The sequence below is a fragment of the Arachis duranensis genome, chromosome 9 (assembly GCF_000817695.3).
Source record: "Arachis duranensis cultivar V14167 chromosome 9, aradu.V14167.gnm2.J7QH, whole genome shotgun sequence".
Classification (NCBI taxonomy): domain Eukaryota; kingdom Viridiplantae; phylum Streptophyta; class Magnoliopsida; order Fabales; family Fabaceae; genus Arachis; species Arachis duranensis.
This window is the reverse complement of record NC_029780.3, coordinates 14,831,426-14,884,281: the sequence shown is the minus strand read 5'-3', so window position 1 is coordinate 14,884,281 and position 52,856 is coordinate 14,831,426. Positions and strand designations below refer to the sequence as shown.

At 33.7% G+C, this 52,856-nt stretch overlaps 2 protein-coding genes across 2 annotated transcripts; both read left to right on the top strand.

The window, feature by feature from the left end:
• Nucleotides 1-23,473: 23,473 nt before the first annotated feature.
• LOC107464825 (dormancy-associated protein homolog 4-like) lies at nt 23,474-25,003 on the top strand. The gene is made up of 3 exons (XM_016083789.3): nt 23,474-23,717; nt 24,756-24,841; nt 24,959-25,003. The coding sequence occupies exons 1-3, from the start codon at nt 23,474-23,476 to the stop codon at nt 25,001-25,003; spliced, it is 375 nt and encodes a 124-aa protein (XP_015939275.1).
• A 16,304-nt stretch (nt 25,004-41,307) lies between these two features.
• On the top strand, nt 41,308-43,342 carry LOC107464875 (trihelix transcription factor ENAP2). Its single transcript, XM_016083829.3, has one exon. The coding sequence runs from the start codon at nt 41,773-41,775 to the stop codon at nt 42,934-42,936; it is 1,164 nt and encodes a 387-aa protein (XP_015939315.1). The 5' UTR covers nt 41,308-41,772; the 3' UTR covers nt 42,937-43,342.
• Nucleotides 43,343-52,856: the final 9,514 nt, after the last annotated feature.

Below are 52,856 nucleotides of genomic sequence, written 5' to 3'. Positions count from 1 at the left end.
AATGATAAAATAAAATATGACACATTTTAATTATAAAATTAATAATATATAATAAATAATAAATAAATAAATATTTATTTTTTTCATATATTTTTTGCTGAAATTGAAAATATATTAAAAGTTTCTTGCAATACTTGAAATATATAATTAACATACTCAATCAATTATATTTCAATCAAATATTTGCCGTTATCAAAATTCTCAGATATTCTCTGAATTCAACACTTAATAATTCGCAAAGTCAACTAACTGATAAATTAGTCTAAAAAGTAACATTTAAAAAAATTCCTTGAAAGTCGTTAACAGTTAACACTGACCTAATTTACAATAAGTTATTACTCATTTCGATACTTTATACTAATAAATTAATTTTGAAGAACGAAATCAACTAATTAATCATTCTTTTGGCTACGGAATTAATTAATCTACACCGTACATAAAAGAACCATCTCGGGTTGAACAATTCTATAAATAATAGGTGATTGGACAGGCCAAGTTGGCGTATAAAACTACCAAATTCTAATTACCACCAGAATTAGGCAACTAGCCAACCCATAGTTTGATTCCCCGGTATGGTGACTGTGGAAACCAGCAAGCTAAGCATGTAGATTCTATATTTCTATATGGATATTGTGTTGAAAAACTTGCACATTGGAATTTAATTCCCCCAAGAGAATTGTTGAAATAAACAAGTTTACACAGCAGGATAATTGACAACAGGCATAAAATCTCTTTTCACAAGTTTAGTATCACATTATATAGTACAAATTTCCCGGAGAAAAATAATATTTCGTAAACAGGGACGGATAGAGAGTTGGTAAATGAGAAAGAAGTTGTGATCGAGTACTGTCCAACTAAAGAATAAGTTGCTGATATATTTACAAAGCCATTGAAGACCAAGTTATTTTACAAATTGAAGATGCTTGGAATGATTAATTCTGCAAGTTTGATTTAAGGGAGGCAATGTTGATTAAAAATTTTAAATCAACTTGCATAGATTAGAATTTTCATGAAGTATGGTTAAAGAATTGAAGAAGCAAAGTTTGAGTTAAATACAATAATCATCAATTGGCTAGATATTGCTAGAAGCTAATGTTGGAAGCTTGAAGATTTTTTGAAGAACATTCAAGAGAGTAATATAACTACAACATTCTACAACAATGAAGAAGTTCAAAATCAAATTGAATTGGAATTGAATGGAAGTTGCACTCATCACCTCCATACTAGAAGAATCATGAAGTGCATTGGAAGCTTAAAGATTGATGACTAAGCTTAATAAAAAAATTTTAAGATGTGCTAGAAATTACAAGAAGTTACTTATTTGAATAGTCAAAGTAAGAAGCAAAGTTGAATAAGTATGTGTATTAAGAAGCTAGTAGAATCATGAACTTTTAGTATAAAACTTTGCCTATATAAAGGCATATATGCCTTATGTATTTTGTGTGTTCCATGAAATGAAAAAAGATATGATTATGTGAAGTCCTTCTTTGTTCTATTATTTCATATGAGTGTTGGTGAAGTTGAGAGATGAAAAATATGATAGCGTCATTTATATGAGTGAGTGATCCTAGGGCCAATTGAAGTGTGGGTATTATATTTACATTTGGTATCAGAGCTGGTTAATCCAGCGCCTGGTGTCTGAGAGTTTGTGAGGTGTGGGAGAGTTCTCACATAGTTGTTGATTCCTAGAGTCGGTATGACAAACACTTTCAATATTGTGTGGTCCGGTCCCAAGTTAGATGGGAAACTCGATTATAGTTATTGGGAGACTTTGATGTCTACCCATTTGAAGGCCCAAAACCTATGGAACTTCATTGAACCGGTTTTGCAAGAAGGAGCAGATACTGCCCAACAAAGGAGAGATCAATTGGCACTATCTCAAATTTATCAAGGAGTAGATTATACGGTGTTTGGCAAAATAGCAAATGCCAAAAGTGCAAAAGAAGCATGGAACACGTTGAAGCTGTCATACAAAGGCGTAGATAAAGCTCAGAAAGCAAAGCTACAGTCTTTGAGAAGAGAATATGAAAGGTACGAGATGTCTAGTTCAGAAACTGTTGAACAATATTTTACTCGTGTTACAGACCTTGTCAATAAGATGAGAGTCTATGGAGAAGATATGCTCGATAGCAAAGTGGTGAAGAAAATTCTTCGCACCACGGCGATGAAGTATGACCATGTGGTGACTACGATACTAGAGTCTCATGATATGGATACTATGACGATTGCAGAGTTGCAAGGAACCATGGTAAGCCACATCAGTAGAATATTGGAGAAGTCAGAAAAATCAACCGAGGAAGCCCTGAAAAGTCGAGTGAATTTCAACAACGTTGCAGAATCAAGCTGTACACAAGAAAGACGAGGTCGTGGTTTTAATTTTCAAAGTAGAGGCAGAGAAAGTTTCAGAGGTAGAGGTTGTGGCAATTACAACCAAAGAAGTTACAATAATTTTACACCACCTAATCAAGGAAGAGGTGGAACGAATTTCAGACTTGTCAACCGAGGAAGAGGTCGAGGCAATTTTTATCAAGAAAGAACCAATTTCAGTTGCTTTCATTGTGGAAAGTATGGACATAAAGCAGCAGATTGCAGATTCAAAGTGATGAATAATAATCAAGCACACGTTGCAGAAAATCAGCATCAAAATACTTATGACAATCCGGGTACTCAGACTTTATTTTTTACAAGTAATTCATGTGATGAAGATGAAAATATATGGTACTTGGATAATGCTTGCAGTAATCATATGTCTGGTAGAAAGGAGTTATTTTCTTCATTAGATGATTCAGTTAAACTATTATTGAAGTTTGGTAATAGTACAAAGATCTCTATTGAAGGAAAAAGGCACACTCTGAGTTATATTTCTAATGTTTTCTATACTCCTGAACTTGATTATAATTTACTGAGTATGGGACAATTATCTGAGAAGGGATATAAGATGATAACTTATCATGGATATTGCACTGTATTTGACAACAATGGAAGGTTCATTGATAAAGCAAAGATGACTTCAAACAGAATGTTTCCGTTAAAAATTCAACATGTTAATCCCTCTTGCATGAGTTCTGTGATACTTGATGATAACTGGTTGTGGCATATGCGGTTTGGGCACTTTCATTTTTCTGGCTTAAACTACCTGTCAAGAAAAGGACTTGTTTCTGGCCTACCACGGATTCATATTCCCAATTGTGTTTGTGAGATTTGTCAAATGGGAAAGAAGCACAGATATCCATTTCCTACAAGAAAGTCTTGGAAAGCTAGAAGATTACTTAAAATTGTGCATTCAGATCTCTGTTCTGTAGAAGTTCCAAGTAATGGTGGTAGCAGGTACTTTATCATTTTTATTGATATTTTAGTAGATATACATGGGTATACTTTCTGAAGCAAAAATCAGAAGCATGTGATGTCTTTAAGACATTCAAGGCGTTTGTCGAAAAACAAAGTGGTTATAAAATCAAAATTCTCAGAACAGACAGAGGAACAGAATATCTTGCGTGTTCAGGATACTTTAAGCAACACGGAATTCAACACCAACTAACAACTAGATACACTCCTCAACAAAATGGAGTTACTGAAAGAAAGAATAGAACCATCATGGATATGGTCAGATGTATGCTTAAGTCAAAACAAATGCCTAAAGAGTTTTGGGCAGAAGCAGTTGCAACAGCAGTTCATATTTTAAATAGGTGTCCAACAAAAAGTGTTCGTGATAAAACTCCAGAGGAAGCTTGGAGTGGAAAGCGGCCTTCCATCCATCATTTCAGAGTCTTTGGGTGTATTGCTTATGCCCATGTACCAGATCAATTAAAGAAGAAGTTAGATGACAAAGGCGAGAAGTGTATCTTTATTGGCTATAGCACAGACTCAAAAGCATACAAGTTGTACAATCCAAAAACAAAGAAAGTAATCATCAGCAGAGACGTGACGTTTGATGAGAAAGACATGTGGAACTGGAACACAAAGACAGAAAAGCAGCTGACTATAATTCCAAATACATGTGACGAAGTAGAAGAAAGACAACCTGACACAACTAAACAACCAGAATCATCTAGAAGATCGCAAAGAGAACGGAGACTACCTGCTAGATTAGCAGATTATGAAGTTGGCAATGACAACGACCTGTCCGATGAAAAAATCATAAATTTTGTTTTATTTTCAAATTGTGAGCCGTTGAACTTTGAAGAAGCCTCTAAAGACAATAATTGGAAGAAAGGAATGGATGAGGAGATTCATGCCATTGAAAAGAATGACACATGGGAGCTGACAGATTTACCAATAGATAAGAAGCCGATTGGAGTAAAGTGGGTTTACAAGACTAAGTACAAACCCAGTGATGAAGTTGATCGTTTCAAAGCAAGATTAGTTGCAAAAGGATATAAACAAAAACCAGGTATCGACTACTTTGAAGTATTTGCTCTTGTTTCTAGATTAGACACTATTCGTATGATTATTTCACTCTCGGCTCAAAATAAGTGGAAGATACATCAAATGGATGTTAAGTCTGCATTTCTAAATGGCACTTTAGAAGAAGAAGTGTATGTTGAGCAACCTGCAGGATATGAAGTTTTTGGAAAAGAAGATAAATTTTACAAATTGAAAAAGATGCTTGGAATGATTAATTCTGCAAGTTTGATTTAAGGGAGGCAATGTTGATTAAAAATTTTAAATCAACTTGCATAGATTAGAATTTTCATGAAGTATGGTTAAAGAATTGAAGAAGCAAAGTTTGAGTTAAATACGATAATCATCAATTGGCTAGATATTGCTAGAAGCTAATGTTGGAAGCTTGAAGATTTTTGAAGAACATTCAAGAGAGTAGTATAACTACAACATTCTACAACAATGAAGAAGTTCAAAATCAAATTGAATTGGAATTGAATGGAAGTTGCACTCATCACCTCCATACTAGAAGAATCATGAAGTGCATTGGAAGCTTAAAGATTGATGACTAAGCTTAATAAAGAATTTTCAAGATGTGCTAGAAATTACAAGAAGTTACTTATTTAAATAGTCAAAGTAAGAAACAAAGTTGAATAAGTATGTGTATTAAGAAGCTAGTAGAATCATGAACTTTTAGTATAAAACTTTGTCTATATAAAGGCATATATGCCTTATGTATTTTGTGTGTTTCATGAAATGAAAAAAGATATGATTATGTGAAGTCCTTCTTTGTTCTATTATTTCATATGAGTGTTGGTGAAGTTGAGAGATGAAAAATATGATAGCGTCATTTATATGAGTGAGTGATCCTAGGGCCAATTGAAGTGTGGGTATTATATTTACACATATTAATAAAATCTTATATATTAAATCAATTTAGAAAAAAAGAATATTGTGGTACTATTTCAATTTTTATTAATATTCTTTGTTCTTAATTACATATTTTTTTTTATTTCGTCATGTTATATGTACATAAAAAAATTTCCCATCAAATCATCCACCGATATAAGAGTAGATTACTTAAATAAATTAATTGAATTTTAAAATTATTATATTGTCATAAATGAGAAAAGACAATATTTTTATCCTTCTACATTTTATATAAATCGTTGGCCTTCTATTGGTTTAAAAAAAATTGTAAAGCCACAAAAATTACAATGATTCACGCTTATGCAAATTTGTGTATGAATCATAGTGATGGGTCATGATTCAAGGTGTGTCAGATATTTGCTATAGTTTACGTGACAATGCAAACAATTTATGGGGCATAGAGAAACCATCTTTGAGAGTGAAAACCATGATCAAGAATTGAGCATAAAACGTGGGAATTTGCCTGGTTTTAAGGGTTTAAAGGTAAAACCTTTGAAGATCCCATGATTTACGTTTAAGAAGGCTAAAACATGAGAGACCCCAACAATTTATGCATAACTTTGTCTAAGCTATAAAACCTAGTTGATGGCTTGATGTAATGTTTCTAGTGAGCCATTTTAAAGAAAAAAAATTCTCAAACCATAGCAACGATTTATATTTTGAGCTAGTTAGAGAGTTTGGTGGGGCGCACTGCACAATGGAATGCTGCGATGAATTACCCGGATCAACTAGACCGACTAAATGGGATTGCTCACGTGGCAGAAAATATAAACGAAGAGGTTAGAAATGTTAAACTTTATTCTACTGCTGCTTTGACTATGATAAATAATGTGATGATAGTATGAACTTTTGATGCTAAAAAAAATCTGTATAGTTGTGTTTGATTTTAACACATTGTATAGTCAGTAAATGTCAAATAAATAAAAAGATTAAACAACTCACACTATTAGTACAAATCTAAAAACATGTACATGGTTGGATATTTATTTTAAATATGAGTCGATGAGTTGTTACTATGAGAAAGCAGCAAAAGATGCCATTACACGAGTGCATCATCTCTTATCAATTCAACCTGCTAGATTATATTATGTTGCTAAACTTCACGATTACTGGTTTAAACTTAATGAGGCTCTTGTTAGTGCATTTATAGAAAGATAGCGTCTAGAGATCCATACTTTTCATATGCCTTTTGGAGAATGCACAATCATATTGTAAGATGTTGCCTACCAATTTAGACTTCCAATAGATGGTAAGGCTGTGAGTGGTTGTCTGTTAGAGTTTGAGTTGTACATGCTCGAAGGAAGACCAACATAGGTATGGTTTCAGGAGCTATTTGGTGAGCTTCCACCTAATAAATATATTCACAAGCACACCGTCTATCAGACTTAGTTCCAGTAGAGATTTATTGCTCTCCCGTCGGATGCCAGTGAAGATACTATTAGGATTTATGCTCGAGCATACATTATGGTGCTCTTGTCTACTCAGTTGTTCGGAGATAAGTTTGGTGCTCGAGTACACATCTGCTGGTTGCCCTATGTTGCAAAGCTGAATGAGTTGGGAAGGTATAGTTGGAGCTCTGTCACGTTGGCATGGTTGTACCGCTGCATGTATCGTGTTGCCAATCAAAATATGGTGCAGTTAGCAGGTCTGTTGACCCTTATGTAATCATCAATATTTTGGCATTTTTCTAGATTTAGCTCACGTGGTTATCATTCATTTGTCTGGCCATTAGCCTCGAGGTAATTTTCTTTGTTCAATTTTCTATTTAATATGATTGTTCATTTTTTTATATTTCATTCACAATGGTAAGATAATTGTATTACAGGTGGAAGGAATTTAGTCCTTCACTCATAAGAGAGAACCTAGGTTGGTTCACACTAGGTTGAGACTAGATATATTACGATCTACTGAGATAAGTATCTAGTTTGTCATTCATATAATGACAGCATAGAGTTAAATATTATATAGTTGTAACATAAACCATATGTGCATTAATAGTTTCTGTAGAGGCCGTATGATGTCCCAAAAGAACAAATCGTTATGGATCCCACTATCTTTGAGCACGGACATCATATATTATGCTGTTCTGTTACTATCACGATCTATTTTGTTGTTATTAAGTGGTATCAGGTTGACCGTGTTATACCTTAGTTTAGTGGGGTTCAGCACCAACTACTGAGAGCTCTTGAAATTGATTTTCTTATATCAAAGGATGGGAAGGGTGGAGATCATTAGTTTCTTTTATATCATTCGAAGTGGCACGAGTTTTGGGAGCACAGAGAACAGGCAGTCCTACACTTTGATCTTGTCGTTGATCCCGGTCCATTAGTGAATTTCATGGATTGGTGGCACCGAGAGGCACGAAGGTTTCTATCATCAGAGGATGTTCTCAGTGAGTTAGGACTCGTTCTAATGACAGAGACCATAGATTGCAAGTCATCATCGCTCTATAATTCAAACGAATCGTGTAAGATTTGAGAAACTTAACTAGTAAATTGATTAATTAAAACTACGTTAATTGGGATCAAGGCGTCCGAAATATGTAAAAATATTAGAATCTATAATTTAGAAATTTAACGATAAAATTTGAATAAGAAAATTAAATTAAGCGTGAAAATATAATTATTTTGGAAAAACGTGTACTGGCATTAAAATTAGTTGTATCGGCTTAAATTTGTCCAGCACTGCGAGTGAGAAAAATTAAAAAAGTGAAAAAATAATAAGGAAAAATATTTAGAATAGAACCCTAACACTTATCTTAAAGGTCTTGACCTAAAGTTAGGCCAAAAGGTTAAGAAAACAAATTGAGCCACACTTGGGCCCAAGACCCATGTAGAGGGAGAAGAGAAGAGAGAAGTGAGAGTAATAACCTTAGCTTCATCACATTCAATCCACCATAACTTTTGCTATAGAGTTTCGATTGCCGCACCGTTTGCAGCCATGCGAAGCCTATCTTCTCTTTTTCAATTCTATCCGATTGGTTTAGAAAATAACTCGAAATCCTAGCTCCAGTTTCTCATTCAAGTCTGAATTCATGTTTTGAGCTTTGATATTGAAGATTTTTTATAATTTTGATGTTATAGGAGTTCTCTACCTTGTGTTCTTGGTGGTTTCCATCACTAATTTCAGTGAGTAAAGATAAGGACTCCTTTTCTCATCTTGGTTCATCAATTTGTATGAACCATAGTTTTGACATTGTGCCAAATTGTATATGGTGTTAGATTGAGTGATTGGAAGATTGACTTGGTGAAATTTGGAAGGGAAAGCTTGGAAGCTTGAAATTTGCGACATTAAGGTATGGGTTTAAGTTTCGGGAAATTACCATGTAATATGACATGAAATCCTAGGCTAGTGGACTTAAGATTATTGTTGAATTATTGTGGTTGATTGTTTGGTTTAGAGAAAATTGTAATATATGTTGGTAAGATTGAAATTGTGTTGAAATAAAATGTGGTTTGATTGTTATGATGGTATTTGATGTGGAATTGGGCCGGAGGCCATGATGGGTGAGAAATCTCCTATGTGATAAATTGAGATAAGTGGTGTGAATTATTGCATGAGATTGAGTATGTATGTTAAAGCTTTGATTGAGAATTTGGATATATGAATGTTATATGTTGTTGCTGAGAATGGATATAGTCGATGGAATGTGTTAAATAAGTTGGAAATGGGTTGATTAGGCTTGGAATAGTTGAGGATTGATAAATGAGTATTTGGAATGTGTAGAAATGATTTTGGAATAGTTCAGGATTGAATTGAGTTGAGAATTGAGAAAATGGAAGAATTGTGGTAAAAACATATTTTTAGCCAATTTCGACGGGCTATAACTTGGCGCTCGGAGGTCGGATTTGAACAAAATTTGTCTTAAATTAAATCTAATGGAAAGATATTTAAAACCATCTAAGAATGAAGATAACAAAATTTTGTAGTGAAAATTATGAAAGATTGAAAATTGAAGTTTTAAAACTGAAATATGAATGTTGCAGAAAAACCAAAAATTCTGGTATGTGTGAGCACACATATAGTTGCATGCACGCACAGGTCAGAACAAGTGTCAAGGCTTGTGCATCCACACAAGGGATTGCACACACGCGAGAAGGAATTTTACAAGTGTGTATGCACAATTGGTCATGCGTACGACAAGTTGGGAAACGTTTCTGATTTGTGTGGACGCACAAGGGTGATGCGTACGCACAAGTCCTATTTTCTCACATAATCTTTTTTTTACTGTTTAGCTTTCTCGGTAAGCTTGTAAACTTCTGTAACCCCTATAATAAGTATAGAGACAATGGATTAGAGGGTAGAAAGCATTGGGAAGAAAATTATTGAATCAAAGTGAGTTGTAAGTGAATGAAAAGATGAGTTGATATGATTGCATGATGAAAATGAGTTTGATTGATATAATACCTACCTAGATAGATGCAAGGATTGTGACTTTATCTCACTTATTCCAGGTTGATATTTGAGTTGTCTGGGTAGATGTAAGGGTTGTGGTTTGTCCCACTTGTTCCGTGTTGAGATTTAAGACACTTTTTTTACCCTCTGTCGCAAGATGTGGCCGTGCACTTAGACTTTTCTGGATGATACTCCCAAGAGAAGGTGAGCAAGGCACGCTCCCTAGCATTAATTTGAGAATCATGCATGATATTGATGAATAAATGAATAAATATGAATACCCCTTGGAGATACGCGCATCTAAGGACAGTACAGGGTTCGCTACCAAACATGTCGGGTTTTGGCTTATAATCGACAGAAGAGCTCATTGGCCATAAGGCAGGCATGCATCATTTTTATTTGTGTGTATTGATTGGGTGTTCATCTTGTATTTAGCTTGCCTTGTTGGTTAATTGTATCTATATGTTATTTGAGCTAATTATTTTATCTGTTCTCTCTATTTGTGTATTCTTTGTATTATTTTGTATGTGTTTGAACTACTGAAAAATCTCTTATGCTGATGACGGTGGCGCTGAGGGTTGTTCTTGATGCGATGTAGTGATTGGAATTTTGTGAAAAATTGAAAATAAATAGATAGATTAGAATCCCTTAACTAAGTTGCCATTTTCTAGTTTAGTAAGAACCCTAGGCTTGGATCAATGAAACTTTGAAGATTAAGATTTCTTAGAGAGTTCTTGTTACCTTATATTGTATCAATTCGGCTCTTTTACCTTACTGGGAATCCGGTAGTTTGGGTTCTCACCCATATATTATTTTTATTTTTCAGATGCAGGTCCCAACATTTTTCAGTGAGCCGAAGTTTTATCTGGAAGATGGCGAAGAAGACTTTTTGCTTCTATTTTGATTTTAGATTCTCTTCTTCTTTTGAAAAAACTCATTCATTTTGAAAACTTGTCTTTAGAGGCTTTTGATGTGTATAAAACTATTTTACTGTTATAACTCTAGCCGGTTTAATCTTCGCAGGCCGAGACTAGCAGATATTTATATATACTTATATATGTCTCTTTATCTTTATTCTTTCTTCAAGCTTTTAATTATCTAGTTTTCTGACACGTTTATATATGTTATCGAGTGTGAACGATTGTCAAATTGTCTTTTTATTCGAGGTTTAAATCCTTTTTACAGGCTTCTAGTTTAATATCTCTTTTTATACATAAATATTTATATCTCAGTCTTGTGTCATAACTCCAAACCCTCATTAAATTATGACTTAAGTATAAGATTTTGAAAGGTAGGGTGTTACAAATCAAACTTTACAAATCCTTGACTAACTGCAATTGGAATCCTATATAACTGACTCACTCTCTTTTTCCCAACTGACCTAGTTTTTGTAGAATATTATTCGATAACTTTGCAAATGTCATTGATGTCCTTATAAATAGAGCAGATGGCTTCTTCTTATTGGTAAAAGTAACACCCTTCCTAGTCTCTTCTTGCAATGTATAAATGCTAGAAAACTATCTTTACTATCACTCGTTTCTTTACTCTATAACACTACCATCGTGTCTCGAGCTATTTATGCCTTTGAGTTGTTTTTTGGGCAACTATAAGTCATTGCCTTTTTTATTGTTTTAACTATATACAGAATAAATCATTGGTGTTTAATGTATTTTCTTCTAATTATACCTAAATCATATGAATTTTTTGGTTATGTTACTTCATAAATCATGGGAGTATCTCATGTTTTACGCTTTTTGCTTTAAAACTCAATTACTTCCCACGCTTTATGCTCAACAGTACGTTTTTTGCACTCTAGAAATTTATAAACATGAATCATTGTAATTCTCATGGTTTTACATTTTTTTGAATAAGTAGAAGGCCAATGATTTATATAAAATTTGGAAGGACAAAAATGTTGTCCGTTCTCATTTAGGACAATCTGATTAGTTTTGATACTTAGTTTATTTAAGTAATTTGTCCCCAATATAAATGTTGAAATACAAAACAGACATAAAAATAAAGTAAATAATACATGTATTTATATACAAATATATATTGACAAATTTAATTTAATAGTTGATTTTTTTCACATAATATTTCTATTTTTATTTATATATTTAAAAAATATACCAAGAATTATTCACTTATTTTCATAATAAATAATATTTTAAATTTGAATAATTTATTAACTAGTATATTTATAACTATGTTATACTTATTATATCATACATTCAAGTATTTATTGAAAAAACTATTAATATAATGAATATCACAACAATAAAAAACTAATTTAAAAAAAATATTGTATGAAAATTTTTTTAAGACATAAATTCTTAACTAATTTGACATCAAAACTAAGTTATTTAGTCTGAGTAAATACGAATAAATAGGTCCCTGACTAATTTAAGTATGACACTTAATATGTGAATTCATCACCTTAACATGTTAGCTAGTCAATTTTCATCATGAGTTAACAGAAAAGATTATAAAGAAGTTTCTTTGTTTCACAAAAGAAAAGATCAAAAGTCAAAATAAACTTTTTTTTCGAAAAATAACTATTTGTACCTGTGAACTTTACAAACGCTGACAAAAGTATCCATCAAAGAAGGAAACTAACGTTGTACTCATCAAAGATGGGTTCCGTATCGACAAAAATTTTCAAATTTTAAATTTTTGTTGACTTTTTAATAAAATTTCCAAATTATCCCCACCCTTTATCTTCAGGCTCAACTTCACCACCATCTCTTCTTTCCTAAATCGCATACTTTCACATCCATCCATTACTACCCTAACCACATTTTCTATTCTCAACTCCTCTATAGTTTTAGGAGAAAAAGAGAAAAAACAGAAAATAGATGACAATTGCAGCTTAAAAACTGGGTTCTGATGGGGTGGTGGCAGGAATTTGGTACTTTCGGAGCTGAAAGGGGAACAAGAACGAGAATGAGATGGGGTTCCCAAAGTTAAGCTTCTGCATTTGAGTTTTTCCAAAGAAAAAATCTTCGATGAACGAGAACTTGAATCTTTGGTTCCAAGAATTGCTATAGAGAAGGAAGACTCTCTTGTCTGTTACTGGAAGAGCTTCTCGAAAAAAAGAACTATTCCTCTTCTTCATCTTAATTCTCCTTATACTTTTCATTCTTGTCTTCTTCACTCTGCCATGGCCATAAATTTTGGTGATACAGGAGAGGCAGTAATCTCAGTTTCAGTAAGTCATTCAATTTCTGGTAAGGCGACACCATCAAGATTCTAGTGGTGTTGTTGGAGCTTGAATCCGATGGATCTGAACTTGCCACCGTGTCGAGGTAGAGATAATCTGTGTGCGGGCTTGAGGCAATGCTGGGACTGCCATGGGTGCCGTTGGAAGTGACAGTGTTGTGTGGGAACAAGTATATTGCTTAGAGGCCTTGTTGTTGTTTTCATCTCACACGACATGAAAAGATTGTGGCGATAGTGGTGGCGGTAATAGAATAGCAGAGAATAGAAAAGGTGATTAAGGTGGTGGTAATGGAGGAATGTGAAAATTAGAGATTTAGGGAAGAAAAAGTGTTGGTAGAGGTTGAAGATAAAAAGGATGAGGGTAATTTAGAAATTTTATTGAAAAGTCAACAAAAATTTAGAATTTAGATACTTTTGTCGTATAAAACCCATTTTTGATAAGTACAACATTAGTTTTCTTCTTTAGAGAGTACTTTTGTCAGCGTTCGTAAAATTTATGAGTACAAATAATTATTTTTTTTAAATAAAAAATTATATTATCTTTCGTAAAAATGGATAGCCATTGAGTTAACATTTCATTATTTTCTTCAATAAAACCAAATGACTTAATGCTTCATTAAAACATCAATTTTCACTCTTCGAATGTTGTTTAAAATCATAAATGGAGGATGCGTACTATATTGAAGAGCTGTGATGCATGGATATTAATATATGTACGAAATACAATATGATACAGAATATGTGAATCATGCTATTTTGATATTTTATTGATATTAAAATATAAATTATTATTTTTTAACTATTTTTAGTATTTTTTAATTATATAAAATATTTAAAATATTTTTTATTTTAATAAATAATAATATATACTATTGTTAAATTTATTTCAAGAATATATATTAAGAATAAGATTGGATATGTTGACACGTGATGATATTTAGGTGTGTCTGAGTATGTCTGGCGAAAATTTTTTTATTATTAAGACACAAGTAGATAGAGAAAATATCATAGTTATTAAAATTGGACCGTATCGGCCGGTTCAACCAGAAAATCGATAAACCGGACTCAATTATATTTTATTTTAAAGTCACTCATTTTTAAATCAATTATATTTCATTTAACTATAAATTTTATTAAATATATACAAATTAAAAAGATAAACAAAAAAATTTATTAATCACAATTTATTTTTTCCTTTCATAATTATATGATATCTATTGATATTATTTTTTTAATAAATACTTGTAGTATATAATAATAGGTAAAGATCACATGTAGTTGTCTTCATATAAAGTTGATAGTTGAAAATCGTTAGATAATATTTAGTCAAACTTGTCAAATCATCTAACAATTCTTAAATATCAACTTCATATGAAAATAACTGTATGTGAGTTTTCATCTATAATAACATAATAATAAAATAAATATAAACTAATTAATAAAAGATTAAAATTCGAAAATGATAATTATTTTTATAAAAACAAAATAAAATACTTATAATAAAAAATAATTAAATTTTATATAATTATTTAATTATACCGGATTAATCGGTTCGACCAGTGACCTATCGATTAAACCAATAATCCAGTCATCTAGTAAGTTAACCGGTTTGACCATCGGTTTGATTCTGACAATTATGGAAAATATGCATATCAGACAAGTGTCGATGAGTGTTTGACTGTCTGGCTAAATGTGTCTGTAATTCACAATTGAAGAAAAAAATAATAAAAAAATAATTTTTTGTTATGAATGATTAAATAATTATCTCACAAAATATATCATTTTATTTTTGAAATAAAATTAAATATTCTTCTTCATTCTATATATACAAAAACTTTTTCCATGTAGGCTTGCCCTAAAATGGAGATCTTAAACATGCTTGACAATTGAATGTTTTTCTCATTGTATCCATTTATGGGATTTGACATCCAATTGTTTAATCGGTAATATTGAAAAGATAAAAAAAAACTGAACTTATTTTATTTAATATTTATTAATTATTATAATAATTAATAAATATTATATAAAATAAATTCTGACTGATTTAGCTAATATTTTTTGGTTAATAAATATTTTTATTTTGGCCATTGGCTCGGTCCGTAAAGCCAACCAGACCAAACCCGCCACGATACAACAGATAAGCCCAGACGCCCAACGAGCCTACACTAGCCATGCCTGAACCTAACTCATGAATATGTATCCCCAGCACCCCTCTTCAGAGAATTGCCAACAATACCCATCCCTCTAATGCATATAAATTTAAAATTTGTAATAACTAATAAGTATATCATCAATGTAGCCCACTTTTCATGCGAACCCTTTATCCCCCTTTGTTTAACCCAGTTCCAATAGCCCATGTTAAATATAGGGATATTTTCAGCCTCTTACTCTCCCTTTTTGTGTGTTCGGGCTACTCTTCCCGTGGATTATTCCCAAAAATGTATCAAACACGGTGTGTCTTCTCTTGCAAAGCTGCAAGTCATCATGTTCACAAAAACAAAAAAGTTGCAAGTCGTTTATACATTAGTTTATATTCAAGCAACCTAACTAAGCATAGCAGCTACAATGACAAAAAAAAAAAAACAAAAGCATAGTGGCTACTGTATGGACTGACTTCGATTTCGTCTAAACAACTAGTGTAAAAAAGAGGCCTTGGTTTTAGATATCTGAATATTGCAAATGAAGCTTTCATTCTCAAGCGGGGGTGTAACTTGATTAATGAGTCGAACTCTTTATGGGCAAAGGTAAGGATTGGAAAATCTGGTCGTGGAGATAATTTACTACGGGGCTGTACATCAAAGAATGGGCACTCACCCTTACGGAAAAGCATGAGCAAATTATGGGCAACTTTGCCCCATAATGTTGGGCACTGTGGTTAATCGATTAAAAAATATAATCATATTTATAAAATTGGTTAATTAAAATCAAATTTAAAAAATTAGTTTTTAATTGATTAATTAAAATTAAAATCAAATTTTAAAAAATTGTAAGTTTTTAAATTAAAAATTCAATTTAAAAAATGGTTTTTTTTAAAATCGGTTTTTTAATCTAAAAACTAGATTTTATTCAAAAATTGGTTTAATTTTTTCAAAAATTCGTTATTTTTTAAATTGGTTATTATTTTTATAATCAGTTAAAAATTGGTTTTTAAATTTTATAATCAATTAATAATTAATTTTATCGTATAAAACAATTTGATTAATTAACCAAAATTAAATTTTTGGTTAACAAAAAGATAGGTTTGATTTTTGGATTAACCAAATCACGTACAGTCCTAGGACACATAATTGGCAATGGAGAAAGAACTCGTTTTTTGAGTGATGAATGGCTAAAAAAGGGGTCTAAACTGCAGGATTAGAGTTCATCTATGAGAACAAAAGAGAAGAGCAAATGGGTTGTTAATTTCTAACAGCGAGTGATGTGAGCAGGCCTGACATCCTCCTCCCAAATGAAATTTAAAGGGAGAATTAACTATCAAACAGATATATAGTAATCTAGCTCAACAGCAACAGGAAAAAGACTATATTTGAAAGAAAATATGGAATGAAAGAGAATACAGAAGACTAAGATTTTTGTCTGGCAGTTAGCCCATAACAGTTTACTAACTTTCTCGAGAACTTCTACCTGGATGTAGGAGAATAATCCCAATTGTATGTGTTGTAATGTTGAATTTGAGACCCACTTGAGGGATTGTTCGAAGGCTTCAACCATTTGGATGGCATGCATTAAACCGCAGTTCATCCAAAGCTTCTTCTTGAATTTGAGAGACTGGATTTTGTTTAACATGTCAATAGAGGTTGGGATGGACTAGAATTTGAATTGGAAGGATGTTTTCATGACGATAATTTGGATGATATGGAGGTTCACGAATGAATATGTATGATAAGAGTTATAGCACGTGTGTAATTTCCCGTTCACGCTTTTTGTCACTTTCTGTTATTGTTGTTAGATAGTTAGTTAGTTGAGAAACTGTTAGAAGGTGCTGGAAGCTTTCCCTGCAGCTTCTCTGTTCTCACCTCTCTATATAAGCAACCCCTCTCATCACTGTACACGAGCTTTTCTTTCAATCTGAGTTCAATCAATGAAATTTTCTTTCTTCTCTCTGTTCTCTCTGTCAATACCTTCTCCCATTTAACTCTTCTTTCATCCAAATTACCCTATATGGTCTGGTACCTTTCATGGTATCAGAGCATATGGTGCCATAGCTTCCGTAAAGACCAAGTCTCAAGAACAAGAAAACCCTAGCTTCTTACAATGGCTCAGGGATTCATCGCAACACCGATCTCAATGAAGCTGGATGAGGACAACTTTTTGCAGTAGAAAGATCAAGCACTCTCAACAATTGAAGGGAATGATATGTTGAATCATGTCACAGGAAGAGGAGTTTCTCGACAGTATGTAGTTGAAGACAGTGAAACTAATGCAGTGTTGAATCCACAGTATCAACAGTGAAAAAAGCACGATGCGTTGCTCAAGTCTTGGCTCTTAGCCTCAATGAGCAAGCCATTCACTACGCGAATGGTTGGATGTACCTACACTCATCAAGTGCAGAAGAGGTTAGAGGATCACTTTGCCTCTCAGATCAAGGCAAAGGTCATGCAGCTGAAACACAAGCTCGGTACGCTTCAGATCGGAGCGTCCGTAACAGAGTATGTACTTTCAATTAAAGGAACTATTGATGCATTAGTTTCTGTAGGAGAGGTAATTAATGAGAGCGATCATGTAAATGCAATCTTGCATAGTCTTACTGAAGAACATTCCTCAGTGTATACCTCTGTGTTAGCAAGAGCTTAAAGCATAACAGTGACTGAATTGGAAGCCTTGTTGCTCGCACATGAGAGTATGCTCTCCAGGTTTAGAAAGCCTGAAGCATTTGTACAAGCTAATCTTGCTCAATTCACTAGAGGAGGCTTTAGAGGTGGCTTTTGAGGAAGAGGAGGAAGACTGTGTTGAGGAGGCATAGGTGCTTTCAATGGAGGAAGGTTTACTCAAGACTCCTCACTGCAGGAACAACCAAATGAAGGACAATTTCATAGAGGCCAGTTCAATCGAGGAGGTAGAATGCAAAGTCCAAGAGGCTATACGAATGAGAGACCTCAATGTCAGGTTTGTAACAAAGTAGCTCATACAGCAAGAACTTGCTGGTATAGGTACAGTGAAGACACTTATGAAGGAGAGGATGAAAATGGAAATGGAGGATACAACAATGAAGGATATAGCAGTGGACACAACCAGGCATATAGCAACGGAGACTATAGCCATAGAAATCAAAACAGATCAGGATACAGTAGTGGAAATAGAAGTAATCAGGCCTCTCAGCATATTTCTCAGCCTCATGCCAACTGTTGTAATGTATTGGCAACACCTGCCACAATTCAGGACCCAAACTGGTATCCTGATTCTGGAGCTACTCATCATATGGCTCACAATGAGCAGAACCTGTTAGAAAAGGAAGAGTACTGTGGCAATGGAATAGGTTTGCACATTTCTTTTGTTGGTAACTCGTGTATTAAATCTGATTTGAGCTCTAGAGAGTTATACCTTACAAAACTGTTGTGTGTGCCTAAAATTACCAAAAATCTGATTAGTGTATATCAGTTTTGCTGTGACAACCAAGTCTTTTTTGAATTTCATGATGATAGGTGCTGCATAAAAACCAAAGACACTCAAGAGATAGTGCTTCAGTAGGAAATAAAGATAACTTGCTAGTTTGGCATGCTAGATTAGGACATCCCAACTATAGTGTTATGTCAAGGGTGTTAAAATCTTGTCATATTTCACTTCTTATAACCAAAATTGCTTGTTCATCCTACTGTATTCGCAAATCTCATCATTTACCTTTTTTCCTTTCACAAACTATATACAATCATCCATTAGAACTTGTACACTCTGACATTTGGGGGCCAGTTCCTATTGCTGACAATAATGGACATTGGTATTTTGTAAACTTCATTGATGCCTTTTCAAAATTTACGTGGCTTTACCTAATCAAATATAGAGCTCAATTAAAATCAGTATTTAATCACTTCCAACAAACTGCTGAGTTACAATTAAACATTAAACTAAAGATGCTGCAAAGTGACAATGCTGCTGAGTACTTGAGCTTATCAAAGCTGTTGCAGGAAAAAGGAATTATTTGCAGGTTTTTCTGCCCTCATGTTCACCAGCAGAATGGAGCTGCTGAAAGGAAACATCGTTATGTGGTTGAAATGGGACTTACCTTACTTGCTAATGCATCTATGCCTACCAAATTCTGGAGAAAAGCTTTTACTACTGTTGCAAAGTTGATAAACATGCTGCCAACACCGGTCCTAAATGGAATGTCTCTCATTGAGAAATTGTTTAACAAAAAGCCCTCATATGAACAACTTCGAGTCTTCGGCTGTTTGTGTTTTCCTCATCAGAGAGCTTACAACAAGTATAAGCTGGACTTCAGATCCTCCCCCTGCACCTTTATTGGGTATGGAACTTCTCACAAAGTCTATAAATGTCTCAGCCAAGATGGAAGAGTCATCGTCACCCCTCATGTGGTGTTCTTTGAAGACCAATTCCCCTATAGGCATGCAACAAATCCTGCTCACAATGGACATGTCTCAGATAGACAAGATACCCCAATTAGTGTGCCAATCATTCTAACCATTCCAAGACCCCTTCCAAGCTCAACTGAAATCATACACAATTATCCTCAGCAAACAAGCCTTAGGGAGCAAGCTTCAAGCCTATAGCCCTCTAACAGCAATATCAACAACCACCAATCAGCAACACTCCAGCAACCAACAATCACACCCTCAATCAGTGCTACTCTTATAACCCAAATGCCAACAGAAGCCTCTTCAAGTTTAGTTTTAATTCTTATTAATGACATTGAAACTGTGCTACCAATCTCTGAAAAATCAGCACCTCTTTATCAAACTGCAGCAGTCAACTCTCACCCAATGATCACCAGGAGTAAAGCTGGTATAGTCAAGCCAAAGATCTTCCTTGCAAGTGTTGAGCCAAGATCAGTAACACAAGCTCTCAAATCTCCAGAGTGGAAGGCAGCTATGGATGTTGAATATGATGCTCTAATAAAAAACAAAACATGGGAGTTGGTGAGTCTTCCACCTAACAAAGAAGCAATTGGTAGCAGGTGGGTATTTAGATTAAAGTATAATGCAGATGGAACTTTACAAAAACATAAGGCAAGTTTAGTTGCTCAAGGGTATGCTCAGAAGGCTGGTTCAGATTTTACAGAAACTTATAGTCTTGTAGTGAAGCCTGTGTCCACTAGGCTAATATTATCCATTGTTGTATCCATGTCCTGGGTAATTAGGCAACTAGATGTCAACAATGATTTTCTTCATGGTGACTTGACAGAGGAAGTTTACATGAAACAGCCCTCAGGTTATGAACAAGGAGATCCATTGTTGGTGTGCAAACTCACCAAAGCGCTCTATGGACTAAAGCAAGCCCCAAGAGAGTGGTACCATAAGCTGGCTGGTGGTTTAAGAGAGATTGGCTTTGTTGCCACCAAATCTGACATCTCAGTCTTCATTAAGGAATTCAGTGGACTAAAGACCTATGTGCTTGCGTACGTTGATGATATCATAGTCACTGAAGAATCTCCAGAAATTGTGAGGGATGTCATAGCAAAGTTAAATGCCAAATTTTCCTTGAAAGACATGGGAGATCTCCATTACTTTCTTGGAATCCAAGTGAATAAAATGTGTGATAGGGGTTTAGTGCTTACTCAACAAAAGTACATTGGTGAGGTCCTAAAGAAGGCTGGCATAGTGGGCTATGCACCGTGTCACACTTTTTTTCCTTCCACAACAAAGATTACAGCCCTTGGAGGATCAAGCTTTTGTGATCCACAACTGTACAGGTCAATCATTTGCAGCCTGCAATACCTGATCATAACAAGGCCTGAAATATGTTACATCGTTAACAAGTTGTCACAGTTTGTACAAGCTCCCCTAGAGTCTCATTGGAGGCTGGTCAAACGCGTGCTAAGGTATCTCAGTGGAACAACCAGCTATGGCTTGCATCTGAAACAGGAGAGTTCCATGGGAATAACTGCATACAGTGACTCAGACTGGGCTGGAGATCCAGATGATAGGAAATCCACCATGGCTATTGTATATTTCTTGGAGCCAACCTAATCTCTTGGGTGTCAAAGAAGCAAACAGTAGTGGCCAGGTCAAGCACTGAAGCTGAATATAGAAGTATGGCAGAGGCAGTAGCAGAGCTGTCCTGGATAAAGACTATGATGAGTGAGCTGCAGCATCCCTTACCTGAGGCGCCAATGCTGTATTGTGACAATTTGAGTGCTGTTTTACTTGCTGCCAATCCCATCCTTCACTCCAAGTCCAAGCATTTTGAAATAGATCTGCACTTCGTTCGAAACTATGTCAACACCAAGACAATTTGAGTTAGCCACATCCCAGGCTCAATTCAAATAGCAGATATCCTTACAAAAGCAGTCCCTTCTGAGAGCTTCCTTCATTTTTGAAGCAAGCTGAGTGTTTGTGATCAGCAACAAATCACCAGTCAGAATGACAACAACCAAAGATGATGAAGAAAGGAGCTAAAGTGTTAACTGATATTCAGTATTCAACAAAAGCTGATAACTAGAGATGATGATAGGAGTTATAGCACGTGTGTAATTTTCCTGTGTAATTTTTCTTTCACGCTTTTTGTCACTTTCTGTTATTGCTGTTAAATAGTTAGTTAGTTAAGAAACTGTTAGAAGGTGCTGGAAGCTTCCCCTGCAGCTTCTATGTTCTCACCTCTCTATATAAGCAACCCCTTTCATCACTGTACACGAGCTTTTCTTTCAATCTGAGTTCAATCAATGAAATTCCCTTTCTTTTCTCTGTTCTCTCTGTCAATACCTTCTCCCCTTTAACTCGTGTTTCATCCAAATTACCCTCTATGATCTGGTACCTTTCAATGTATACTCTAATAAGGAGATTATGTGAGAATCAGGAAGATTGTGGAGGAGAGCAAGACCGTGGTAAATGAGAACTATAGAGACGATTAGAGCTGCAGAAGAATGATTTCCTAAAAATTTTTCTCGTAGAATTGGTATAATCTTAACACTAACGGGGCCTCTAGAGGAAATCCAGGGCCAACAAGCTGTGCAGGAGTTCTAAGAAATGATAATGGTAGATGGATATGGGAATTTGCTACAAGATTGGAGAATACAAAGGTTATAGAAGCTGAAGTAAATGCTATAAAGATGGGTGGAAATTGCTTGGAGTAAAGAAATTAAACATTTAATAGTAAAATTGGATTCGCAAGGAGCAGTTAAGTTAATAAAAAATCCTCCTTTGCGACATCCAACTCTTGCTCAGTCTCTACGGAAAATACGGGCTATGCTAAATAACAATTAGAAAGTGTAGCTCCAATATGTGCTTAGAAAGACTAATTAGTGACAGATGAGCTAGCTAATCTTATATTGGATAGAGAAGAGGAAAGTATGTTCTTTCAATAACCTCTAAAAAAAAGTTTTAATGCATCTCTTTGTTGATAGTTGTGGGATCTTATATCCTTATAATGTGTAGATTTTTTTTGGCTTTATGGCGTTTTTATTTAAAAAAAATAATTATTCGTATAAAATATAAAATTTTTTTCTTAGAGTGCAATAATTTTTAGTAATCAAATCCTTATAAATATGGATACAAATTACTACTGCTTAGTACTGACAAAAAATAATAATATTTACTGATTATGTAGCATTATTCTAAAATATATATTAAAATAAAAAATACATTAAAAATAAATTAAATAACACATTTTTTATACATAAATATATAATATTTTTAGTGTGAAACATGGGCATAGCATTTTTTTTAGTAATAATAATGTAGGAAATATTTAAAAAATGACTAGTTTCATTTAATTCCAATTAGTTCAGTTTGTAATTTGATTTAATATATATTTATATTTTAATATATATTTTATACTAATAATTAATTTTAATGGCTGATTTTAGTGTAGATAGTATATAATCATTTTAAAATAAAAAACCAAACTAAACTTAAAGGTTTTGCTAAATTAAAGAAAAAACAGCCAGTTCTTTATATCTTTTTTTTGTTGTCTAGAAATAAAAGAAAAAAACAAAGACAAGCTTAAACAGCCATTATCAGATCCCTCTATAAAGCATATTGGATAATCAACACTCGTACTAATTATAGGAAAAGAAACTGTGTAAATTAAGCACGAACCACTATAGAAGAGGATCATATTAAAGATGGTGAAGGATATCAATTTAAGGCTGAAAACAAAGCCATATTAGTCGTTCCGCTAAGTTTACACACCTAACATGGCCGTCAATAATTCAATTATCTTAACTAGTCATGAAACCCTCATCTTCCTCCTTCTATAAGTACCCAAACACCCACCCAGAAACGGTAAAAAGAAAATTAAAAAAATTTAAAAAAAAGGTCGCATTCTTGTTTCTACGTATTCCTGATCTTCTTCCCTCTGTCGTTTCGTTCCTTTACGCCACATTTATATCTTTGATATACATATAAGTGAACTCAGACATAAATATATAGAGTAATACATGGGTTTTCTTCACAAGCTTTGGGACGAAACGCTGGCAGGCCCCGCACCGGAGTCGGGCTTGGGGAAGCTGCGTAAATATAACTCCTTTGTCGGCAGCGGCGGCGCCAGGTCACCAATGTCGCCGGATGATGTGCCTATTAGCCGCAGCATCACCATTCTCCGAGACCCCTCTGCCATGAGACCCGCCACATCTGATCCAGCCTCTCCTTCAATTCCTATTACTCCTCGCACCCCAATAACCCGTAATCTCCCTCTCTCTATTAATAATTTATCAAGATATTATTTGTATATAAAAAAATTAGAAGTCAAATTAATTATTATGTATTTGTCTATAAATATATACGTTGTTTAATTTATTTTTAAAATATATTTTATATTTAATATATATTTTATAATATTAATTGTTTCGATAGTTAATTATTAACATACATATAATATAGCAGAATAATTCAATACTTAATGTTAGAATATCATTTAATTTAAGATAAGTATGCATAAATGGAGAAAGAGTTAGTTAGTATTAGTTTAAAACTAACTCAAAAATAAGAGAAAAGTGCTGATTATTTAAAATTTTTTTAATTCAATTCGTAATGATTTTTGACTATAGAAGGAATTTTTTTAAGTTAAATTCGTTAGAAGTATAATTATTAATATTATTCTTTTTATAATTTAAATTTTTTGGATTAGTGATTTCATGATATGATACTAAAATTTTTTATTTGATGCTTGATGATTGCATGGCATATAATCAACTTTCAAATAGAGTAATTGAAGTTCGTTGTTTTCCTTTAGTAAGTAAAAATAATAATAAATACATAAATAATTGCTAACAAGTGTAAAGGAAGGGATGCTTGTTAAAAATACCAAAATGGACAGATTTTATAGAAAAAGATAAAATTTTAAAATGTGTAATATTATAAAAATATCTGATATGTGCGTACAAATCTTCTACTCTGTATTCTTGGCAAATAAAATAAATAAATAATTGATAGTTCTGTATTTTATTCTCCTCAGTCCTCACTATATAGCCACCTCTCTCACTCTATACATCCCTTACTTTTTGGATGAAAAACTTGTGCCTTCATTACTCCATTGATGAAGAAAAATGTCACTGAAGAAAGTTAAATTTTAATCAAAGTCGATAAACCATAATTGGTGTGTTCTTCAGGTGATGAATGCACCGCATCGAAGATCAATATACAGTTACAAACGATACCTGTTCTTCATGTCCTTTTTCTTTTTCTGTTTACTAATTTTGGAAAAAAAAAAATGCCCCGCAGCTGATACGCCGGGTGTGGATTTTAAGAAATTCACGAGGAGGAAAACGTCGGCGAATGCAGCAGTGGACAGCTCTGCTTCTATACAAGTATGAACAATAATGAGTGGTTTTCTAATTTTATTTTGATGAAATAAACATAAAACCTTAACTTCTTTACTTTTCATGCACTTTGTTGTCTAACTTCCTCGTGCATGTGATTTGCAGGGTGATTATGAGTGCTTTGGATCATTGTTGAGAGAGAGGAAGTGAGATGATTTAATAATCTGAAACATCGTTACGCAACTATACAGAGGGATTACGTTTTTGTACATACTACAACAATTTCCATCTTTACTAGGATCTTGTTAATTATTAATTGTATGACATATATGTATATATATTATATAAGTAAATATGAGAGTCGTCTACATAAAATAACAAAGGCTCAGCTGATCATGCAGGATATTTTTGTAAATATGATTACTGTTCTTTTGTTTTTGTACTTGAAGCTTTTGGCTGTTGTATATATATAGATAGATTATGTACCTTTGTCATGTAACTCATATATATATATATATATTCTATTTTTATTGAAGGTCATTTGGAAAATCCCCGCCGATTACATGGGAAATTTTGAGCAACGAGTAAGAGCAGATATTATGTGTTTCGAGATATTTTTATATGTTCTGCTCTTTCAATTAATTTTGAAGGTGTTTGCTTTGGTACGATAATAAATTTAATATTTATCAATACGATTAAAATATGGACAAATAATAATAAATTATATAAAATTTATTTTCCATGTTAGCATTTAATATTCTTTTATAAAAATATATATCATATCATTATTTTTACTAAAACACCCTTATAATTTAATAAAAATAAAAAATATTTTTTATTTAATTTTATAGAAAGAGTTAGACATCCTTATTTTATTCGAATAGACAAAAATACCTTTTTAAATCAATCAAAATTTTAAAATTTCAACTAATTCTAATTTTATATTTTCAAATAATTTAAACAACAGAACAAAAACATATCTGAGAAACAAAAAAAATCAAAAGATTGTTCTTTCATTTGGGTTTCAGAACCCTCTCTTCAATCACGGTCTCTAAAATTTTTTCTAGTGTTCTTCATCTTCTCAAGGTTTCTAGTGCTCTTTTCTCCTCTTCTCTCTCTCTCTCTCTCTCTCTCTCTCTCTCTCTCTCTCTCTCTCCCCTGCTGGAGCTCGATCTCTCTCATCTGTCTCACTCTGGCGTCGCACTCAAGCTCTCTCCCTCTCTCCTCTCCAGTCTCGCAATCAAGATCATCGTCGCTCTTCTCGTCGACGGCGGCAGAAGCAGCAGGTCATGAGGCTTGTCGTCTTCTTGCTTTGAGTCTCGCCGTCAGCTTCCTTCGCGCAATCAGAAGATGCTTCCCGATTTGGTGAGTTCTAACAAATTTTTCTGTTCTTTTCATCCGTAATCGAGATCTTCATCGTTTTTCAATGACTCGGGCTTATAACCTAATGGGTGGGAACAACAATCGGCAAACTATGACACTATGGTAGAGATTAGACTAACAATGCAGCCACTTTAGCGCCTTAGTGGGGTTTCTTGTCAAAAATCAAAATTCCTCATTTCACACACACATATTTGGTAAAGAAACCCATCAATCAAAATCAATAATAGTCATAAAATCCTAATCACTACAAATTTCTTCAGACCCTTTTTTTCTCTTTTCTGGAGCTTTACCGATTCTCAATGGAGGTAAATCATGTAACTATTCGTTTGTTTTGTTGAACTTTGATTAAAATTTGTGTTTTCTTCTTCTTCTTTTTTATTTATGTTTTAAAGATTAATCATTTATTATACTGAGTTCATTCTAATTGCATCCTTACATAATTTCTTTACTCTGAACTGTTATTTTTTGTTCCATTTAATTTATTTTTTAGGTAATTGTTATGATTTTCATATTCTAGCATATATTTGGTACATTTATAGAAAGATTAACAGATGTTCCAGGAATAATTCTGAATGTATTTCTTACGGATAAAAATGATCAAATTTGTATTCTAGTGGCTATGCTTAGGTAAATTGGCGGTTTAGGGTCTATGCGACTTTGGGAAGGTTGAGGAAGGTAGAAAGTTGATTGTAGATAGATGGGGAAGGGTTGTGTTCCTCATATTGTGTTCTACAATATGATTATTGAATGTGTTGCTACAAATTTGTTGCTGAAAATATCACTGAACTAGGTTTTTTATTGCTGAAAATTATCACTGACATGAATTCGTTACTGATTATCATCATTAGACCTTGAATTTGTTATTGTCTTGCTCAAATAACTACTTAGCTAAATCTTTTTATTGTTGAAAAGTATCATTGAGCTGATTTTGTTAGTGATTGAATTTTGAATTTGTTGCTGTCTTACTAAATAATTTTTTGTGACAATTAAATACTATCATAATAATAACATTCTTATGCCCTAATAGCATTATTCGCAGTTCTATCTTGACAACAAAGTTACATATGTTTAATTTAGGTACCTGGCATTATACGTCTAACCTTTCATCCTAGGAAAACTCACTGATTCCTCTACCTAACTTCCAAGTTTCTGTTGTCTTTTCTCACCTTAATATACCTCATCAATCATCCATTACTGATATTCGAGGTGCAAATGGTTTCACCTCAGCCAATAAGTGTTACAGGTAACTCCTTTGTTTATGCCTTAGTAATTTTTGCAACCATTATAGGCCTTATTAGCATTAGTTTGGATCTCAACAACAAAAGATTCAATTCTGACGTTGGCGTACATGGCCAAGCAAATTTCCCATCATTTGCGACTCATCGTGGGGTTCATCCACCACCACCACCTATGCATTTGTTTCAAGGTGTTCTTTCCAAGGGCACTATGCTCCTTTACAACCAAGTCATCGAAGTAAGTTGCAAGAAATTTCAGAATGTCAATATTCTTAACTATTTGGTTCCGTTTAGTAACTGTATCAATGTTTTTGAAGAATGAAGCAAATAATTAAACAAATGCTTCTCTCATAAGATAAAATTTGTATATTTTCTATCTAGCCAAAGGTTTAGAACAATGAAGAACAATTTTTCTTGATTATAGTTTGCATATCCAACTTTATAAGATAGAACTGAGGACTTAAACCATCGTTCAGGATTAAATGCATCAGCTAGCATTAAATAACATAGATGTCGATGGCTGGTCTTTGAATGTTGATGCTTTGTTTATGCAACAAATCATGACTGCACAGCAGGCTGCCAAAAAAGCCGCCACCATGAAGTCTACAACAGAGTTAATGGCAGCCGGAGCTATTGAAATAGGTAAGAAACTGAAAGCTGATGGACCTAAAATTGAAGAGAAAGAAACAAAATAGAAATTCAGGTATGCTTACTTTGTCAATTTTTCCTAGTGCAATTATTCTACTGGTGCTTCTTGACTATTCATTTTCAATGCTTTTATTATTGCAACTAATTCATTTTAGGGTGCCCTACATAAGTATCATGAACCCATTAGAGTAATGCTTGAAATAGATTTATAAGTTTGATAAAGGTGCCTGAAGTTTCTGTCATTTTGATGTTTTAAGGGGAAAAATCATATTCTTATCCCCATTTTAAAAGTTTCCATTCGGTTGTATATGTTTTATTATATTTAATAGTGTTGGGTTTAGTGTGAGTGCAATGCATCCATAGCTTTTTTATATATATTGATGAGTTTGGAAAACTCCAATTTAATACGATGATGATCAAACATTATTAATTACAAAATTATTAATTTGAATTTTGAAGTACATATATTGTTTAATAATTTTGTTATTATGCATAGTTTGTGGCTGGGCTAAAAAAAACTGATATAGCCCAATGTGATAATAATAATCAGCCTTGGTGCGAAAATGAGACATTATATGGTTGAATTATTATGTTTGTTTGGCCAGAATTTATTGAGCAAGCCCAAAATAATCATTGTTGCAAGACCAACAAAGCTAGGTCCGAAATTAAAAGAAGGAAAAAAGCAAGGTTGCATGCTTTCTACGAATGCCACTCCCCTCTTTGATGGATTTCAAATTATCTTAACTAGCTTTGATTGCCTTGGTAACATGAAAGAGAAAGTGCAAGTGAAATTATAGCATTAATTGATTACATGTTACTAGGCATGGGGAGTGGGGAATTAACTCATTTTGATTTCTTTCTTCAATTACATTGAAAGCTTTTCAATTCTCTCTCTTTTCTCTTTCTAGTTTCTGTCACTTCCATGTCAGGAAGAAGGACGACGAAGCAAGCCATCAAAGATAGAAATAGAGAAGCTATGTGCAAGTAAGAGGCCATTGGGATGATGGCCTTAGCAAAAAGAAGATCTACAGTGAGGTGTGGCTGAGATCTTTGCCACTTATGGTAAGATGTGGTGAAGAAGTCTCAAGATCACCATGCCTAAAAATGGTAGAAGATCCAACTCGGTCAGAGAAGAAGATCCCTGGGGTATGGCTCGTCTCTACTCTTTGATCATCCATCACAGGAAGTGGCTACTGTAGCTACGTGAGGAAGAAGCAAAAGATAGAGCAGATGGAGCTGTCAAGGATCAAAGGTTCATCAAGGGTCAGAAATCCTTCTTGGGGACCAAGTCAAGATGGAAGGCTCAGATTGATGAAGCTTGAAGTGATGGGATGAGGAAGAGGTAATTGCATGTTGGATTTTGCATTCGGTTCCCTTTCTCTTCTCTCTGTCCGAACCGGTTTGTTATTAAAGAAGAAGAAGTTGGCTCGGTTGGACCGGTTTCAACCTTGGAGGCCTCCCCTTCTATAATAAGGGTGAACAACCAAGGTTTGAAGTAAGGAGAAAAAGAGTGAAAGCACAGAGTTCTCATAGCTACCCAAGCTAACAGAAGTTCTTCTCCTTCAATGTGTTTCATGTTGTAATTTTCTGTTTAGTTTTGTCTGTCTTGAGTCTCATGGTAAAAAGGCAAAAAGTGTGATATTTTGTAAGAAAAAGCCATAGACCGAAAAAAGACAGAGTGTACAAAATTAAAAAAAAAGCCATAGATGTCCTAGAGGTCCTTTGTACATCTGTGTTGTGTTTCATGATTCTGTGGGAATCCCCTTGCAAGTTAGGTTAGCACTTAGCAGTTGAAAGCTTGGTAGGTGACCAAGTCAAGTTCAGGATTGGGGATAGATTCTGGACTTGTCTCAGATAGGAAGGGTAGTTCCTAGGAAGAATTGGTGTCTGTAATCTGCAAGATTATAGTAAAATTCTATCATTGTTGTGATGGAGACTGGATGTAGGCTGCATTGCACTTAGTGGCTAAATCAGAATACTTCTTGGTGTTATTCTCTCTCTCCTCTCCTCCATTTTTGTTTCTATTGGATAGGACACAAAACTAAAAAATATCTCTTACCTGGTTACGAGACAAAAAGAAAATGTCTCTTGGCTAGGTACGAGATAAAAAGCAAAACTATCTCCTCAAAGCATTCTAAAAGGCAGCAAGTGTTACTAAGCAAAAATGGGCTAAGATTCAACCCCCTTTTCTTAGCCATTGATTACCATCATATATATATGACTGAATGGTTGTGGAATAAGAAAAGTTTAGATTATGCTGACAAAATCTTGTTTGTATATCATTTTTTTTGTCCTTTATTTTCATATGTTAACAAAGGTCTTTAATTCATTAATTCAAATTTCCATTTTCAGGTCTCCTTCCCCTCCTCGTGCAAGATCTCGATCAAAGCCAAAATCTCTTGTTAGTTATCGAAGAAGGAGGAAGTCTGGTTCCTACTCTCCTGCTCGCTATAATAGGGGTCGTCGATCCAGATCACTAGTCAGGTCCCATTATTATTCAAGCTATGAAAGGGATGATGGTCCTATAAAGACATCAGAGAACACAGTGATAAAAGCAGAAGACGAGATTCAAATAGATACCTTGATTGACATTCATCTGCTTTAAGAAGGAATAGGAGTAGGAGCGTGAGCCCTCATTCAAGGAAATCATATCGAACTGAATCACATGCTGATTCTGGATCCCGAAGTCATCGCAGAGGTAGTAAGTCATCTCCCAAGATTGATGAAATCAAACAAAAGAGCAAAAGACGCTCAAGGTCAGTTTCTTCAGATGATAATAGGCTTCAATCCAGCAAAAATGAAGAAGTCTTGCATGAAAAATCTAAAAATAGAGAGAGAAGATGGTCTAGGTTAGTATCAACCTTATAGGATAGTAAAGATCTGTTGAAGGGAAGCATCTCACTAAAAATAAATTGGGTGATAGTAAAGATTAAAAATCAAAGCATCGCAATAGAAGACGTTCCAGGTCAATATCATTAGAGGTTGAGCATAACAATGGAGGCAGCTCATCACATAAAGAATTGGATGAAAGCAATTTTGAATAGAGAAAACTCAGGTCTAAGTCTACTGAAAGAAAGCATCACACTGGTGATAAATATGGAAGCAGATATGAAAGATCAAAGAAGGACTTGCTCCCTCAGAGACAATGATTGCACATCTGATAGAAATGGAGGTTCGCCAACATATTTAACTATGATGGATAAATGCATACTATCTCCACCTTCTATTGCAATTTAAAATAGTAGATGCTCAAATTCATTTATGAAATCCATTTTAGATATGATTTCACTATGTCATAAATCACAACCTTTGTGTTATTCATGCCATTACTTAAATATACCCGACTAAAAGTGATTTATGTCTTAATTGATATTGAAGGCAAATGTTGGAATGAAAATTATAGTAGTTTCACTATTAATGTTACTTCTAAATTTTAACTTTGGTTATTTCACTCTGGTTTTTGTTGAAAAAAGTTCCTGTTTTTCATAATTCTTGATATTTTCCCGCTAAACAGAATGAGTTAATTATTTATTAATTCCTAATAAAGTAGTTTGGGTGTAAAGTGAAGCCTTCATTTATTCATATATGTCTCATTTCAGATTTTAAATTGATGGGATTCATAAAGTTCATCTCTATTGGAATGAGTTTTACCCTTTGCTAGTAACTTTCAATACTATTTCAAATATGAGGACTTGCCTAGCTTACAACACAGAAGTGGTTCAAGGAATAGAAATTCTAGAGTGAAAATTAAGCTTCATATAAATTCAAATATAATTGAACTAAAGACAGAAACATCAATTTTCAAAAAAAGTCCATAGAAAATATAGTGCATAATAATTTTTTTAAGTAAAAGAGATTAAACTAACAACTCTTAATATAAACCAAACTTAACTACATGACAATTACAAATTTTTAATTTTTGTTTGAATCTTTTTGTTTATACTTATTGTAATTCCTGGTAGCAGAGTCAATGACACTATGCAGTATCAAGTTGTGGGGCCTTAGAATCAAATCCAACGCAAGTCGTATCCTTGTACCATCATTAACCTAAAAAGTATAAATATTTTAGGTTACCAACAAAACCATACACATTAGTAAATGAGGTACTATTTTTTTTAGCAAAAGAAAATTACATTTATTGTATAGTTATACGTCTTCCTGTAGTTTATCATCCAGACTGCCACTCATATTCCACAATCATTACTGTGTTAAATAAGACGCAATTAGCTTATGCAGATAAATATTTCAAAGACGAAAACACAAATATAGATATTCCTTACAAGCCAGGAGCTTGTTCTCCTATTTGTAGCGTATCTACAAATGTAAAATCATGTATCATTGGCCTAAATGGAGTGTTGTATTTATAAAACGAGTCATACTTGAGCATATCTTTTAGATATTTTGCCTATTCATATAGGAAAAAAATTAAACAAAGGACGATATTTGAAACTTTTAAAAAAATGTCATAAAAGTGAAAATGGGAAAAAATTAATTTACCAGTTTTACAATACTCGATCTCTTTTCCTCTTTATTTGAAACAATCGGTAGGGAATCTTGCAGAATTATTTGATGATTTTACAAATAAAAACCAACTAGATACCAAACCTTGTTGTTTTTGTTGACAAGTAAAAAAATCTAGTACCAACTTTCACGTATTAGGATATTACTAGATACAAATAATTTTAAAATAAAAAGTATAGATCGATTCATAAAGATAAAAGTCATTAGACAATGAAAAAAATAAAAAATACAACAAATCATATACTTTTTTAGTTCTTCGTCAACTTTTTCTATGAATTCTTTTTGATAATATTTCAACAAAATTTTAATTTTGGTATCACATTTCAGTATGAATTGCTGAATTTAATAGTGTTATGGGTGAAGTCAGGGACATCAATTATACAATAATGTAAAATAAATAAAAACTGTAACAAATATTGAAAAAGACATGACGTACCGAAAACATAGCTGGCAAATACCAGTGTGTTTGACATCATATTCCTTTCTCCTGCACGGTTAGCATAGTAGCCACCAAATCTAACACCTATGTGGTCATTAATAAATTTATTAAGAATTGAAAGTATGCTAGAGATAGTAACTTAATTATGCACTTACATCCCCATGCACCCATTCTTTGGGAATTAATGACTTGAAATTGTCACGAGTTTCGCTAAATTTGTTTGTTGTCGCCAATACTTCATCACTACAAATATGAAACACATTAATATTGTACTATTTTCTAAAGCTTTAATAGATAAATAATGAGATATGTAACCTTCTTTTATTTGGTGCAAACACATAGGTTGCCATTTTAATATCTAAGTCATTCAAATCCATGTATGCAGGAGGCTTAAATAAAATTGGGATCCACTGCAAAATAAAAAATAGGTGAAATTACTAAGTTATGTAACCTTAGATGATTGATGCGAATTCTTGTGATATGAGGACTTACAGATGGCCATTCAATTCTCCATTTATTGTGCTAAGCGTTTTTGTTGTTTAGGGTTGGCATGCTAATAAAATATCCACTAAGTGTACTCTTTTTTAAGAGAGCTTTTTGCTCCTCAGTTAGAGATTTGTGTGAGGTCCTCAGTGTAGTTTTTTTTTTTTTTGAAAATTTGTCTTTAATGGAGACAATATTCACACCAACCATATTTTCAGACAAATGTGGATTCCAGACAATTTTTCTCTTGGCCATAGATATCTTCTTATCACGTACACTTGTATGCTTTGATGTTTTCTTATTTGTACCGGAGTTAGACTGATGATGTTGTGGAGACTTTAGCAGTTTAAGAATTTTATTTGTATCTATTGGATTAGTAAATTGAAAAGGATATAAGAGAATAGGAGGCTAGAAATTTGTGACAGTTGGACCTACGATAAATGATGGTGGGAATAGGTTGTATACCGATGGATGCATGGTTGTCGGAGATTGGTTAGAATATACTTTAGCAGTATAAAAATCGTGGTACATAGAATAGAAATATTAGGGTATGTAAGGTATATGGTTGAAGTATGGATAATGTAAAAGTTGGTTATCAATAACATTAATGCTAACATCTCTTGTGTCTCTTTTTTTCTCGCTACGTTGAGGTGGTCCGGATGATTTTTGCTTACCCATGTCAAGCACCCAAGCATATATGTAACACAATTAGAATTATAATATGAATATAATTTGCTAATGACATGTTAAAATATGTCTTTATTGGTGGATAGGTAAGTAAATTTAATAAACATATTATTTTTTAATGGCGTTGTTGATTTGTTTAGCTATTTTTATTTATGTTAATTTATCTTTGACAACGATGAAGATTATATAATATTTTCAGGGGGGTTACAGCTTGCAGAGATGTATTCAGGAGTTTGATATCAAGTAACCCAATCGATTCACTTGTGTTACTTTTAGTAGTAGATATGATGACCACAGAGTTGAAAAAAGAAAGCAGTTATTGGTTTGTATCTCCATCTTTTGCGGTAAGTATATAGAAGTGTATGTTAGAATAATACTGATTTTTTTATTTGTATTGTGCAAATAAACAATCTTCAAAATTAACGTAGGCGGCAGCGCAGACCAGGATGGATTCCAGCTACTTGGAGTATAATGTCAGATATTTATTTGGAGAAAGTTGACTGCTTAAAAAGAGTAAGGATTGTTGCATACATCATATAACATAACATAATGCATTTATTTTTAATATACATAAAACTATACTAACTAACATGACTTTCTCTTGATTAGATGTTTATCCCTGTATCTGAAACTACTGACGAAGGTCATGAAAACTGGTACTTCGTAGTGATCGATCGTGTTAAAAGATAAATTATTTTGCTAGACCCATTTCCCATTGAGAAACAGTTTTAGCGAAAGAGCACCACCTTGAAATTAGTAAATATATTTTTTATTTATTTGTTAATTATCTAGATATATGACTGAAAAAGTACACTCTGACATACACATAACAAGCCATTTTGTTAAACGAAGTATTGGAAAATTGTTCATTGTACAACTTTGAGAGCACTCCAAATCTAATTTATTCGCAATTTGAATTCGAAGAACCAGAAGGCCTTCCCACCCTCGAAGCTGGATCGTAAGATAATATAATTAGTAGTTATTGATATGAAATTTATGCAATTATATAATACTCTAATATGTTTAGCTCGATATGTAGGAATGATGCGGGTGTGTGGGTTGCGAATTGGATGATAGCTTGTTTTGAATATGATAATTTTAACATCAAGGTAATATTATACAATAATATTATTCCTCATTATTTCTTTGATATTTAGGTAGCTAAGCCTAATGTTTAAATGTTAATATTTTAGTAGGTTGATGACGGAAACCGAATGAAGATTGCAGTCTCACTGGTGTCGAAGAATCACAATATGATCGAGTATAGGGTCAAAAGAAATACCTTTAAAAATTGTAGAAAGTTGAATGATAATCAACATCATGATGATGATAAATTCCCACAAGATTAGATTTATGACATTCCCTTCTTTTGTTATTTTTGTTCTTATTATTTTCTTGTGGGCATGTAAACCTTCTAATGACATATGCATTATATTTTATTCATGTTTGTGCTCTTTATTATTTGTTGGATTATTTAATGTTTCGATTTAACTTGAGATATAATTATTATTATTCTTGAATGTGAGTTTTCTTGGTCATCATTATTACTTCTGGGTTTTATGTGGTGAGAAAATCATTTATATTTTAATTCTAAACTTTGTTTTGACTGACTTGTATGTTATATGTAAAATAGTTTTCACATTAACCCAGATGACTTGAATATTTTAAGTGTATCTTTGTTATGACTTCATATGATTGTTCTTTATTTTGTTTTCTCTTTTTTCCTATATTTTTACTTCATATTTATATTTAACTAATGATGGATTACTTACTAGAAAATCCAAATTCACTAGTGACCTGGGAGGTGCAGTTTGGTGATTTTACTAATGGGGCTTATGTGATATTTGACAATTTTCTTGTCTTCTAGTGAGGCTAAGTGGCTCTGTCAGACTGGGGTAGGCGTGTTACTTCCTCATAGTTATGGTGGCCAAGGCCTTGAGCATTCAAGTGCCAGATTAAAATGCTTCTTTCAGGTTTTTTCGTCAATCTATAATCTAATTTCTTTGAACTACCACATTCGGTTGTTAGAACTTTTTGTTTTAAAATCCATTTAGTGCCAAAAAGCAATTAACCTAAATAATGCTATGCTACTAATTACTTTTGTGGCTTTGCTTTCTATTTCTTGTTTCATTTGCTTTGTTAGTTCTCAATTTTATCTATTTTTAATGGCAAATCACTGATGACAATCCTTATGTTATTTCTGATATAGATTCAACTCTTCAGAAACAGATTCAGGAGTGCAATTTGCATATTGTGAATGTCACAACTCCTGCTAACTTCTTCCATGTTTTGCGAAGACAGGATGGTAAAATTATTTAAATAGAGTTAGCTTTGTCACTTGAAGTTATGTTCCTTACTTTTGTCATACTCTGCTGCTTTCCTCTTTTCAGGATGTTGCAATATGCTAAGGTTTGGTGAATTACATGTAGAGTTGAGCTTAGCTTGGGTTAGCTGAATTTCTATTTTGTTTATTATCAATTTAACGATGCAATTGTTCTATGCTGGAAGCTTTTTCGTGCAAAATCGCATTTGAGCAGTGGTTATTATTATTAGTGTTGAATCCTAATTTTGTTGTTTATTCAATTGTGATGAATTGAATTTGTGGTATTTTGAGAAGGTGTCCTGCAGAACTGAACTTTTGTGTGGAATCAATGCTGCCTTACTCATTATAATTTATCTAAAGCATATTTTATATTTTATATATATAACTTATTCCTATGTCTATAAGAATTTAAAATTCATGTTGTGCTGTGTGATTGTGTCTTATATCTGTGTCAGTATCCATATATCATAGTTCATAATCGACAAAATTTAGAACTTAAATATGAAATTTTAAATTAATATTAACTATACTTAACTTTTCCTGTCTTTTGGGTTAACTTGTTAGGTTTTTCGTAATATAAATAAGGTACCCCGACAAATCTTTTATTTCTTGTTAATATATAAATTATAAACATAATTAACTACACATAAAAAACTTCAAAACCTTTCCCATCAATTATTCAATTTTTTTTTTCTGAGTTAAGACCTAAACATACTATTAGAATTATACCCATAGGGAAGTCACCAAAAAAAAAAAAATTATAATCATAGGATACAACTAATACTCTTTTCAAAACCCATTTTCAAACTAATTTGATGGAATAACATTTTAGGTTAAACTTTTGTCTCTATAGTGTCATTATAGTTATAGTTAAGTCTCTATAATTTAAAAGATTTTAACTGAATCTTTACACTATTTTAAATTTTATAATTAAATTCTTGCCGTGTTAAAAATATTAGAGTTGACATAATATTTCTTTTCAAATTAAAAATATCCATATTTAAGAATTAAATTTATAAATCTAAATGTTTTTCGTTTTTAAAGTATTCTATTAATTCGAATATTTTTTACATGAAAATAATTTAATTTCAAAATTCAAAATGATATAAGAACTCAATTAAAAACTTTTGAACTATAAAAATTTAATTATAAATTTGATGAAATTATAGGAATTAAAAGAATAATTCAATCAATATTTTATCATCACTAGTTATTTTTGGCATCATTGACATGGGTGGGTTAAGAATTTAGAGTTTTGGGGTTTGGATTTGAAAATGGAGGCTAGGATTTTGGTGGATTAATGTTAGAATTTTGGGGCTAGAATGATGGAATTGCAAAGTAGTTTAGAGTCAAATTAAAAAAAAAATTAACTAACTATTATTTATTAAAATATTAATTGTAGAATGAAATTTATTTTAAATATTAAAAAAATTAAATCAAATTAAATATTTCAAAAGAATTATAGACAAAAAATGAATAACCTATCAAAATTGTCCTTAATATTTGAAATGTTGACAAAAATACTCTTTACTTTTATTAACGATAAAAATATCTTCAAAATATTTTTAAAAGGCAACAAAAATATTCAACAATAAATATATATTTTTAACAAGTACTTTAGAGATTAGATTTTGATGTAATTATTTATAAGTATAATCAGAAAAATAAAATATTTTTATTCTTAAAATTTAAAAATTTTACTGGAATAGATTTCTTTTGCATTTTTCTTTGTGGCAAGAATATTTTTAAAAAATAAATAAAATTTTATAGATCTAATTTTAATCCAAATTTGTTATATATACCCTTTAAATAACTATCTAAATATTTCTACAAAATTTTGTACAAACACATAAGCGATTTATCAAAAATAAAAATTATTTATCATTTGTAAAAGATATTTTTTTTGTTATTTTAGTCACATTTTAAAATAGTTTAGACATTTTTATCATTATCAAAAGTGAAAAATATTTTTGTCAATATATTCAATAAAAAACTACGGACGATTTTGATAATTTCTCTAAAAATATACTTTGTTTTAAATGAGAATATCAAAAATCAGTTATGCTACATATACAAGTCTTTTTATCTTATAAGTCTTACAAGTTGGGTCAAATTCAACAGAAGCTACGCTCATCCACAAAAACGTGTTAACACGTGCATCATGTTTCCAAAGTACTCCTTCACCATTATGAACGACACTTTTTCTTGTTCCTCGATGAAAACTACAACTGTCATTATTTCTTTGTGTTTCTGCTCTTCTTTATGTTTCTCCTCCTTTTTCTTCGCATATTTCATCTTCATCGTCGTGTTTCTCCTCCTCCATCTTTTGATTTTGAACATTATGTATTTTTTTCTTTATTTGATTTTTTCCTCTCAAACAAAATTATGAGAATATGAAATAAGAAGATAAAGAAGAAGAAGCAGCAAAGATGAGGAAAAAGAAGATGAAAAGTTTTGAATTATGCAGAACTTATCAAAATAAAAATACATCCAAATATCTTCGTTTTATACCCAAATATCTTCGTGTTACACCAAATATCTTCGTTTTACACCCAAATTTACTGCAAATACAGAAATAAATTATGCTACATGTACACTAAAATCAACCACCAGTATAAAATACATATTGGAATACAAATAATATACATTAAAAATAAATTAAAGCACACATGTATTTATACACAAATACATTTGTAGCTGATTTTAGTGGCTGATTTTAGTGTACAAATAACATTTTTGTACAGAAAAATGTTTCATCTAATGCTGTATTTTTTTCTTCTTCTTTTTCTTATTTCTTTCTTTCTTTAGTTCAATGAATGTAAGTTCATCCTCTTCCAAATAATTTTACAGCAGTATGTGTTTCTTCTTCTTCTTTGTTTAATTTTTTTTGTTTTTATTCTTGTTAAGAGGGTAAAACAAGAAGAAACTTGAGAAGGTAAAACAAAAGGAAAAAGATGAATAAGAAAAAAAGAAGAAGAAGAAGAAGATGATGATGATGATGAAAAAAAAAAGAAGCAGCAGAAGATGAGGAGGAGGAAGAGGAAGAGTTCTGAACTATGCAGAACTTATCAGAATAAAAATACACCCAAATATCTTCGTTTTACACCTAAATATCTTCGTATTATACCAAAATATCTTCATTTTACATCCAAATTTGCTGCAAATACAGAAATGAGTTATGCTATGTGTACACACTAAAATCAGTCACTAAAGTCAGCCACCAATATAAAATACATATTGGAATACAAATATATATTGAAAATAAATTAAAACATATATGTATCTATACACAAATACATTGGTGACTGATTTTAGTGACTGATTTTAGTGTACAAATAGCACTTTTGTACAGAAAAATATTTTCTCTGATGCTGCATTTTTTTCTTCTTCTTCTTTTCCTTATTTCTTTCTTTCTTTTAGTTAAATGAATATAAATTCATCATCTTTCAAGTAATTTTGCAGCATTATGTATTTTTTTCTTCTTTGTTTGATTTTTTTTATTTTTATTCTTGTTAAAACAGTAAAACAAAAAGAAACTTGATAAGGTAAAACAAAAAGGAAAATATGAATAAGAAAAAAAAAAGAAATACAAATATACATGGAAATAAATAAAAACACACATATACTTATACACAAATAAATTGGTAGCTGATTTTAGTGTACAAATAATATTTTTGTATAGAAAAATATTTTCTCTAATGCTGCATTTTTTTCTTCTTCTTCTTTTTCTTATTTCTTTCTTTCTTTTAATTAAATGAATATGAGTTCATCATTTTTCAAGTAATTTTTTAGCATTATGTGCCATTTTCTTCTTTTTTGATTTTTTCTGCTTTTATTCTTGTTAAGACAGTAAAACAAGAAGAAACTTGAGAAGATAAAATAAAAAGAAAAACATGAATAAGAAAAAAAAAGAAGAAGATGGTGATGATGATGAAAAAAAAAGCAGCAGCAGAAAATGAGGAGGAGGAAAAGGAAGAGTTTTAAATTATGCAAAACTTATCAGAATAAAAATACATCCAAATATCTTCGTTTTTAACCCAAATATATTCATATTACATCTTAATTTGCTACAAATACAGAAAAATATTTTCTCTAATGCTACATTTTTTTTTTCTGAATTGAACCACACCTTATCTACTTGATTAGATGCAAAAACAATAATAAATTTTGTTTTTGTTCAATTAACAATCTGAACTTGAATTATTCATTATATTCAACAACGAGATAACTGATGATAAAGGAGAAAGAGAAAAAGAAAGGAAGAGAAGAAAATCCAATGAAAAAAGGAGGAGGAAGAAGTGGTGTTGATGACGATGATAACGAAAAAGAAAAATAATGAAAAAGAAAAAAAAGAACGTGCAGTGATTGAAAAATCTGTCAAGAAAGAGCATGAAACATATGTGCTATAAGAGAGACATTTTAGGAATAAATGAATTTTAGAATTTATAAGACTTGTATAGCAAAAAAACTTATATATGTGGAGATTAATTCATAAAATGTTTATCTTTTAAAATTAGCAAAAGAAGTATACATGTAAAGTTATACTAAAAACAGTACAAATATAATTTGTCTTGCGCTTAATTAACAGTTATTCTCTTTTGACTCACCAGATTTGAATGTAATTGCTGGAATTTTATCAAAGTACTCTTTTTCTTAGGTAACTTGAAATACTAAAACGACAAGAAAGTTAAGTAGGTTGAGGGTAAATTGGGGATATCACCGGTGACCGCGGAGGCAGGTTGGAATGATAACTCAGAACTTGAGATACAAGAGTAACAAGGTCCTGGTGTTTATCATCAAACTCGTGAACTAACCCGCACCAATAGTAACGGAAAAGGTCCACCAACTGAGCCGGCACACAGAAACACCAACTAGCCGGTGACGGAATTTCCTCTTTTCTCCAATCACATCCTTCCACGTCAATTCCATCTTCCTCTTCTGTCCCTCCACGTGTCCTGGACTGCCAAACCCTCATCCACGGTCACCGTCAAAATCCACCCCTTCCGTGAAACTACCCAAAAAACTTCAAAATATAATTTTCCCCAATTTCTTTTAAAAAAAATCTATTGAAAAAGGGTAAAAAAAACGAACAAAGCACGAAAAGGCATCGATAAATTCTCTCCGGCCAAAATCAAGAAAAATAAAAAAAGAAAAATGAAAACCCTAGCTTCATCTTCTTTCTCTCTCTAACCTCCTCTCTCTTTCCATCTCTACCAATCGTTACTGTGAAACCCCACGGTAGATCGGCGCCGACGAGTCAATGGACGACGACGATGAGATCCAGTCACACCCGTCTCCGGCGAGCGGATCCCCGGCGTCGTCGCCGAGGGAGAACGGCCGGATAACGGTGACGGTGGCGGCGCCGGCACCGCAGCAGCAACCGCCTCCGGCTCCTAATAGCGTGGCATTAGCGCTTCCGATTCAGCAGCAACCAGCGCCTCCCCCGAGGGGAAACGGCGGCGGTAGCGGGGGAGGAGGAGGAGGAGGGAGGGAAGATTGCTGGAGCGAGGGCGCTACGGCGGTGCTGATTGACGCGTGGGGAGAGAGGTACCTTGAACTGAGCAGGGGGAACCTGAAACAGAAACACTGGAAGGAGGTAGCGGAGATCGTGAGCGGAAGAGAGGACTATGGCAAGACACCAAAGACCGACATACAGTGCAAGAACCGGATCGACACCGTCAAGAAGAAGTACAAGCTCGAAAAGGCAAAGATCGCCAGTGCCGGCGTACCTAGCAAGTGGCCTTTCTATGATCGCCTTGACCAGTTGATCGGTCCCACTGCCAAGATCCCCGGCGCCGGTAACACCCCCTCCCCGGCCACACAGAAGGTTCCGCTTGGAATTCCGGTAGGGATCCGCAGCAGCGGTAATAACAATAATCAGTTCCAAACTCTAAAGAATCAAAATCAGAACCAAAACAAGCAGGTGAAGAACCAGAAGCTCTCGTTCCGGAGGCGTCATCCTACTCATCCAGAGTCTGATTCCTCGGATAGAGACCCGCCGTCTCCGGTGTCCAGTGACAGTTTCCCGCCGGAGAATTATGAGCGGAAGAGGCCGAGGATGCAGCAGCAGAGAGAGATGGAGATGAACCCAAACGGGCCTAAAGGAAGGGAACCGGGACTAGTGACGAAGGCGAAGGGGAAGAGCTGGGGGTGTGCAGTGAGGGAATTGACTCAGGCAATTCTCAAGTTTGGGGAGGCTTACGAGCAAGCGGAGAGTTCGAAGCTTCAGCAGGTGGTGGAGATGGAGAAGCAGAGGATGAAATTCGCCAAGGATCTTGAGCTGCAGCGGATGCAGTTCTTCATGAAGACACAGTTGGAGATCTCGCAACTTAAGCTTGGTAAAAAAGGTACCAACAACAATGCAGGGAATCACCATAGCAGCAACACCAACAACCACCATAACAATAATAGTGACAGTGAGTGAGACATGACTAGGTTAATTAGGTTCTCATTGCTAGCCCCTTTTCTGTGAGTGACTGTTGTGAACAATAATGTTTTTTTTTTTTTTCTTAGTCTCTTTTTAAGTGTAATATGTTTAGTTATTATCCCTTAGTTGTTCAGTCTAGTTAACTTAGTGGGGTTGCTGCTGAAGAACGACATGGGAAGCAGGTGGAGGTGGTGATGAGGGGGAGGGAGGGGGAGGGAGAGGATGTCCAAAATAACCTACTGTCGGTGCAGTAAAATGTATTACTTGTCGTGTGTATTATTATTACCATTCTAAATTATCAATATCAGGGATCATATCATCCTCTATGATGGCTACTGTGAATGATAGATTGTATTGTACATACAAGATATACTAGCTGATATGGGAGATCAGTTCTTTTTGAGGTGTTTGGGTTGATTTTTTTATTATCTCCCTAACATATATTGTTTTCTCTTGGCTAGTATATAGTCTTTCCCTGTACAGTTTCGTGGTATTTTTTTTTTTTTTATTCTAATCTTTAAATGACATCAGAAAATAGGGATGTGATGCTGTTACAAGAATGGTTGATTGATCCTCATCTGAAAACTTCAATTAGAACACGAGCATCTCTTGGCTTCAAACTAACTAAAAGAAAAAGTATGATTGACTTTTGAAATCAATTGATAAGCAAGCAGAGAAATTATTATCATTATATGCCAAATAGAGTTGGGTGTTCCTGATCAAGTCTCCTCGAGACTAATCTTGTTAATTACTAACTTGATTTATCTTCACCTGATGCTGTGCCATGACGTGTACCAAAGTCCCTAATCTAAAAAACTGATACTTTTCCACTTTGAGGTGACTGTCTGAGAATTTTTACAATAAATACCCACAACCGATTTCTATTGCAAATAAGAACAAAAAATATGCGTGTAGCGGTGGAGGGGAATGGCTTTTCAATGCTTGGACTTTCTGGATGCCGCTAGGTGTCAATTATATGATTCTATATCAATTACTTTCTCCTTGAAGCCCTCACTCCTAGTTTTCATTGCACAAATAGTCCTCTCTTTTCTCTTTTTTGATAAATATTGAATTGGCTTAAATCTACGGGTGGTAACATGTGGTTAATTTTTTTGGATATTGGATAAAAATTGGTGTAATTTTTTAATATTAGAAGTTATGATATTTTATAAAATTTTGGGGTTATAGAATTTGTAGAGTACGAATTGTTAAATCAATTTTTTTAATTTATAAGGAAAAGTATATAGAATCAAAAAGATAGCCAAAAACTAAACAAAATCACATTAATTTATATTAATAATTAACTAATTTTAAATTTTTTAAATTCAAAATTTAAAACTTAATTAAAACTATAAAAACCTTTCTCTTCTCTCTCATATTAACCTACTCATCTCCAACAATCACACACATTCCTCTCTCTCTCAGGCTCTCTCTGCCTCCTCATTGGAACCCACTCCTCTATAACGGAATATGTGTTGCAAGGTGCCAGTTATCATCTTGTCCAAATCTCTACCGCAGAGCCTATAGAACTTGCTGCCAGCACTGCAATTGTGTGCCTCCGAGCACCGCTAGCAACCAAGAATAATGCTAAAATTTTCTTTTTTTCGTTTCTGTTTTTTTTGTTGTTTTTTTTATTTTTTTAACTGGACTAAACAAAAGAAGAAGTATAAGAGATGAAGGGAGGTGGACGGACAGAGGAGGAGGGGCTCTCGGTTGGGGTGGGAATTTGGTTTCGGATGTAGTTTTGAAAGGATGAATGGGTGGTTGAAGAGAAGGGTGTTGACTGCAAATTACACACTTTATCTTAGTCAAAAGAAATTTTTAAACAATTACATAAATATAAAAAAATATTCATTTAATATAAAAAAACATCCTAATACTTAACAAAAGAAATATCCAGTTATAATTTTAAAAAAATTATGAAATTTTAAAAAAATAGAGATATTCACATTTGTAATACAAAAAAATTCGAAAAATATATAAAAGAACATCCATTTAGTATGAAAAAGAAACATTCTGATACTTAGCAGAAGAAACATTTATATATATTAACTCGTAGAGATTTTGGATTCACCCAAACGTATTTGGCTGATTTTTTGCTAATACCCTTTTGGTTCGTAGAGTGCGAATTATCAAATCAATTTTTTTTTAAATTTATAAAGACAATATACAGATTGCGTATTGTATTATTTTAATATTAAATTACAATATACAGTCTGTGTATTGTAAATACACAGATTGCGTATTGTCCGTGCAATATGTGATCTGCGTATTGTACTTGCACAGAACAGCACCCAAAAATACTGTAAAATTCTATTTTTTGTAACATTAACGTAAAACTATCTTCACTCTTCCATATTAAAATAAAAAATCTGTAACATGTCCTCTATAAGGGTGTGCATGGTCCAACCCGATTCAAAGATTTGGTCCGGTCTCAAACATTTTAGACACTAATTTGGTGTGATTTCACAGGGTCTAGAATCGAGTTAGGGTCTCAAAAATAGACCCGGTCGTAATTTCAGGTCAGGTCCGGACTATAACTCGGGTCATCCGAATTCGGTCCAGTGCTCTGGTCATCATACACAATTAATATTTTGTGTTATTAGTGATGGATGATGGTTATTTTTATGTGAAATTTAAGTATTGTAAACTTTAATATTTTGTGTTATTAGTCATTATAAGACTATAAATTAATATTTTATGTTTAAAATATATAAGACTAACTAGACTAATATATAATATTGTGTTATTTGTATTGATTTAAATATTTGGTGTTATTAGACAATATTAGTATTGATTGTGGTTATACTTTAATTTTAGAAAATGGTTGGTTCTTGTTATATTTTTCTAAGTGAATTTTACTATGTCAAATAATGGTTGGAGTTTTGAAAATTTGGATATTTTCACATGCTAGGTTACAAGAAGGTAATGTTAACGGCCAAGTTTTTATCCGGTTTTTACCCAGTATAATCGTGGCCCGAAAGTGTGTAGGTTTCATCGAGTCTAGGGTCGGGTTCAGGTCTAACAAATAGGTCTGATATATATTTCGGGTCAGGTTTAGGTCACATCAAACCCAGTTTCACCCAACTCATGAACACACGTAGCCCTCTATTCATGGATACCCAATTCAAGCCAATTGAATAGAGTCGTTAATTCGATCTGCAGCAGTGCGGATAAGATTTTTGTGCGAGTCGGGTAGGGTACGAGTTAAGTCTCAACTCTACCCGACGAACCCATACTCTATATATGTATATGTTATATACTTATATAAAAATATGTTTTAAGTGGATGTTGAACCAAAAACCTCTCACTAAATATAAAAGATCTTTAGTCATTAAGAAAAAATCAATTGATAATTTAATACTCTTTTTTTTTACATAAAAGTCAATGCTATTTTAAATTATCATCAAGTTATAGAATAATTGTATCTTTTTAGTAATCCGTGGGTAGGGTCGGGTATCCGCCGGTTAAGAATGGATAGGATTAGGGTTGAAATATTTTCTAGAGTTAGGGTTGGATCCAAACCTTATCCTACCCATTGCCACCCCTACTTAAATCCATACCACAAGCAAGTAGACATAAAGCAAACAAAACTGGTAACATACATGTAGAAGTCGGGTTAAATGTTAATCCATAAACTGTTGAATTAAAAAATGTTAGGTCAGCGGGATTATGCCCAGAGGACAGAAAAGCAGAAAGAAACCTAATTGGATGGGGGACTACGTTATGGGTTAATAAGAATAGAATACTGGATCTTTATTTCCTTGCCAACATAGCTAGTTAGTTACGGAAAAAGGGATATAGAGAGGATAGCAATTCTGTTTTGGACAAAGAAGATATTAGTGAGATTATTCTCAAAGCAGTGTGCTTCTCACTCAAATAGGAGCAATACTTTCTGCAATTCAATTTTTCATTACATAATTCAATAATTCATACATTCATTAATACAAATCATACTAGTTTAATTCTACTATTTGGTACTCTCGTTGAGAGGATGACAAATTCCAATAATTCAACTGCCCAAGATGAAATTTCAGCTCTTCAACATGGTCAAGTAGAAATTTTTAGTCAAATTAGAGCTACCAACACACGTTTGGATGGAATTGAGATTTCCCCTACACAAGATCCAAGGTTTACTGAAGAATGTCTTGAGGAAGACGGACTTTCTTCACACGAATCCAGAATTCATTGGAATAATGGGTCACCTCAGCCATTGACTCGTCCTTTTAAGATCGACCTGCCACTTTTCGATGATGAGAAGATGGAAGACTGGGTGTAAAGCTAAGGAGTACTTCAAATGGTATCAGTTTCTGTCGATATGAGGGTGTGTATGTTTTCTTTTCATCTCACTAGTCCAGTTTATTCTTGGTACCGCTGAGTAGTCAATAACAACATTAAACATACTTGGGAATCCTTCCTGGATGCACTGGTGGATCGGTTTAGCCAAAGCCAATTTTATAACCAAAAGGCAACTCTTAAGGAACTGAAATAGAGCAATAGTGTGGCTAAATACTAAAGCCAATTCGAAGACTGGTCAATAGTGTTCAAAGCCAACTCTTAATAGGTGAATCAGGTCACTGGTTTAACGAAGACTGTTAATCTCCCTGTTTGTAGATAGTTTACAGGATTATTTGAAGTGTGAATTATTGCTTACCAGACCCAACTCTTACGTCACAGCCGTGTCCTTGGCTAGGCTCCATGAATAAAAATATGCAACAAATTCAAATCATAAATGAAATACAAATATATGAATCCAAATTATACTTCAAGTAACTCTCCTAATTCACTTACTACCAATAAGACATAATCACCCAAATTTAATTTCAACCCCACTCCTTTCTCCGATACATCTATCTCTAACCACTTAACAAATATCCCTCATAATTCACGCATTAAGAAATTACCATCCTCAGGAATTAAACTAAAAAGAGAGAAGAGATTGTGTTAATACTGCAAAGAGAAGTGGACAGATGTAAGAGCACTTGTTACTTACTTATTGGAGAGGAAGAAATACAGGAATTGCTAAAGGAATCAAAATCAAAAGTGGTACAAAATTTACTTGTGGACAACCTAGTGGAGGTGGAATTGTGTCAACCGAAACTCAGCTTTAAGCTATGGTGGGTCGATATCAACCCGCAACTTTCAAGTTCAAAGGAATGTACCCTGGACAACCTGTTATGTTTTTTATTGATGGAGGAAGCTCTCACAATTTTGTTAAAGCTAGTGTGGCTGAGAAATTGAACTTTCCAATGACAAAAACCTCTCCATTGCAGGTTTTAGTGGGAAATAGAGACACTATTAGCTGTAAAGCAATTTGTGAGGAAGTTCCCTTGGTTATGCAAGGTTAATAGTTTTCTGACAGCACTTTTGTACTGAAATTATAAAGGGCTGAAAATTGTGCTTGGGGTCTAATGACTGATGTGTTTAGGGTATGTATCTACGCACTACAGACTGCTTACTATGGAATTTATTGTTGATAGTATTGCAGTAAAGCTACAAGTTGAAAGGTTACTACACTCCAAAGCTATAAGCAATAAAATAATGTAAAAAAATGGTAACAGCTGCAGTAATCACGACTTTATATCATCTAAGGTTGCTAGATGCCACCGAGGATGAGAGTCAGACCCCGGTTTCAACCAACTTTCAGTCAGTATTGGAGGATTATAGAGCAGTGTTTAATACACCACCAGGGTACCACCCCATTGTAATATTGAGCACCAAATTTAGCTCATACTGGGTTCCCAACCAATAAGCGTTCAACCTTATAAGGACCTTCACTTTTAAAAGGAAGAGATAGAATGACTCATCACATAAATGTTAAAGGCTGGTGTAATTCGAGATAGTCAAAGTACCTTTTCAAGCCTCATCCTGTTAGTAAAGAAGAAAGATAGTAGCCTAGAGGTTTTATGTTGATTATAGGGCCCTCAACACCATTACGGTGGAAGATAAATTCCCTATTCCTACGATAAAGGAAATTTTGGATGAGTTATTTAGTGTTGACTTTTTCTCTAAGATCGACCTACTTGTTCTGGCTATCATCAAAATTTGAACTAATGATGTTGTTATTCCTATGAGGGCTTTTCGGACTCACCAAGGTCCCTATGATTTTGTAGGATGCCTTTCGGCCTCACCAATGCGCCCTTCACATTTCATGCTACCATGAATAAGGTATTTCAACCTTATTTATAGAAGTTCATTGTTATTTTTTTTATGACATTTTGGTATACAATAAGACATGGGAGGAGTATCTTAGACACTTGACACCGTAACTACATTGGACCAACATCACTCATTTGCGAAGAGGTCCAAATGCCTCTTTGGGTAGTGAAAGGTGGAATAACTTGGCCATAATGTTGGGTATGACGGGATAAAAGTGGATCAGTCCAAAATTACCTCTATTCAAGGTTGGCCAAAACTAACTAATCTTAAACAACTACGGAATTTTTTAGATCTTACTAGATATTATCAAAAGTTTGTTGCAAAATATGCCCATATTACTCACCCCTCACTGAGTTACTTCAGAAGAACACCTTTAATTGGGGATTGGAAGAGAATAAGTCCTTTTTAGAACTCAAGAAAGCAATGACTCACACATATGTGTTAACACTATCAAAATTTCTAAACCCTTTTGTGTTGAGACCGATGCATCTCATATGGGGGTAGGAGCTTTACTTTCACAAGAAGGACATCCCCTTACTTACTTTAGCAAGAAGCTCAGCAAGAGAATGACCATGACATCGACTTCCATGCAGAAACTATATACCATCACTCAAGCTGTTGCTAAATGGCATCACTACCTTCTAGAAAAATACTTTATCAGTAAGACAAATCATTAAGGCCTCAAAGAGTTGATTATGACACAGGTGGTTTTAATTTTGGAATAGCAATATTAATTGATGAAGGCGATGGGGTATGACTTTGAGATACAATATTGAATAAAGAGACTTAATTAAGTAGTCGATGCTTTATCTCTCCATTTGGATACAATGGCATCGGTGGAGTATAGGGCTTTATCTATGATGCAAAATTCTTTGATTCAAATACTCAAGGTTGCTAATTTGCATTGTAAGAAGATGCTGCACTTAAATTAGCAGCTACAAGAAGAAAAATTGGGGCCGGATTACATGGCTAATGATGGTACTTTGATGTTCTAAGGCTGGGTTGGGTACCAGACTATCAATGAATTTGGGAGACCTTGATATATGAGTTCCATTCCTCTGTGAGAGGCGGATACAGAAGGATACTCAAAACTTACAAATTCTTAAGTGATTTATTTTTATGGCCCCGAATAAGAGTGGATGTGCACAAGTTTGCGGAATAGTATAGTAATTATCAGGTCACCAAATATATTCCTACTAAGCTTCAAGGGTTACTTCAACCGTTACCTATTCTTCTCAAATCGTGGGATGAGATTTCAATTGATTTTGTTGTGCAACTTCCAAAATCAGCTGGTTTTAATGCTATACTAGTGGTAGTGGACAGGTTCAGCAAAATGGAACACTTCACCCCCATTGAAACCAGGTTTTACAACAAAGGAAGCAGCTAGGGAGTTCACTAATTTAGTAGTAAAACTACACAGATACCCTACTGCTATGGTTTTGGATCGATACCTAATATTCATGAGCATGTTTTGGAGAAATTTGTTTGAACTCAATGGCACTAAACTCCATTTTAGCACCACCTACCACCCACAGAGTGATGGCCAAACAGAAGTCATAAACAGAGCTTTGGGGCAATATCTGAGAGTGTTTACTCTTTCCTATCCTACCCTTTGGGCATCCTATTTGTCAAGGGTTGAATTCTGTTATAACGGATCCTATCACTTAGTTCTCGACATGTTGCCTCACGAAGCTCTCTATGGCTATGCTATGCGGTCACTACCCGGCTGCATCCCCAGCTCTACCCCAGTTATGAAGGTGAATGAAGTGTTAAGGGTTTGAAATGCTGTAGATTGAGAAATTCATTTCTCTCTATAACGGGCTGAGGAAAAAATATGAAAGCAAGCCAACTGTCATTGGTGAAAGAAAGAATTTCAGATTGGGAATTGGGTACTCTTAAAGATTGAGCCCTATCGACAGCGTTCGCTCACCAAGACTACACATACCAAGCTCCTCAAGCAATTTTATGGACCCTTCCAAATTACACAAAAAAAAGGAAAAATAGTCTACCGTTTGGATTTACCCTCCTCATGCACGTTGCACCCTGTGTTTCATGTGTTGGTGCTAAAGTATTTCAAGGGCTCTTCACCATAAACACCACTGTCGCTCCCTGACCTTCCTTCATCGTTGCATTCAAAGCTTTTGGCAAACTTTAGAAGATGCTGTATCACCACTCGGAATGTCCATCACACCCAGATCCTTGTTGTTGGGAAGGTGCTCCTCGCAAAGAGACAACTTGGAAAGACATTGAGGAGTTTCACAGGTTGTTCCCCGAATCTGACCTTAAGGACAGGGTCATTGTTCAAGGTGGGATAATTGATATCATACATATAGAAATTGGGCTAGATGGTAATACATCAACTGCTGATTAAAAGGCGTTGGGCCAGCAAAAATTGAGCCTAGAGCACAGAGAAGTAGGAATATTTCTAATTGGATGGGGACTACGTTATGGGTTAATAGCAACAGAGCACTAGATCTTTCATTTCCTCCTGACATAGCTAGTTAGTTACAAAAAAAGAGATATATAAGGAGGATAGCAATTCTGTTTTGGTTAGAGAAGATAATAATGAGATTATTCTCAAAAGAGTGTGCTTCTCACTCGAACAGGAGCAATACTTTCTATAATTCTAGTTTCCATTACACAATTCAATAATTCACACATTCATACATTCATCAATACAAATCATAGTAGTTTAATTCTACCAGAAACCCACCCATTGAGTAGCAAAACTTGGATAGAAAATCCAATGTGATAAAATCATGAAAGAAGAAAAAAATATTATACTAACCCAATAACCCAACCTGAAGGAAGCACACATCAATACCATCTAAGCAATAGACCTATGTCACTTATCTGACAAAGACCACAACTAATACGTTGATTCATCTTTTTAGCCATAAAAAAAGCCAAAGACAACTTATTATTAAGAATAACCTTGTTACAGAGGTCCAATATTGACAACGAGATAACAAAAATAAAAAGATAAAACGCAATGATCCACAACCTTTTCTTCTCCCCACCAAATAGGGTACCAAGCCAAGAATTAAGCAATAAGCACTCTTGTATATCTCATTAAGGAGTACCCCGAGATCCTAGGGGTGGCAGTGGAGTAGGTAGATGCGAGTTTTTGTCCTATCCAACCTTGTCCCACCCTTTTTTGACTTAGACACTACTCGCTCTAACACTACCCGCGAGTAGTAAAATATTTGGTGGACGAAATTGTGATCACTATTCTTTGAGTTGTACTCATTGTAAAATTATGGAATTTAGAAATTGGCACGAGTGGACACAACTCCGTTCAACTAACCAGCAAGTGTACTGGGTCGTCCAAGTAATAAACCTTACGCGAGTAAGGGTCGATCCCACAGAGATTGTTGGTATGAAGCAAGCTATGGTCACCTTGTAAATCTCAGTTAGGCAGATTAAATTGGTTTATGGGTTTTCGAAAATAGAAATAAGAAAATAGAAATAATAAAAGGGATAGAATACTCATGCAGATTCATTGGTGGGAATTTCAGATAAGCGAATGGAGATACTGTATGGCTCAAGGACGCCTGCTCTCCCACTGCTTCAACTCAATCCTTCTTACTCCTTTCCATGGCAAGCTGTGTATAGGGGTTCACCATCAGCGGTGGCTACTTTCAATCCCCTCGGGAAAATGATCCTCTGCGGCTGTCACTCGCATGGCTAATCGTCTGGAGGCATCACCCATGGCTGATGGCTACATCCCATCCTCGCAGTGAAAACTATGCTCACGC

What these genes read in the sequence shown, in the direction of transcription:
- LOC107464875 (XM_016083829.3), top strand. Translation starts at nt 41,773, where the DNA reads ATGGACGACGACGATGAGATCCAGTCACACCCGTCTCCGGCGAGCGGA.
- LOC107464825 (XM_016083789.3), top strand. Translation starts at nt 23,474, where the DNA reads ATGGGTTTTCTTCACAAGCTTTGGGACGAAACGCTGGCAGGCCCCGCA. An exon ending in TCCTCGCACCCCAATAACCC is followed by an intron (nt 23,718 to 24,755) that starts GTAATCTCCCTC and finishes AATGCCCCGCAG; the next exon opens with CTGATACGCCGGGTGTGGAT. An exon ending in ACAGCTCTGCTTCTATACAA is followed by an intron (nt 24,842 to 24,958) that starts GTATGAACAATA and finishes TGTGATTTGCAG; the next exon opens with GGTGATTATGAGTGCTTTGG.